Source organism: Sorex araneus, chromosome 10 (genome assembly GCF_027595985.1).
Source record: "Sorex araneus isolate mSorAra2 chromosome 10, mSorAra2.pri, whole genome shotgun sequence".
In the NCBI taxonomy this organism is placed as follows: Eukaryota; Metazoa; Chordata; class Mammalia; order Eulipotyphla; family Soricidae; genus Sorex; species Sorex araneus.
Window position 1 is genome coordinate 17,877,612 of NC_073311.1, and position 72,089 is coordinate 17,949,700.

At 39.2% G+C, this 72,089-nt stretch overlaps 2 protein-coding genes and 2 non-coding genes across 4 annotated transcripts; 3 read left to right on the plus strand and 1 right to left on the minus strand.

The window, feature by feature from the left end:
• Nucleotides 1-5,661: 5,661 nt before the first annotated feature.
• Nucleotides 5,662-23,023, plus strand: GLIPR1 (GLI pathogenesis related 1). Its single transcript, XM_004602814.2, has 6 exons — nt 5,662-5,930; nt 8,767-9,006; nt 16,258-16,373; nt 19,909-19,994; nt 22,144-22,170; nt 22,269-23,023. Exons 1-6 carry the CDS (start codon nt 5,745-5,747, stop codon nt 22,421-22,423), a joined length of 810 nt encoding a protein of 269 aa, XP_004602871.2. The 5' UTR covers nt 5,662-5,744; the 3' UTR covers nt 22,424-23,023.
• LOC129399243 (U1 spliceosomal RNA) lies at nt 6,781-6,939 on the plus strand. The gene has a single exon (XR_008627014.1). It is a non-coding gene; the product is annotated as a U1 spliceosomal RNA (small nuclear RNA).
• Nucleotides 23,024-23,302: 279 nt separating the features above from the next.
• Nucleotides 23,303-38,877, minus strand: KRR1 (KRR1 small subunit processome component homolog). The gene is made up of 10 exons (XM_004602815.2): nt 38,752-38,877; nt 34,998-35,170; nt 33,517-33,651; nt 33,192-33,317; nt 33,018-33,101; nt 32,228-32,284; nt 30,611-30,781; nt 27,066-27,143; nt 26,880-26,973; nt 23,303-23,622 (listed from the first exon to the last, which is right to left on the minus strand). The coding sequence occupies exons 1-10, from the start codon at nt 38,834-38,836 to the stop codon at nt 23,480-23,482; spliced, it is 1,146 nt and encodes a 381-aa protein (XP_004602872.2). The 5' UTR covers nt 38,837-38,877; the 3' UTR covers nt 23,303-23,479.
• Nucleotides 38,878-57,159: 18,282 nt separating this feature from the next.
• On the plus strand, nt 57,160-57,294 carry LOC129399239 (small nucleolar RNA SNORA17). The gene has a single exon (XR_008627011.1). It is a non-coding gene; the product is annotated as a small nucleolar RNA SNORA17 (small nucleolar RNA).
• The last annotated feature ends 14,795 nt before the right edge of the window (nt 57,295-72,089 follow it).

Sequence of the window (72,089 nt, forward strand, 5' to 3'; positions counted from 1 at the left end):
ATGTAGGAATATTGGCACTGTGGTTGTGGATATTGTATGATAAAATGTACTCCTAAATTTTATAATAATTTATACTCATAAAATTAATTACCTCAATTAAAAATAATTTTTATTAAGGAGCTGTGATTTACAAATTTGTTCAGAAGAGGTGAATCTGTTGGTATGAATCAACACCAACTCCACCACAAACTCCATTCCCTTCCACCAAAGTCTCCAGGTTTCCTCCCAGACCCCAGTCTGCCTCCTAAACAGGCATATTTTTGGTTTTGTTTTTTTTTTTTTGCTTTTTGGGTCACACCCAGCAATGCACAGGGATTACTCCTGGCTCTGTGCTCAGGAATCACCCCTGGCGGTGCTCAGGGGACCATATGGGATGCTGGGAATTGAACCCAGGTCAGCTGTGTGCAAGGCAAATGCCATACCCGCTGTGCTATTGCTCCAGCCCCAACAGGCATATTTTTAAGTTTGGTTATTGTAGGTTAGGTTGCACACTTATAGAATTGTTGGAACTGTGGCTTATATATATATATATATATATACATATATATATACATAGATACATACACATATATATGTATGTATGTATATATATCCGCAAATATCTCATCTCTACAAAACTGGTGTAGCTATAGGGGGAATAGAACATAATTCACGGGGTTGGAGAGATAGTATACAAGGCAGGGCACTTTACTTGTATGTAGCTGACCAAGGTTCGATTTCAATAGTCTGTAAGGTGCCTTGCACACAGCTAACCCCAGTTCTATCCCCCAGCACCACATACAATCAGTGCAGCAGCAGCAGGAATAATCCCTGAGCACAGAGCCAAGAGTAAGCCCTGAGCACTTCTAAATATATCCCATCCTCAAAAAAGACCCCAAAAACCTGTCACCCCTGAATTCCGTACATGTTTGAAACCACCCAGCTAGAGAAAAATAAAAAAAATGTAATGCAGGGGCTTAGGAGATAGTACAGAAGGTAGGGCACATGACCTGTAGAAGCTGATTCGGGTTCAGTCCCCAAACCCTATAAAGTCCCCTAAGCCTGCCATGGATGATCCCTGGGTACAGAGTCAGGCAGAAGTTGGGTGTGACCCAAAAGCACACAAACAAAAAAAGTAATGCAGAGACAATTTCTTCATGCTGTAGCACTGTTGTAGCACTGTTGTCCTGTTGTTCATTGATTTGCTCGAGCGGGCACCAGGAACGTCTCCATTGTGAGACGTTGTTGTTACTGTTGTTGTTACTGTTTTTGGCATATTGAATACGCCATGGGTAGCTTGCCAAGCTCTGCCATGCGGGCGGGATACTCTCCGTAGCTTGCTGGGCTCTCTGAGAGGGATGGAGGAATCCAACCCAGGTTGGCCACATGCAAGGCAAATGCTGTACCCGCTCTGCTACTGCTCCAGTCCTTCTTCATGCTACTTATTTTAAAATCAATGTCTTGGAAGTTTATGAAGAGAGGCGACATCACCAATTTACAGAAGGCTAATTCTGACTGCTTGGAGGAGACTACCTTGTAGGAATAAGGAGCAAAAGCAAGGATATTACTCAGGAAGCCACTGGAACAATCTAGATGAGAGCTAAAGAGAGTTGAAGAGTGATGAGAAAAGATGAATTTGGGATCTATTTCAAAGACAAAGTCAACCAGGTTACTAATGAAGTGAGTAATGTAAATAATGAGTGAATGAAAAATCAAGGATGACTCCCGGATTTTGGTCAGGGAATTTAGAAGACTGAGTTGTAATGTACTAACATGTTGAAGATCATGGGTGGAGATAATGAGAAACAGCTGAATAAGGGTGGGCAGGTGGGTGGGAGCTCCAGCCTACAAGTAATAACAGAAAATCATGAGTATAGTGATTAGGACATACTTTCATAGGAAATAGGGGTTTCCAGTTGAATCCAAACACAATTCTTGACATACCTATGTGTCCTTGGTCAAAATCCTATTTTCATGAAAACTGGGGTGTCTCCTAAAGCTGAGAAGGCTGGCTGTATGAATCTTATGAACAACTTTATAAGTCACAGTTTTTCAATTAAAAAATCATTTTAATTGAGGCAACTCATTTGATAAGAGGATAAAATATCAAAATTTTAGTACATTTTATCTGTACATGCTGAGCTTGACCTAGTAGAAAATTCTTTGCCCTTAACTATGAGTATATTCCATGGATTTAATTCTTAATCTAAAATCTGTAGGAAAGTATAGGCTGGAGCGATAGCACAGCGGGTAGGGCGTTTGCCTTGCACGCGGCCGACCCGGGTTCGAATCCCAGCATCCCATATGGTCCCCTGCGCACCGCCAGGGGTAATTCCTGAGTGAAGAGCCAGGAGTCACCCCTGTGCATCGGGTGTGACCCAAAAAACAAAATAAATAAATAAATAAACAAAACATATCTGGGCATTGAGTACTACTTTCATATTTATCCTGACAACTCACCTCCTTTATGAAACAGAAGCCACACAAGAGAAAAAGGCCATAAAAGTAACATCAAGTATTGGCAGAAATCAGATTTATTCATAAGATAATTTTTTAAAAACCCTTGAGCAGCCTTTTGTGGATGATCCTTCTCAATTGTGTTGTCCTATGACAGGTAGGTATGGGCAAGCTATAAGATATGTGTTACTATACTAATATGATGTGATTGTAACTGCTTGGAGAAGAAATTACTGCACTGATTAATTTGTATTTTTCCTAGAAAGGAGTTGTAAGTAGCAAGAGTATCAAAAAATGATTGTTTCTTTAAGACTAAGAAAGTAAAACATCACATGGCAGAATATTTAATAAAAGAAAAAGATTCTTTTATTTATTAATAAAATAAAAAGATTCTTTTATTTACAGTCAATTATATTTATGCTACATTATACAAATAAAATCAACTTAGTACTGCGAATTATACATAACTCCAACTTTACTAATGCTAAGCAAAAACATTAAAGTAAAAATAAACTTTACCCAAGAAATGTTTTTTTTTTTGAGGCAATTACATATTGAAATACTTCTTCAGTTTTTGAGAAAAGAAATAGATTATAAATGTAAAAGCTTATAAGTATTACAGCTTAAGTGTATTGTATTATATTAAATAAAATATCAATACTCCTGCATTGTACATAATTTTAGAAGAAATTTGTTTGTTTTTTAGTCGGAGCATTTCTTGGACCAATGTTTGTATGGAGGATATCTTTGCATGTGTTTGTTGCCATTTTCCATCTAACTTGCCTAAATTGTTTAAAAATTAATAAAAAACCTGGTTGTACAGAAATAATTCTATCCATTTCTAAAATGAAAAAATAAATTAGTTAGATGTACCTTCACTGTAGCACTGTCGTCTCGTTGTTCATCGATTTGCTTGCGTGGGCACCAGTAACATCTCCATTGTGAGATTTATTGCTATTGTTTTTGGCATATCAAATACTCCACAGGTAGCTTGCCAGGCTACCCAAGTTAGCTGCTTGCAGGGCAAATTACCTACTTCCAGTACAGTCACTCCACCTGTTATTAATTTTCTAAATAGGAGAAACATGGGGAAAGTCATGGAGAATCGTTGGTACTTCAGTGATGGTGAAGTATAGTGACATTTTATACTGAAAGCAGGAGCATTGACACTATTGTAACCATGTCACCTTAAGTACAATAACATCACTTCTTTTTAAAAGTTGTGCTCTTAACCAGTAGTGGATTTTCAATAAAACAGACCCTGTATTAAAATCCTACTAGTGCCATAGTTTTAGTTGTTATTTAATTCATAGTAGGGAGTAATTCAGTTTTTCTGAGTAGCTCCCGTATTACATTTGGTATACATATAATTAAACTTTTCTTTTTCTCCTATAAACCTGTCTTTGTATTATAGACAAGAACCTAGAAACATAGAGAAAAATTTATTCTTCCCCTACAGTTGTCTCTTCTTGGTAAACAAGTTGCACCCAACCAGAAGAGGAGATTCCTATCCTAGATACGAATATTATAGATCTAATAGAAAGGAATGTTCATGTAAATTAATCAGACTGAACAAAATTTGAAGCTACATAAGTATTTTTTAAGTTCATTGTGTGATAACAATACATCTATGCTATCATTCTATAATATTTTTCTTAATAACCTCCACTAGAAATATTCCATACCTCCATTTTATTCTCCTTCTCCTATTTTTTAAAACACTACTAATTTATTAGTGGACTGGAGTGATAGCACAGTGGGTAGTGCATTTGCCTTGCATGCGGCCTACCTGGGTTCAATTCTTCTGTCCCTCTCGGAGAGCCCAGCAATCTACTGAGAGTATCCCGCCTGCACGGCGGCAGAGCCTGGCAAGCTATCTGTGGCATATTCCATATGCCAAAAACAGTATAACAACAAGTCTCATAATGGAGACGTTACTGATGCCCGCTCCAGCAAATCGATGAACAACAGGAGGACAGTGCTACAGTGCTACTAATTTATTAAACTAGATCCCATCTGGGACTGGAGAGATAGTACAATGGGTAGGGCTCTTGCTTTGAATGCAGCCTAAATGAGTTTAATCCCCAGCATCACATATAGTCACTGACACAGGCAGGAGTAACCTCTCTGGGTGTGAACAAACAAATTAAAACCTTCTTATAACTACCTATCACCTTTATGACAAAATCCAAACCACTAACAGGATGCAGAGATCTCTCTGACTTGTTTGCCTCTCCCCTGTTCTCTGTTCACACACACACACACACACACACACACACACACACACATCGTTTTGCCTCCCTCCCACCACCCCTCCCTCATTTCCTCTCTCTCCCCACACCCTCCCCTTCTCTCTCACTCCCCACCCACCTTTCAAACACTCTGAATTCTGAGAAAGCAGCTACCATGCTTTCTAGCAGCTCTGATAGTTGAAATCATCTCTGTATCTGTGTGGCACTTTCCAGAGAGCTCTGAGGAGATATACCCCTCTCCACTGCCCCACCCCCCACCCCCCAAGTAGAAAAGAATGATTCATATGGGCAGAAGGAAGTGAAGGAGTGAAAAGGCAAATCAAGTGGGGCAAGGTCACCTCCCCTTAGGGGACAGCAGGACAGATCCTTTCAGCTATCTCCTTGATGCTTACGGGGAAATTCCAGATTGACTGGTTTTAGCTCAAATTCCAGGAGCTAGGAAACCAAAATTGAGTTAGATATCAGTCTTTTTGGGCGATGCCGGTTCCTAGGGTCCCCTTCACGCATTGAGGTTTCCATCTTACCAAGTTGGCAGGTTTCGCTTCACAGTTAGCTCAGCAATCCCGGTGTCTCCGGCCCCTTTTTACTTGATCCATCTCTATCGGATGAATGGGAACCTGACCACAGCCTGCAGGAAGCCAGGCTAAAGCATCCTTCCCCTTCAGGCCTGGTCTTCTCTTCCTCTTCCCGATTGTCAGACTGTCAGCCCTGGGGGCCTAATCACCACTAACTCACAGCACAGAGTCACAGTGGAGCAGCGCCTGTGCTTTTATCTCAGATTACCAAACTGAGTTCACCCAGCAGGAATTTGATGTGTTGTAATAGGTGCTGTGTCACCGAAAACCACTCAAAGAAAAAAAAAAGAAGAAGAAACAAGATTAGGAGCCCAAGATGAGCCACACACCATATATGGAGAAAGCCACCTCTGCAGAGCAGGGAGCAGCGAGTTTCTGCTTTCTGTTTCCTCAAAGCTGCAAATGCCCGGGGTGCGTGAAGCACGGGCTCCAGCGCCAGCTCCCAGCCTGCAGCCGCTCTGGATCTCAGCCTTCAGGCTCCATGCCAGGCAGACCCAGCCTGCAAAGCACGCTGGCGTGCACCTCCTGGCTGGTCTGCCTAGCCTTCAGTCAGCCATACACCAAAAATACACTGCCAGACATTGAAGATGTCATCAAAGACTGTGTTCATGTTCACAACAAATTCCGCTCAGAGGTCAGCCCACCAGCCAAGGATATGCAGTACATGGTAAGCGAACCTCGCTTTATTTGTGGCACCAAAGAGTCGAAAACAGCTAACGTGGTGATGGAAATCCTTCGTAGCCCTGCGTGATTTCCCCGCCATGGTGATTGATGAGTAGAGTTGACTCACAGGCTGTGGTTCAGCTCAGCTCTGCCTGTAACGCTGTGATCAGAGAACACGCAAACACATTTTGCTTCTGCTTGAGATGTTTCCTTTCCTCTGCCTATAGAAAAATGTGGCTCTATTTTTTGTCTGTCTGGTAACTGTGAGGATCTTTCTTTTTTATTGTTTTGTCTTTTAAACTTATTGCTGTTGTTCCAGCAGAGTATTCCCTTTTCCAAGAAGGTAAGCATGCATCTTTTGAGTTAGTTAGGCTTAGATTTGAATCCCAGCAATGCAGTGCTAAGCTCTTACCTTTCTAGATTTTAACTGCACCGTAGCACTGTCGTCCTGTTGTTCAACGATTTGCTCAAGCGGGCAACAGTAACATCTCCATTGTGAGACTTGTTATTGTTTTGGGCATATTGAATACAACACAGGCAGCTTGCCAGGCTCTGCCATGCAGGTGGGATACTCTCGGTAGCTTGTCGGGCTCTCCTAGAGGGATGGAGGAATCGAATCCAGGTGAGCCAGGTGAGTGATAGCACAGCAGGTAGATAGCGCCCTACCTGCTGTGCTATCACTCCAGCCCTGATTTTTACTAAATAATGAAAATATATGAAACATGGCACAAAGATTTGGCACATAAATTCCTTCATTGAAATGTCGGTCTGTGTCCCTCTCTCGATACTAAATTCTCTGAGAATGTGGCCTATTCAGTGTCTGCAAACAAGGCTTATATAGAGATGCACATGCAATCCTTACCTAGCAGGGAGCCGCCATGATCACGAAGGTGGTTTTCCCAGGGTGGAACTTATCCATTGCACTTGGGATGTGCTGACCCCTGAGATTTCCCCAAATGTGGGAAACTCGACTGTATAATTTGTGATAGTCGGGGACTGCATTCTATCCCTGATAGAAACAGAATAAAAAAGAGAAAGAGAGATACACATGCAGGGTGGTTCCTTGTCTTTCCTCATTCACAATCTGCACTTTGCTCCCTGCATTCACATTGTTGTAGAACAGGTTCTTCAATTTTCTTTTTTTAAATTTGAAAGCAACTTTAGTTCTAAATGTATACAGTAACCCAGTTCAATTATCAACCTATTTAAGGTTTTGGGGAAAATTACTTACTTTTAGACACAACTTTTTCCCTCCATCTTTTTTTTTTTATAATTTTGAATCACCGAGATATACACAGTTACAAAGTTGTACATGTTTGGATTTCCGTCATAGTATATTTCAATATCCATCCCTTCACTATGTACATTTCCCACCACCAATGTCCCCAGTTTCCCTCCTACCACCATCCTCATCCCCACCCTCTCCCAGCCTACCTTGATAGCAGGCACTTTCCTTCCTTTTCCTCTCTCTCTTCTCTCTCTCTCTCTCTCTCTCTCTCTCTCTCTCTCTCTCTCTCTCTGCATTATGGTTTGCAATACAGTTTATCAATGTATACGCCTTGACCTATTTTTAGCACTAAGTTCTTGACCGGACTGATCATTTCCAACTATTATTGTTACAGTGCTTTCTTCTCTATCCCAATACCCTTCCCTCGTCCCTCCACTTTGGCAAATTTCCATCTGTGGGCCAGTATTCCAGGCTCTTGTTTCTACTGTCCATGGGTATTAGTCTCATTTTTTTTTAATATACCACAGACGAGTGTAATCGTTTTGTATCTATATCATTCCTTTTGACTCATTTCATTCAGCATGATACTCTCTCCATGTCCATCCATTTATAAGAAATTTTTATGACTGTTTTTCCTGGTGGTTGTGTAGTATTCTATTGTACAGATGTACCATAGTTTCTTTATCTAGTTGTCTGTTCTCAGGCAATCAGGTTGTTTCCAGATTTGGGCTATTGTGAATAGTGCTGCAATGAACATAGAACTAAAGATGGATTTCTGCTGTGTGTTTGGGGTGACTCTGAGAATATATTCCTAGAAGTGTATGGAATATATGGGTTGTATGGAAGCTCAATTTCTAGCTTTTTGAGAAACGACTATACTGTTTTCCCCAAAGGCTGGACCAGTTGGCATGCTCACCAATGAATGAGAGTTCCTTTCTTCTTGCATCCACACCAGCACTGGTTGTTCTTGTTCTTTTTGATGTGTGCCAGTCTCTGTTGTGTGAGATAATATCTCATTATTATATTGATTTGCATCTCTCTGATAATAAATGATGTAGAATTTTTTTCATGTGCCTTTGACTATTTGCATTTCTTCTTTGAGGAAATTTCTTTTAATTTTTTCCCCATTTTTTGATGGAATTGGTATTTTTTTTTCCTGTGAAGTTCTACTAGTGCCTTATATAACTTTGATAGTAACTCCTTTTCAGATGGGTATTGGGTAAATAATTTTTCTCATTCCATGAGCTGTCTTTGTATCTTGGTCACATTTCTTTTGGGGTGCAGAAGTATCTTAGTTTAGGATAGTCCCATTTGTTTATCTTTGCGTCTACATGCTTGGTCATTGGATTTTCTTCTTTGAAGATGCCCTTCGCTTCAATATTATGGAGGGTTCTGACTATGTTTTCTTCCAGGTACCTTCTGGACTCAGGTGGATTGAGATCTCTAATCCATTTTGATCTGACTTTTGTGACTGGCATTAGAAAGATGTCTGAGTTCTTTTTTTTTTTCCCGCATATAGCCACTCAGTTTTCCCAGCACTTCTTGTAGAAGAGACTTTCCTTGCCCCATAGGGCTCTTTCTACACTTCATTGTTGTACACTTTATTTTTCAGACATGGGATCCACAACTAGCCCAAATTTCAAAAAGATGGGCAAGAAACTGTCAGTTTCAACATAACCCAAGGTTAGGCCAACATCTGCACCCAAATTTTACTGCTCTGGGAGAAAACATCTGGACAGGGACTGTCTCCAACTTTTCTGTGTCATCAGCCATCACAAGCTGGTACAATGAAGTAAAAGACTATGACTTCAAGACTCGGAGATGTCGCAGTGTCTGTGGCCATTACACTCAGGTAAGAATCTTCCCTATATTATCTTGAAACTATCTTTTCAAATATGAGAAGAAAAATCAAAACCTGCTTTTATAAAAATACATACCAAGCAAGGCTACAAAGGAGCAAAATGATGCTTTGAGCCAAGAAGTGGAATTTCTGGGTCAGATGGAAGCTCAATATTTAGTTTTTTAGATGTCCCATACTATTTCATAAAGAGACTGAAATAGTAGACATTCCTACACCAGTGAATGTGGGTTCCCTCTCCCTCCCATCCACAGTAACACTGGTTGCATTTCTTCTTTTTGATGTGTGCAAATTTCACTGGTGTGAAGTGTTAGCTCGTAGTGTTGAAGTTGAATTTTATCAAACACCATGCTGGGTAAGTGTTATAAGACTCTGAGTTTAGCTAGTCCAGAGCAGAATCCTAAATCTCAGTGTCAGATAGTACCTTCCATGATGATACTTTACTGGAGCGAGCAACAGCAGTGAAGCGGGAGAGAGGAACAGAGCAGAGGAGCAGGAAATAAGGTGCCTCATAGAAAACGACTCCTGACCTGCTTAGGCGATTCCCTTCTGCTCTAGTTTCCCGTCTGATGCAATTCAGAGAAACTAACAAAGTGCTCTGTTAGCAAAGAGGACAAAATCATGTATCTGATCTAAGGGAGACAGGATACTTAGAAGTTGTTCACAGAGCAGAAGTCCGGTATGTTAGTTTGAATAAGCTGAGCAAGAACATACTTGCTGGAATAGAAAATGAAGATAACTCTAGGCAAAGCGAACTTGATGAAGATGTACAGTCTGTATGAATGAGCTGGTACTTGAAAGGGGATAACAAGTGGGTCAGCAAGCCAGCTACACAGACACCAGATTATTAAAGTGATAGCAAACTCTTGAACCACAAGGGTGAAGTAAGGAGCTGGAGCAATAGCACAGCGGGTAAGGCCTTTGCCTTCCACAAGGCCGACCCAAGTTCAATTCCCAGCATCTCATGGTCCCCTGAGTACGGCCAGTGTAATTCCTGAGTGCAGAGGCAGGAGTAAGCCCTGTGCATCACCGGGTGTTACCCCAAAAAAAGCAAAAAGAAAAAAAGGGTGAAGTAATAATCCAATGTATGAGTTTTGTGGAAGAATATAAATATATTGGTATGGAAGATTCTTTATGTAATTAGTTTTATTTTTACTGAGTTCAAGTATGAACTATTTGAAATAGTTAAATACATGAAGGCACTTTGTTGCCCTATTCACAGCCTGAAGTATATACTCTGTGCGTGTGTGTGTGTGTGTGTGTGTGTGTGTGTGTGTGTGTGTGTGTGTGGTCTCCTCTAAATAAAATGATTTTAGTTCAAAATAAACAGGTAGTGCAACTCAAGAGCTCAGGTTTGCTTGTGCTTGGAATGCCCACTAGGTGGCAATATTGATCAATTTTGGTTCCAATGCCTATAAGCACCTCAATCCATGTGCCTTACCATTTGGTGAGTCAGCTAAACTAACTCAGAACTAAAAGGTAGGAAAGTTGGAAGAGACTTTAAATTAAAAGGGAGTGACAATGGATTCCTTAGATACAATGTTGTTTGTCACAAGTTCTAGAATCCTTGTAGGTTCTATCTGATTAAGTTCATTAGGTTAGACTCATTGCATTCAAAATGAATTCAGTTCATTGGCTGGATTATTGATTTGCTATGAGGTTAACCTGATGTTGCAGGCAAAGTACTATCCTGGAACTATCTTGGCACTAAGTTATTCTCATAATGAATAGGCTCCTATTATTTGTAATTATGATTGTTATTTTCCAAATTTTAAAAATTGGGAAAAAATAAGCATAATAGAAACCTGACACTCTTTAATGTTTCAAAATGTTAAGGGGCAAGACAACTGTTTGGGGGAGTTTGTTTTGGGTTTTGAAGGGAGCACACCTGGTATTGCTCAGGAACTACTTCTAGAACATTGCTCAGGGATCAATCCTCGTGGCTCTGGGGGGAATCGTGCAGGGCCAGGGGTTGAACACATTTGTGAATGTGTAGATACCACCCTACACTTGAACGGCTTCAGACTGCATCCGTGTGGGAAAGGGGGGCCTGGAGAGAGTGCAGAAAGGGCACTGCCTTCTGCACGTGTGACCCATTTCCGTCCCTGGCACCCCATATGGTCCCCTCAGAAGTGATTCCTAAGTTCAGAGCAAGGAATAAGCCCTGAGCACTTCCAAACATGATCAAAAAAGGTCAAAATATACCTACAAAATTGGTATTTTTATCCACATTGAATAGACAAGGAAGATAAACCAAAACTCTAGCGTATTGCTGGGCTAGTATATGATTTTTTGCTGGTCCAGAGTTCACAAGTTTAACACAGAACCTAAATTAAAAAGAAAAAATTAAAGAAATTTAAAGAAATCAACTTGAGTGAATACATTGCAAGATAATCCATTCAGTAAAAGGACTACCTAGCAATGAAAGGAATGACTATCAATGAATTCAGTAACATGATGAATCTCAAACACATGGTGAGAGAAAGAAGAGCCTAAAAACCTAGATGCTGTTTCAGTTTACATAACACATTGAAAGAAAAGCAAAGTGATAAGGACAAAAAATAATCATAATTTCTAGGGACTGGAGGTGAGGTTGGGGTTGAGTATAAAAACAGGACAGTAAACTTTTGGAAGTGATGGAAATGTCTAGATCTTGAATATGGTGGAGTGATAGCACAGCGGTAGGGCGTTTGCCTTTCATGCGGCCAACCCGTGTTCGATTCCTTTGCCCCTTCCGGAGAGCCCAGCAAGCTACTGAGAGTATTGTACCTGCACGGCAGAGCCTGGCAAGCTACCCGTGGCGTATTGAATTTGCCAAAAACAGTAACAAATAAGTCTCACAATAAAGATACGTTTCTGGTGCCCACTCCAACAAATCGATGAGCAACGGGATGACGGTGACAGTGACATAGTTTGGGCCAAATGCTTACATAAGTTTATACTTTCAAATTTTTGTCACTGTTATTGAGCCCAGCAAGCTACCAAGAGTATCCTGCCCGCACAGCAGAACCTGGCAAGCTGTATTCGATATGCCAAAAACAGTAACAAGTCTCACATGGAGATGTTAACTGGTGCCCGCTTGAGCAAATTGATGAACAACGGGACGACAGTGCTACAGTGCAGTGCTACAGTTATTGAGGGAATCTCTCTCTGGGTCTACAGGCTCCCTCAATACCATTGGTGCTCTGGAGCCTATGTAGTGACAGGGATGACCAAGCCCAGGTCCTCATACACACTACCCATATGTTTTACTACTTGAGCCACATCCCAGGCCTCACATCTATATGCTTTTGTCAAAATTTATACAAGGGGACAGTTCTGAAAGATATATTTCACTCTATGGTTGTTATAATCTGATTTTAATAAAGAGAAAACCAGAAAAATAAATACTATCATTTTCACACACTTGGATGAAACAGAGCACTGGGTTGTCCACATGCAAGGCAGTTACTAGAGATACAACAATATGTGAAAAAATAAAATCTCAAGTATCAAAAGACCCAAGATATAAAATGAACTAAGACAATTGAAAAGAAATACGGTTAACCTCTGCACACATTTGAGAGCATAAGAATTACCTAAAGAACCAAATGAGAGAGAAAGAGAGAGAGAGAGAGAGAGAGAGAGAGAGAGAGAGAGAGAGAGAGAGAGAGAGAGAGAGAGGAGAGAGAGAGGAGAGAGAGAAGGAAAGTATCTGTTATAGAGATAGAGAGACAAGAGGAATTGGCAGGAGGGTAACTAGGGACATTGGTGGTGGGAAATGTGCACTCGTGGAGGGATGAGTCTTGGAAAGTTATATAGCCTGATCCCAACCAGGAACAGCTTTATAACTGTATCTCATTGTGTTCAATTAAAAAAAACAAATAAATATTCAAATACAGATTTCCAAGAAGATTTCAATGACTCTGACTCAGCAGAACTGAGAGGCCTAGAAATCTGCATTTTACATGAAGCCCTCCTAGTGAAAGTACTTTGAAATGCAATACATAGAAATCAATAGATTTTTTTAATTCAGGAAACATTGGAAAGGATAAATAAAAAGGTTCTATCTGAGATCTTTTAAACCTTAATTTTAGTTTAGCTTAGGAAAGATGATTGGATAATTAGTTTGCTGACTGTAAGAAAGACAAAAATCACGCAATTTGCTAATGCATGGATGGTATCATACCAAGTGAAGCCGGCAGGAGAGGGACAGATACAGAATGACCTCCTCCCTAAACAGGGCATAAAGAGGCATAGTAGAGCCATAATAAATGGCCCAATGCAGCAGAATCTGTGAATTGACCTACAGAACTTAGCTTATTGTGATGGGGTCAGGGAAAGACACTGGCACAATGGTGGAGGGAGGGAAAGGGACACTGGTGGAGCGTGTGATGTGGGGATCTTCTTTGCAAGAAACCCTATCACTGGCAGTATTGTAAGTCACTGTGACTAAAAGAAAAGTTTTAAAAAGATGGTTACAATAGCGACTAAAGCATAGGGGATTGGCAGACGAATTTACTGCAGCCAGCACCTCCAAGTGTCCAAGACCCCCCACCATTGTCCCCCTGCCATCTGCCACTTTTCTAAAGCCAGGCTCTTTCTTACCAGGCACTCACTTCCGGGGTTTCCTAAGTGATTTCTGGCCATGAAGTGCAGAGGAAAGGTTCCTTCCTTGGAAGCGCATCACCCTACCTTCAACCTCAGGGAAACCTCCTCTCATTTTATACTGTCTTCCCTGGGAAGAGCTTTTTGTTGAGGTATTTATCAGACGAAACTCCACATCTACGCTGGCCTCAAAGGTGGCTCTCAAAGGTGCTGGAAGGCTCTCAAAGGTGCTGCCCTCTGCTGGAGGACACTCAGAATGCAGCTCCCTCATCACATCACTAACATCACATCCTCATCCTCACATCACATCCTCACTCATCACATCACATCCTCAGAGTCCTCACCTTCACAAGCTCAAACCCTTAGGTAAGAGTCATGACTAGGTGTATCTACAGTTTGGGAATACATCTACTGGCTTCTCTTCAAGTTTCCTTTGCATAGTTCTTGTCATAGAATTCCTGACAGCCATGCACACGCAATTCAATCTTATTTATTTTTGTTTCAGATTTTTGAAGACAGGTTTAACTCCACCTTTAACTCTTATTTTTACTTTACTTTTTTACATTTTCTTTTGTGTGTCATTTAAATAGCCTGAATCATGAGAATACAACAGAGAAGGAGGTCTTTACAGATGTTTGAGAACCTGCAGGTTTGAGAATAAATTCAAGTTCTGTTCCATGTGATGAGGATGGGGTGTCCCATTCTCCCTTCACTTCACCCTCTTCCATTCATTTAGCTCCCAACTCCCTTCCCAGAGAGGTCCTCAAGCTGCTAAGGCTTCTCACTAAGAAGCTGGTCCCATAACTTTCTCTGAGCATGCAGTGAGGGGGTCCAGTATACACAGTGAATGGACCCAGGGTCTTACTTACTGGGTGGTTCCAGTTGCTGCCGAGACCACTCCTGTTACGGCTGGAGTTTTGTAAGTGTAAATTCAGTTGACTGGCATGAACTCTCTAGACCATTGCCCCATCACTGTCAGAAAGGGGCTCTTTTTTTTCTTTTAACAATTTTTATACATTTTATTTTCATAAAGTAGTTCACAATAGTTTACTACAGATGACATTCAAACACCCACCCAACCAGGGAGCATCTTCCCACCACAATAAGAGGGAAGTGTGTGAAGGTTGTTGTATTTCATTCTGGGGCCATGTAAGCCTGTATACAGAACACAAGCAAGTATATTAAAACCAAACACATGTGTGCTACTTTAGGTACATTGGTATAAGAGGTCGCGTGGCTGCAAATGCGGCTGCTCGCTCCAGGAAATAACTGCATTGCTCTCTTCTGGGAGCTTTATTGTATAGTCTCTGAATCTTGGCTGTTGATGAGATTACATGGCACCGGGTAGGCAGTTTGTGGGTGTGGCTGCCAAGCTACTGGAAAATGGAGGATCTACGTGGAGGAGGCCCAGTTGCAATCCGAGCAGGCTTGGAGATCTCAGCCCCGGGTCCCGCACACCTGGGTTCCTCTGTTGGTTCCTTCATGGGTGAAGGTCATCCAAGCGTGTGGAGAGTGGCCTTGAGCATGGCTGTGACTGGGTTCTGGAGATTTTCGGCTGCTGAGTTCTGCTTGGGGTGGGGAGGGAAACTCACCAGGTGAAAACAGCCTGGTGCGGGGGTGGAGAAAGGGGCTCTTGAGGAAGTCGAAAATCCAGCCAGGAAAAGCTGCCCTTGATACAGAACACATACCAGCTCCAAACCAGTTGGTTGCCCTGGGGGCAAGAGAGGCTTGGCCTAGAAAAGATGGAGTGCAGAGACCCACTGGGTTCCGCCCTGCTGGGGCTGCTGCCCCAGGGGTTCCTACTTGCTTGAGCAAACAGTGGCAGGACAGAAGCTTGTGCAAGGGCACCTGGCCCTGCAGCTTGACTCTGTAGAATGTTCCAGACCTGGAGTTGGCAGCTGGGGACCCGTGGCAACTGAGTGTCCACCATCAATGGTTCCCAGTGGCCGGAGCTCAGCTTGGAGCCCGACAACACTGCGTTACTGATGTTCTTCACCCATACAATGGCCTCCAGGTCCTTGATGGACTCAGACTCTGAGCTGGCCAGTGCCGGGGCCCAAGCTGCTCTCCCACCTCGAGTCATCAAGGGTCTCAGTGGCCACACAAGGTTGGGGATTGGTCAACAATGCAATCCTGCCCAGACACTGTGCTCGAATTCTTTACTTTACTCTTGGTCTCTGTGATCTAATCTAATTCCATGTTTTTCAGATTTATATCTCTAGCCTTGATCTAGCCTCGGAAGTGGGAGATTTTTCCCACCGTGAAGCCAATCTTCCTTTGGATGGACTCATCTCATAGGCGGCCCAGCACAGACTCCTTTATCAAAAGGGCCAGGCCCACTTCCTCCTTCACTGGGTACCCCCAGGTTGCAAATGTGCTTAGGCCCATAACTTCAACTTGATTTTTCTCATTCCCTTTTGTTCCACACTTAGAGACTAATCCTTCCAGCATTTCACAGAGTGGATGATAATGGCCTAACAGGTTTCATAGCCTTGGGTGCAATTGGGGCACACTTTACTTAGCAAATTCAGAGCACAAACACTACCCTGATGTGTTCTCCCATAGAGCAAATATACCACATGATATTCATGAAGACTTAATCATATGCAAATGTACATTTTATTCATTTGATCATTAAAAATCCTTTTTTTCTTTCAGGTTGTCTGGGCAGATAGTTTCAAAGTTGGCTGTGCAGTACAATATTGTCCTACAGTTACTATTCGCTCAAAGCAGATTAACAATGCAGCACATTTTATATGCAACTATGGACCTGCGTAAGTGCACAGATCATTCTTTTGCTAAATATTTAAAATTAAGTACTTTGAAAATATTTTTATTATTAATGAATATGGATAATAAAAAAGCATAGAAACAAAATAATATCTACCCTTAATTCACATACTTGGACTGGAGCGATAGCACAGTGGGTAGGGCGGTTGCCTTGCACATGGCTGACCCGGGTTCAATTCCTTCGTCCCTCTCAGAGAACCTGGCAAGCTACTGACTGTATCCCGCCCACACAGCAGAACCTGGCAAGCTCCCCGTGGCATATGCGATATGCCAAAAATAGTAACAAGTCTCACAATGGAGACATTACTGGTGCCCGCTTGAGCAAATTGATGAACAACCTGAGGACAGTGACAGTGACAATTCACATACTCAGATATTTACTCAAAAACATTCTGTATATTTTTCCTTTTTGCATGATTGTGTTTGTATGGACTGGAGCGATAGGGCATTCGCCTCACACGAGGCCAACCGGCTTTGATTCCTCTGCCCCTCTCGGAGAACCCAGCAAGCTACTGAGAGAATCTCGCCTGCACGACAGAGCCTGGCAAGCTCCCCTTGGCGTATTCGATATGCCAAAAACAGTAACAACAAGTCTCACAATGGAGACGTTACTGGTGCCCGCTCAAGCAAATCGATGAGCAACGGAATGACAGTGACAGTGACAGTGACAATGACAGTTGTATATAGCCTTCATAAATGTCATTGACACATACTAACGATTGAAATATCTATAGGAACTAGATTAATTAGATATCATAGTACCACAAAGTAGTAGGATTAATGTTGCTTTATTGGTCTATTAAAATATGGCATTTCTTTTTTACAATTTATCAAAACAAGAGTAACTGAATTAAACACAATTACAAAGTTTATTTTATTTACACATATTTTTCCTTCCTTCTGCCTTCTAGGGACTTTTTTTCCTCTATGCAAAAAGTCAAAGACTTCCATTCCACATAATTTCAACTCCACTATATTCCCCAGTATTGCAGGCATTTCTTCAGGAGGGATATTTCATTCCCCAATTATAGTAACTGCAAGATTTGGAATCAGACATTCAGCAGTTTTCCAATCCAGGATATATTTGGTTAAGGGACATACCTGACAATGCTCAGGGGTTACTCTTAGCTCTGCACTCAAGAATTACTCTGTGCAGTGCTCAGGAAGCCATATGGGATACTCTAGATAGGACTTGAATGCAAGTATCAGCTGTACTGTGGCTCTCTCTTTTGGCTGCTCCCAGTCTCTCTGATCTGCATGATCTGCATTATCCAAAGTAGAGACACAAGTCTTTCCACCTCATTCCTGGGCCAGCTGAACAGGGTAATGTGCGGTAGATCTTCACTCAGAGTGGATTAGTGAGATGTCCAATGAGGATCAGATACTACAGATCCTAAGTACTCTAGTCACCATGTTGGGATTCCTCACTATTTCTGGAAAAAAAAAAATCTCATTCCTTCTCTATAATCTAAGAGTTCCAATCCTTTTTTCCTTTAGACAATCAGGGTAAAACCCAAAGCTTCTGTTTCTTTATTATAACCAATAGTACTTGGAATGGTTTTAACCATTCTCATTAAACAATTCTGTATTTCCAAGAACATGTTTCTCCCAAGATAAATCCTGCATTTCCTTAGAACTCACCACTCCTTTGTTTTTTCAGCTTGTTTTTGAAGTATAAAATTTCCCCTCCACTTTTTGGAATACATAATTGAGGAACAAAGTGGTATAAATTTTTATTAAAAACATTTTAGAATATAAAAGTCAGTGAGTACTGTGCTTTTTAGCAATGAAACTGTCGATGACTAATGTCCACTTGGGACATCTTTTATGATAACTGCTGTCAGAATCTCTTATTTGGCCATTTTCCATTATGTAAAGTAAGCACAAGGTTAAATTTAATTTCTTAAACAATCATTTAGAATCAAATGTGATTAGAACATATGGGTTGGAAACAAGGTGTTAATATGCCTCAAATAAAGAAATTCTTAACTTCTATGGTAAACTCTTATTGAAATAACATTTTATTATGAAGTTTTGGTACACAGTATATTAGTCCACATTAGCACTTTGCAAATAAAGCAGTAGATATTTTTGTATCCCACTTCAATTGCTGCAGATTCCACACAAGTTTTTTCTTCACTGCTTTGAAATTACTGGATTAAATGCCTTGATTTAAGAGGAGCACATATTAATACATCAAACACCACGAATGTTACTTTGGAGGGATCACACCATGTGGTGCTCAAGGCTCACTCCTGGTGGGCTCAGGGGACCACATGGGGTGCCAGGAATTAAACCAAGGCAAGCTATGTCCAAAGCAAAACCACCGTACCATTGCTCTGGCTTCACAATTATTTACTTTTAAAACAATTTTGAGAAATATCCCATCAGATCCACCAGGAGGCTGAAGGATCCTAATAGTACACAGGAGTTAAAAATTTTTCAAAAGCCTCACTCCACCTGCTTTACATGCAGGAGGCATAGATTCAATTCCAGGAACCACATAGTCCCCTGAGTACTTTGCTGGGAGTAGCCTCTGAGCACTGCTGGATGGATCTCTCAAAATAAAATTTAGAAAACAAACTTCCAAAAGTTAACTGCTATGGCACTTTAAGTAAGTTTACAGTCTTTCGTCATACCAAAATTCACCGGATTTTTATTACTTGGTTATTCACTTTCTAGGGTGACCTTAATTAAGTGCCTTAATCAAGTGCCTTAGTCCCTAGAAGTAAAATAGAGATAACCTTCCTTACTGGAATTGCTGTGCAGATCAACTATTTTGTTCAAAAATGCTTACAACAGTTACTAGCCTATGGACAGTATTCTTACTTATCTTTTATGGGAAAACAAATTGCATAGTTGAAATTCTCCCACATCTCATGTTACTGTGGTGGGGGAGCCTCTTACCCTTGTCAGATGTGTCCTTGCCAATAATAACTATGGTGGCTTGTTGGACTAAGGAGAGTAAGTAATTATGGGTCATGAGTTTTCTGAGTGTTGTTTTAGATGTAACTATTGGTTAATCGAGGCAAACTTTATATCAAATATTGTAATTTTTTTCAAGTTGCTTAATATCTAAGAAATCTTAGCTTTCCTGTCTACATATGCTAGATCACTGTATCACTATCACTGTCATCCCGTTGCTCACCGATTTGCTCGAGTGGGTGCCAGTAATGTTCTTTCGTCCCTGTCATGTTCAGGGTCAGGGGAATGAGGCCCATAATTGTTACTGTTTTTGGCATATTGAATATGCCACGGATAGCCTGCCAGTCTCTTCCAGGTATATGCTAGTTATATGCTAGATATAAAATGTCTCCTTCCTTAGTTGTCATAATTAAATGATTTGGACAAGAAACCATAGAAAATGAGCCTTGCAAATATTAGCAACTGCATTTGTTTTCATCTCTCTATATTTCAAACCTTTCTGTGAAAAACTATACCTGGATTTAGTGGATTGAAGGAAAACTACAATTGAAAAGAAAGATCTCTTTTAATGGACAACTTTCTTCTACTTTATAGAGGAAATTATCCAACTTGGCCTTATAAGAAAGGGTCTACTTGTAGTGCCTGCCACAAAAATGACATGTGTTTGGACAATCTCTGTGGTAAGTAATATGAAAACTTTACTGATAATGCAATGTGATCAAAACCAAATTCCTAGTATCTACAAAACTAGATCACAAAATTTGTTTTGTGCTAAAAGCTATTTTCAGGAAATTCCACAACAGTCACCAAACCAAATGGCATATGATTCCAGGAATAAATATATTTTAAAGATAAATTTTAAAAAGCAATTCATATCCTTTTATTTACTTCCAACCTGCAAAATAACCAAAGAAATGGTATGTTGGAAACTGTGGACCTAACATTAGCCAATTTCTGCAAGATAAAAAAAACAAGGTTAACAACAAAAATCCAAATTCTGTAATACTGCCTGCATAAAGAACTCAAAGCTAGATCTTAATTTGGAAAACTTAATTTGTGAAATTAAGCTGCAACATGGTAACTTTTATTAGTAAGATAGCCACTTAATGAATATCAGTGAAGGTCAAAGATGGAAAAATAAAACCAATGATGAGAACAGTTATTTTTTCTTTTTAGGTCACACCCAGCGATACTCAGGAATTACTCCTGGTGGTGCATGGGGGACCATATGGGACGCTGGGAATTGAACCCGGGTTGGCCGTATGCAAGGCAAATGCCCTACCTGCTGTACTATTGATCCAGCCCCAAGACAGTTATTTTAAACTAAAAGTAACACTTAATGTTACTAGATAATTGTACTACAATTATATACAATAATTGTCTCACTGAACTCCAAATAAATAGGAATTGTCTATAATTTCTATAAATACATAGAAATTAGAAACATAGAAATTCAAATATGGATAAATTTTGGATATAAATTTGGATGTAAATTTCATATATACAATGTGCCTAATCTGGACAAATACTATTTTGAGCACATTTATTAAAAGTCACTTTCCTTTAAAAATCCCAATATGGGCTGGGAAGATAGCACAGTGGGTAGGGTGCTTGCCTTGCATGCAGCTGACCAGGGTTCAATCCCTGACACCCCAAATGGTCCCCCAACCCTGCCAGAAGTGATTCCTGAGCATAGAGCCAGGAATAAACCTGGAACACTGCTAGGTGTGGCCCAAAAAGAAAAAAAAGATTCTGGGTAAAAAATACCATCACCAGACACTATCAAAAAAATTCTGTCACTTCAAAGCTTTTCACTTTGGCAATCCAGTCTTAGGATGACCTCTCATCTTGTGGGACAAAATCCAAACACAAAGGCTAAGGTCCAGTGACAAGAAGCCCTGAACTCTTAAAAAAGATTAAGGAAAAATGCTTACATAAATGAAGGATCTAGTTATGGGAGGGAAAAAAATGCATTTAACAGATTCCTTCCGAAAGATTATAATGAGTACTGGAAGAAAGTAACTCTTCTTGGTTCTTTAGAAGTTATTAGCATTTCAGCAAATACCCATGGAAGCCAAACAGGACAATTTTGTAAAACATGCTGAGCATATGGTATGGCAAGATGATTTTAGTTAGTGCACAGATGTACATATTGAACTTAGGAAATATGTAAAAGAAAAATGTAACAGCACAATATATCCTTGATTTCATGTTAAGGAAGAGGCAACAAACAGCAGCATCATGCTAAGTTACCATAGACAAGACCAATCACTGGTTCAATCTGAGAACTCCTTGCTAGTTACCAATCCAGCAATTGCTGAACTGGTGTAGAAAACAGATCTAAGAAAAATATCCAAATGGGGAACTTTCTTGCTAAGGCTCTGGTCAAAATCTGCAAGAAAGACTACGGAAAAAGAATTATGACTTTATGAGAGTCAAATACCCACGGACAAGAGGCCACAGTCATTTATTACTGACAAATCAAAATGCTATCATTCTTATAGAAAAACTTACTTTCAAAAAAATATTTCAGTAAATGACATTACTACTAATATTGTAAAATTCCAATAATTTCATTTTAATTGGATTGTCTGCTAGTTATGGTATATGATTTTCCATTTATAGTAATGGTATATAGTCAATCAAATGTATAATGTGCATGTAAAAAGCGTTTAAAACAATGCTCGTATACAAATTCTTGAATATGCTCCGAAAATCATTATAATAAAGCATAAAGGCACAGTTAATGGTCATAACTGGACACTTGCTTTTTAAAATGCGCGTCTCACCAATACCTACTCTAAATTTTTTTTTCTTTTGACTTTACAGCCAACCCCCAGCGAGATAAAGTTTCACGTATGTATAGAAAGCTTAAATATTTTCATCAAATCCTATGTGAAGTGACTGCACCGTAAGAAATAACATTTAAGAGGATATTTTTGTTTGTTCCACAGGTTACTACTCTCTTAAGTTTCCGGACTGGCCGATATATTCACGGAACAGATACACATCTCTATTTCTCATCATTAATCCACCAATTATAATACTGAGTGTTATAATTACCATTTTTGTGAAGCACAAATACCCTCATTTAACTCTTTTGGGCTAATAAATCCAGAAAAAAGAACGTCATTCCTGTGGAAATTTTCTGTACTTATAAAAGTGCTCTATTTCAACATCTCAGAAGGAAAAAAAAAAATGTTACCACAAATCCTGAAAGAAACTTCACAGAATGAACTCTACTTTTCACTTCTTTCTTTCTTTTATGGGCTCCACCCAGTAGTACTCGGAGCTAACCTTTGGCTCTGTGCTCTGTGTTCACACCTGGCAGGGCTCTGGGGAACGTATGATGTGCTGGGGATCAAATGCAGGTTGGCTGCATTGAAGGCAGGCGACCTACTTTCTACTTTTCTATCAGTCTGCCACAGCTGGGACCCCACTAAATAACCTAGTCTCTACTTGAAACTTGTCAAACCAGTATACTCGACATAGGTGATTCTACACGCCACTGGCAGCCCTGTGGAACTGTGTTACACAACTTGCTGCATTCCACATCCCCTGTCTTGTCTCCCCTGCTCTCCTGGCAACATGATTTCTTTCTTTTGGGTTACCTTTCCCCAGACTCGGAATAGAAGCAATTAAGGGACTTACGAGAACTTGTTTTGTTTTTGCTTACAGAGTATATAATCTTAGAACAAAATACTGAGATTACAGAAGTATAAACTGAAATGTTTCCTTATTATTTTTGACCGTAAGGACATTCAAAATTGACGTTTTATCCAAAACTAGATGTTGGGACACATTACATATAAAGAATAATTCTTATCAGACACTGGATCTTCTGTACAATTACTATAGCCATATTTCAAAAAATTATTTAATAACCTAAAGAATTACTTATGTAATACTTTGGCAAAAGCTGCCTAGAACAGATTAAATATCAGGCATACAAAGATATATTCATTTTCTAGTATAAAAAATTCATAAACACATATAGAATAATTTATTAAAACTCAAGAAAAAAACAGTCACATAGAAATATGAAACTCAGAAATAGTTGCCAGAGTATTACTTCTCAAATATCGGGCAAACCAATGCCTTGGTATCTTTAAAATCCTTTACAAAAGGAGTTATTTTAGTAAGTTCCTGTACAGAGTTTGGATTTTTATTTTTTTTTCTTCTTTTTCTTTTCATCTGCTTCCATTTTAAGCTTAACTTCTTCAGCTGAGAGAGCTCCCAGTTTCTTATTCTTTGCTTTTTTAACTTTTTCTTTAATAGCAGCCACATCAATTTTAGTTTCAGCAGAAGCTAAATAAAAAACACAATACATGGACCTCATTAGATTCTGCCAAATAAAACATTTACTTATGATAAAACATCTATTTAATACAATAATTTCAGGGTTCTGGTATAAATGAAATACCATGAGATAATACACAAAACACTGTCAAAAGAAAAGTTAGAAACTTCTTCATATTCAGAACAAATCAGGAAGAAAGTATTGCAGATCCTCAAATATTGTCAGTTTGTTTGAATTTAGCCAGGAATGTACTTTCCTTATTAATATTATAATAAACTAAAGTAGAATGAAACAAAGTGATCTGAAGACCTGCTTTTCTTATTACTTCTCTTTTAAGTTATTTCACTTAAAGTTGCAGTTTCCAAGAACCTATCAGTAGGTTAGGTGAGCACTTAAATGAACTTTGGTTAAGTATCAATATATTTATTAATTAATTTATTTTTTTGCTTTTTGGGTCACACCCGGCAACGCACAAGGGTTATTTCTGGCTCATGCACTCAGGAATTACTCCTGGTGGTGCTGGGGGACCATAAAGGATGCTGGGATTGAACCCGGGTCAGCCACAAGCAAGGCAAACACCCTACCTGCTGTGCTATTGATCCAGCCCCTTTAATATTTATTTTAAATGACAAAATAACGTGCTAAGGAAATAATGCTATTATCTCACCATTTAAAGAACTGTTTCAAAATATTAAAAACAAATCACAAAATTATCCATTACCATGTAAACTACATAGCAACTTAAGTAGATTTAAAGTCTCCACTATAGTGATTAACTATAGCTATTAAACCATTATTTACTGAAACTAAACTAGCTATTGAATACCTCCACTTAACAGATTGTATAGAAAAGATGATATGCATTAACCATTTTTGACATATTTCTTGGTTTGGGGGACAAACCCGGCAATGCTGAGGGGTTACCCCTGGCTCTACAATCAAGAATTACTCCTGGAGATGCTTTGGGGACCATACGGGTTGTTGGGAATCAAGCCCCAGCTGGCCATGTGCAAGGCAAGTTTCCTACCCACTGTATTATAGCTCTGACCCCAGCTTTTAACATTTTAAATTTATATATAATCTATGACCTACAGAGTAGGATTTGGGGAGTGGGTCACATCCAGTTGTGCTCAGGGCTTATTCCTGGTGGTGCCTGGGGACCATATGCACTGTCAAGGATCAAAGTGAGATCATCTGCTGCTCCCCGCCCAGACGAGACCCTAAACAGCCACCCACGAACAGCTCCTCAGTTCCTGAACGGTCATGATCCCAGAGGCACACAAACCAATCTCGGAACAGAGTGGCTGCTGGCAGAAATGTTCCTGGACTGTGAACTAAGCTATAGCCCCGCGTCGCCCCAGAAGGGGAAGGGTTTTTGTTCCTCAGCCTTTTCCCCTTTGTGGCAGCATGGCGACCACCACCTTTCAGAGCCAAATGGACAGAGATAGGAGTTTGCAGTGATGGGGCACGTGAGAAATCTTGCGATGGGGGTAGGGAGGCAGAACCCGCCCTGCTCCACACCCAACGAGATCCCAAGCAGCCGCTCACTAACGGCTCCTCCGCTCCTGAACGGCCATCATCCCAGAGGCACACAAACCAATCGCAGAACACAGTGGCTGCTGGCAGAAATACCTCTGGACTTAATTACTAAAATACCAGAATACCAAAACTGCACGGCCACTGTGCAACAACATATACTCTTCATTATCAGCAATAGAAAACAAATTATCTAATGATGCCTTTTCGGCAGGTCTGCTTGTTGGGGGAAAATTCCAAATAATAGTGTGTTTTCTGTCAAAAACTGAATGTAATCAAAGTAAAGAGGGAATAAAGTGAAAATCATCTGCCACAGACAGGGTCGGGGTAAGAGGGGGTAATATACTGGGGTTCTTGGTGGTGGAATATGTGCACTGGTGAAGGGATGGGTGTTTGATCATTGTATGACTGAGACTTAAACCTGAAAGCTTTGTAACTGTTCTCATAGTGATTCAATAAAAAAAAAAAAAAGTGAGGTCATCTGTGTGCATGGCAAGCACCTTCACTCCTTGCACTATCTCACCACTGACCCCAAAATTTACTATTCTAAAGCTCCTAATATTAATGCAATACAAAAAACCTAAGATACCAAAACAGCACTGTTCTATCACCTTTATGTTACATACAATGTTGTTGGTGACCTCCCCTCCCCTAACTTTGCCACTGGCTACTTTCAAGAGTTACTAAGAAAGAGTATTGGCTTTATGAAAAAAGACACACAAAAAAAGAGTGGGTGTATCAAAATGAGCTAGAAAAAGAAAGGAAGAAAGGGGAGAAAAGTGTTTCCTCCAAGTGTCTTTTTAGTGCTTGTTAGTGCTTTCTTTTCAGAAAAAAAGAAAGATTTTTCTGTTATTTCATTAATGACCTTTAGCCCAAATGAGAATTCCATGTTAATAACATAGGAATATTGGGGGCTAGAGTGATAATACAGCAGGTAGGGTGCTTGCTTTATAAGCAGCCAACCCAGGTTCAATCCCCAGCATCCCATATGGTTCCCTGAGCACCATCAGGAGCAATTCCTGAGCCAGGAATAAACCCCTGACCAGGTATGACCTCCCCGCAAAACAAACAAACAAAAAGAACCAAACTTAAGCCAGAGATCACTTAAGAAAATCAAAGCACAAGTCCTAAAAAGCATTTCTCTCTCTTTTCTTTTTGCCGGGGGGTGTGGGATGGAGGGCGCAGCAGCAGTTCCCAGGCAGTGCTCAGAGGTCCAAGGGCACCACTGGAAACTCTCTGCCAATGGGTTGAGAATATGATGCAACACCAGGTGGGTGTTAAGGGCTGCTTAAGAGACCCTGTGGTGCCAAGAACTAGACCTGGGTAGAACACTTGCTAGGTATGTGTCATAGGCACTCTACTGTCACCCGCCCCCGACAAGCTCTTTTTAAGAAGGTGTTCCAGAACCAGAATCTCACTGCTTATTCAATTTCAACAGAAGATTCGCCACTCAGGTTTACACCTTTCACAGCAATCTTTCTTAAGAATGCTCAGTGGTCTGAAGATACGATTTAGTCTTCAAAGCCTATGAGAAAGTGTGCTATTCATATACTACAAAACTCTTAAGTTATCTCAGCTGAGCCTTGTCTAGAGGACTAGTGATTAATAAAATGCTGAACTGATGGAATAACTATTTCTTAACATTCAAAGGAGACTCAGGTAAGTTCATTACGGATTTACTTCTTAGTAGACATTTATGTCATACCCAATGCTGAAAAACAGGCATTACCTTTCTTAGGCTTCACAGCTGGCTTCTCTTTAGGTGGAATAAAAGCTTTGTTTCTCTCTTCTTGTCTCTTAGTGAGAGCTTCTGCTTGTTTAGCCTGTATTATTAATAAAAAAATTTAAAAAACACAATTCATAAGGATTCAAGTTTCTATCAACTTCCATTAAAAATTTTGTAAAACAGTCCCACCTTTATTGCTTCCATTTTCTGCCGTTTCTTTTGACTCGCCTTCAAAAAGTATTCACCACTAGCCAATTCTTTATCAATCTGTTGAAATTAGAATTTACAATTAGATCAGAAATAATGCACACAAGAAGTTATTACCCTAAGAAAGTTATAACATCCTTGAGGTAAAAGTAATTGGTGTCAAAATCCATGATTAATTTTAAAGCTAGTGACAAAAAAGGAAATATATTCTAAGCTGACAATAGCATGAAGCAAACAGGTGATAAGTTCAGCGCCCTTAACACTGTTTGAAGTGGAGTTAAAGGCCGATGATACAGAAAGCATGTGAGGAAACTGGAAAGATAGTTTTGGGAAAACCTGAAGAAACCGGAACGTCAGGAAAATGAGGAGCACGATTTAAAAAATGACTGAATATGTCTGCGAAGATGAAGATCTCAAAGCAGAAATTTATAAGGTACAGAAAAACGGGGTGGGGGGGAAGAGAGATAAAAGCCTGCTATAAAGATAACGGGATGCAGTGTGTCATTAAAAAAGATTTGGTCAATATTTGGTGACTACATACTAATTAAGGAAATACTCAATATACACAATTGATCTCATTCTCAATGAAGTGGCATTATTATAAGCCAATTTTCTGAATTCATTTTTTTGTTTTGTTTTGTTTTTGGATGACACCTGGTGATGCCCAGGGATTACTTCTGGCTCTGTACTCAGAAATTACTCCTGGCAGTGCACAGGGGACATAGGGGATGCCGGGAATTGACTCCGGTTGTCAGCCGTGAGCAAGGCAAGCATGCTACCAACTGTACTATCTTCTAGCCCCTGTTCTGAATTTTTTTTTTTATGGTAAAAAAAAAAACTGTATTTAGGATTAGCCAGCTGAATTGCTTAGATGATCCAATTTTGTTGGCAACATCAAGGTGTCATAGTCAGGAGCCAACCCAACATATGCCTTTTTCTCTCCATCTGGCCCAATCAGGGTGTTGGCTTTGGACACGTCAATGTCAGAGTTTCTTCACGGCCTGTTTAATCTGGTGCTTGTTGACTTTGCCATCCACAGTGAGCACAAGTGTGTTGTTATCATCTTCTTCATGGCTGACTCAGTGGTCAGAGGGAACTTGATGATGGCATAATAGCCAAGTTTGTTTCTCCTGGGGGCGCTTTTCAGAGGGTATTTGGGCTGCCTTCTGAGTTGCAAAGTTTTGTGTCTTCGGAAGGTGGGTAAAGTGTGGATCTTTAGCTTTTTGTGGCTGTGGAATACTTTCAGTACTGCCTTATTGGCCTTCAAAACTTTGGCTTTGCCTTCAACCTTGGGAGGGGCAGGGGCTTCCTTCTTGGCTTTCAGAACCATCTTTGTAAAAAGCTGTTTTGAATTATTTAGAATTGCAGGTCTTTGCAGTTGGTAAGTTTGACCTTCACTAGCAATTCTTTAACAGGTACTAAAATAATCCCTATTTTATGTATAAGGAAGGTAAGGCATAGATTAAATAAATTATCCAGACACATGGTAAATGGCAAAATAAGTCAACATAGGTATCCATGTTTCAAGAAACTTAAATTCCTAGTGGGTAAAGGTAAGTATTAACTACTAGCTCCAGGGGCTGGAGAAATAGCACAGTGGTAGGGTGTTTGCCTTGCACACGGCCGACCTGGGTTCAATTCCCAGCATCCCATATGGTCCCCTGAGCACCGCCAGGGGTGATTCCTGAGTGCAGAGCCAGGAGTAACCCCTGTGCATTGCCAGGTGTGACCCAAAAAGAAAAAAAAAAAACCTACTAGCTCCAGGAAAGGACCAGAGTGGTAAAGTACTTGCTATGTTTTATTCACGACTGCTCAACTTTCTTAAGCCATCAGTTTTCAAACCATCTAGCCTCGCTAACTTCACTTCCTCACGACCTCATGATCCAGCACTCTCAAGAGTTTTTCGACTAGATAACTTAAATTTATGTTTCATTTTATCCCCCTGACCTTTCACCAAACCTTCCACCAAAAACTCCATGGGATGGATGGGTTTACAGGCTGAATGCAAAGAACTGGCTAAAAAGAAGATCTTAAAACACAGCTGACAGGGAAGAACAAACACAGAAGGAAAAAAATGAGGAAAGAGGAGAGGAAAGGTGAAAGATTTCTCACCTGAAAGTCTCTAGTAATTCAAGTAAAATTAAATGCAGTATCACTTCTTGGGTGTGGAAGGATGATGAGAAAATTAAAATGACATACAGAACTGGCAGACAAGATTGAGGACTTTTCCAATTTACATTGGTTATAATCCGAAAACCTCCAGAGCCCAACCACAGCCATGCTCGGAGCCACTCTCCACATGCTCGGACGAGCCTCACACATGAAGGGACCCACAGAGGAACCCAGGTGTGTGGGACTCAGGGCTGAGATGTCCAAGCCTGCTTGGATTGAGATTGGGCCTTCTCCACCCAGATCCCCCAGTTTCCAGTAGCTTTGCAGTCACACCCACAAACTGCCACTCCCCCCTCGCCCACCCCCCCCCCGCCCCCGCGCCATGTAATCCCATCATTGGGCAAAATCCAGAGACTATAAAACAAAGCTCCCAGAGCAACCTCTTATAGTCTAGCCCACTGATATACCTAAAGCAGCACACATGTGTTCAGTTTTAACATACTTGCTTGTATTCTCTTATAAACATTCTCCGTCCCTCTCAGAGAACCTGACAAGCTATCGAGAGTATCCTGCACACATGGCAGAGCCTGGCAAGCTACCCGTGGAGTATTCAATATGCCAAATACAGTAACACTAATGGGTCTCATTCCCCTGACCCTGAAAGAGTCTCCAATACGGCACCATTTGTAAGGATGAGTAAGGAGAGGCTGCTAAAATCTCAGGGCTGGGACAAATGGAGACATTACTGGTGCCTGCTCGAGCAAATCGATGAACGGGATGACACTGATAGTGATACAGTGATAATCCAAAGAAATGACTTGTGCCAGCTACATTTGGTTCAAATTTTGAAATCAAGTTTTTAAAATTAAGCTAAGTCTGAAATCAAGTTTCAAGTCCAAGACATATTTGAGCTGGGGGGGGTGGGGGCAGGAGAAAAAAAGAAAGGTTCTGGAAAATAAATGAAGCAATATTACAGTAAGAGTATTAGAATTTTAAGATTTCCAAAGTAGAACAGTCATATGCACCAGGTCACAGGAATTATGCTAAATCAGTAGAGAATTCAATTAAATTCTTTATCCACGGAACATTTACAGTGACTCCATGGACACAACTGTCCAAAACCATCTTCACGTGGTTTGCGCTCACAGTGAAGTTGTCCCAGGCTCAATTTGCAAAGTAAGTTAAAAAGTTTAACTTAAAAAACGTTTCCTAGGGGTCAATGCTATAGTTCAGTAGGTAGGGTGCTTACACGTAGTCAACCTGGGTTCAATCGTTGGCACTACATAAGGTCCCCCCAGGCCCCACCAGGAGTGATTCCGAGTACAGAGTCCCTGTGCACTGCTGGATGTGGCCCCCCAAACAATTTCTGGGACTGAAATGGATTCTCAAGTGAAGATACTCAATTTAATACTTACCTGACTTTCTGGTTGTGGTGGTGGAAATGGTGTATACTCTTTTTTAACAGTTTTCTTCTTTGGCTCCTTGCGTTTATTCACATTTTTGTGCTTGAACTGTGGCAAAAATCTTTCCCAACTTTGGGATCTTAATTCAGAGTCCTTTGCCAACTCTCGTTTAATCATTAATGTCTGTAATCACCACAAAATATGAACAAAGTGAAAGACTTTTATTTCACAAGTCTAGATTTATCAGTCTTCTTGCAAACTAATACAATTAAAAATTAGTTCTTACTCTCAATAGGACTATACCTATTTCCTAAAGAAAAAAAAACCTATAATCTCAAAATAGGTATTTAACCACGTTTCAGGTGTCCATGAGGAATTCAGTTAAGAAATGAGGAATTGTGGACCCACAAACATAATACAGCGAGGAGAGTTTGCCTTGCATGTGACAGACCCAGGTTCAATTCCTGGTATCCCATATGGTCCCTGGAGAACTACTACATCTCCCTTTTCTGGAACATATAGGTACTGCTTAGGTAGTCCAAAAATTAAATAACTATATAATGTTTATAACAAATCTGTTCATCTGATAAAAAATTACTTGGAGTAATTCCTGAGTACAGAGTAAGAAGTAACCCCTGAATACTACATGATATGTCCCCACCCCTATCCCCAAAAAAAGAAATGAGGACTTGTCCAGAGATAAAAAAATGAAACTGACTAATCTTCTAAACTAGTATTTCATTAAAATCTTAAGTTAGGGGGCTGGAGCCATAGCACAGCAGGTAGGGCGTTTGCCTTGCACGCGGTGGACCCGGGTTCGAATCCCAGCATCCCATATGGTCCCCTGAGCACCGCCAGGGGTGATTCCTGAGTGCATGAGCCAGGAGTGACCCCTGTGCATCGCCGGGTGTGACCCAAAAAGCAAAAAAAAAAAAAAAAAAATCTTAAGTTAAAATTTATCAGAAAGGGAGAATTCTTAAATAGTTATGTTCCTGTAACCTGGAAATTCTCAATAGCAACTGAGATACAAAGAAGAAAAAAACAATGTAAGTTTTCTGATGATCAAACAAATATTCTGCCTTTTCCCTATTTGAAGTTTATGGATCAGTTATGAGAAGCATGATCAGGTAGCTTTAATATCCCAACATAACTCAAAAATCATTCTTTCACCTCAATATAACAGTGGCTTCCAAACTTTACTTAAGCAAACTTAAATTGCTTATTCAATAATTATTCACTGCTCATCAAACTATAGTAGAATTTGAAATTTTCCCTAAGTTTCTTTAACAGAAAAATAATTCTAAAAGTCCCATCTTTAGAGCTGGATTGATAATCTACAACAGACTCTATGCTATGTTATGCATTTTCTTTGCTTAGCACTATAAATTACAGCACTGTATGTTGTAATTTCCCCTTCAGTAGTTTTTAAACAGTTCTCCTCAAAACTTAAAAGCTTCTAAGGGAGAGGCAGAGTTGAAAGGGCTATTCTTTACCTCTAATTTGCCTAAAATAACTTCGACTTACTTATTGTATATATTAGGCTTTCATAAAAGGATCTGATTTTAAGACAAGTTTCTGCAGTACAAATATTAATTGGCACTGATACAGTAGTATACAATTAACACTCACTTTAATGTTATAAATTGGATGAATATTCTTCATAGTATCTAGGACTACTTTTCGAACCTGAATTTGCAAAGAAAAATGAAATGAGTCACATACAGATTTTAATGAAGTAGGCAGCAGAGGATTATAGGCAGTAGCAATCAAATCAATGTAACAGCTCCTTCAATTACTCAGAGTGGCATCCAGAATTTTCCTAAGAATCGTCCTCCCATAGACTCATTATGTTTCTCAAGTTTACTGTACTTAAAAAGTATTACAAAGATCCAATACAACACACTGACACTGTTCGGCCAAGGGGACGGGGAGGGAAGAGGGCAAAATTTAGTTTGAAAAGAAAGTTCAAATAATGAACCTACCAATTCAAATGGGAGTCATTTTAATTTTCTGTTCCATCCTTTTCATTTGTAAAAGGGAAATAAAACTACCTCAAGAAATTACTATAAAAATGAACAAACTGGGAAAAAATATGTATTTATTACAAAAAATAGAGTATTTAGCATATTTAATTTTGAACTCTGAGTAAAAGGTAGACAGTTATGAGAAAGAAATTCTACAACAGAATTACTATTCTACTGAAAAGGAAGCTAGACCCCACAGTTAATCTGACAATCAACATCATAGTTAACAGAAACAGTTTCTACTCCCCCTACCTCCCCAACCCTTTCCTCTCCTTTCCCTTTTCTGGACCACATAGGTACTGCTTAGATAGTCATAAAATTAAATAACTACATAATGTTTATAACCAATCTGCTCATCTGATAAAAATGAGCTGAATATAGTAAATAGCTCTTACCTCTTTTAAGCCACTAAAAGGTCCAATGGCTGAAACTGTGTTTCCCTGAACCATAATATAACAGTTCGTTAAGAGTTCCAATGCCTAGATCCAAAAAATATGTTGAAATTCAATTTACTGAAAAACTAGTGATGGAGGAAAATGTTTAGAAAGTTTTCTACCAACAAAAAGTACCTTCAGTGTAGATCCTTTGGGACCAATAAGTCTTTGTCTTCTTTTCACAAATCTTTCTTTATTTCTTACTAAGGAGCCTATTTTAATGATGTCACAGGCAACATCATCCTGCAGAATTCGCACTGCCTTTTGGGAAAGTAAAGAAAGGAGTATTTTTCACAAATATTACTCCCCCGGCCCACCTCCCCCAAGTATAGGCTAAGACTATTTAATATTTAAGTACAGACATGAAAACTCCACGGAAAAAAGGGGCAGAGATGAAAAATCACACGCTAACACTAATGCTGATATAAATAAAGCAAAGTTTCTGTAATTCTGAGCTTGCCTGTTCAAATGAAACGCTTCTTGCTAAGAGTTTTATGAGGTCTCTGGCCCGAATGATGATATATGGATCAAAAGTCTTCTTTGTTGTACAAACAGTCATGCTGCCCTCGATCAAATCAAGAGTTGCTTTAACATGCTACAAAAAAGAAAGAGCAAACAATTATTAAAATGAGAATTCAATTTCAAATATTCAGAGCCTATTCTACCAAAATACTAATTTCTGTAAATTAGTATTTACAGAAATAAGCTTAAAAAAGCTTATTTCTGTAAATACCTTAAAAAAGCTACATAATTAATGCAACACTTGATTGCTTTTATATCCCAACATGAGACATTTATATTGCTTTAAGACAGTTTTATTTACATAGGGAAGTTTTGTCAGCTTCAAAAAACATTTGGGAATTACACATTCAGTGAAAACAGACTTTTCCCTTTAAACAATTTTTCTTCTATTTGGTTTACAATAAGCACGAAGTGAAAACAATTTATCTGAAGCTCAGAAAAAGTTGTAAGATGATAATTATGCTTTAATTTCTCAGTAGAATGACCTGGATTTCAATACAGCCAGTAAAAATGCTATTTTCTGACTTGGGAATATAATATAAAGAGTATCTCAGTATACTGAGTAACTAACAATTTAATATAAGGTTGGGACTCTACAGTTTACGAAACTTGAATCCAATCTTAAATAACCACAAAATCCCAAACAGCTACAAAATAATTTGTAGCTAACTGAATTAATCTCATTTACAATGGGCAAGAATTTACAACATAGTCCCAGAAGAGAGAGAGAGAGAGAGAGAGAGAGACTCTACTTTTTTAAAAGTTATTCTTCCTATGTCTTATATATTGAATTTTTTAAGGCTTTTTATATCCACTAAGCTAATTTCTGACCTAATGGGTTCATCCCACAATTTTTAAAACAAAATAAAACACACTGCTTGAGCAACAAGCAGCAGCAGCAAACAAGAGAAAGCTGGGCACAATATCTTTTAAAATAAGAAATTAAGAAATTAGGGGCCGGTGCGATAGCACAGCGGGTAAGGCGTTTTTGCCTTGCACGCGGCCAACTCGGGTTTGATTCCCAGCATCCCATATGGTCCCCTGAGCACCGTCAGGGGTAATTCCTGAGTGCAGAGCCAGGAGTGACCCCTGCACATGGCCGGGTGTGACCCAAAAAGCAAAAAAAAAAAAAAAAAAAAAAAGATGCCTCAAGAAAAGCTGCACAGGAACATGGCAACTATCAGCAGAGTGGCATTCAGGAATCCAGAGCCACAGTTAAATTTCAAATATTTTTAAAAACGTTCTACTACAAAATTAAAAACAAATGAATTAAGAATAAAGCTACCCAGACTGTTTACATACCAAAGACAACTAGTTACACTAATATCTTAAGTAAATTCATCTGCACATATCAACCTATCTGAAAGAAAAGCTATTCACAAGAGCAAAAGCTCAAAGAAATATACGAATTATGCATACATGTTCATTCAAAGCCTTCTGTACCAAGGGCCAGCATTCTTTCAAGTAAGCCTCTCTATATTTGGGGAATAAAGTTGCAAAACTACTTTCTTCCAACAGTCCTCTGGGATTGTCATCTTTGGAAAAAGCTGGTTCCTTCCAACCATCAGGGACAGTAAGTAGTTCTGATTCATCTGCAGAGGGGAAAAACATACACATCGAGTTTTAACTTCCATTTTTTGAACATCCACACAAAAACAAGTTTTCTAATACTCTCTTTACTTTTCTTTCCCCCCTGCATTTAATATCATCAAACAAGTAACATGTGGGACTGGAGCAATAGTACATCAGGTAGACTATTTGCCTTGCATGCAGCCAACTTAAGTTCAATCCTCAGCATCCCATACGGTCCGCTGAGCACCACCAGGAGCAATTCCTAAGTGTAGAGCCAGAAGTAACCCCGAAGCATCGCTGGGTGTGACCCAAAAAAGCAAATAAAATCTTAAAAATAAAATAAAAACACTTAAAAAACAAGGAACATGCTTCTGTCATTAGCATCAACCTACAATATAAAAATTATTTGCCTATATTTTAGTTGCTTCACAAAACTGTTTCTTCATGGGAAGGTCATTCTTCTTTGGATCCACAAGGCAGTGGACACTCAAAGTTATATTGTACCACACTATCTTTAAGAGTTGCAGTTTCAAGTATAATTTCATTTGCATGCCTATTTTAGTAAAAAGTAAGTGACCTTTTGACTTTCCTGTAACAGAAATTCCATTCCTGTATTTATATGTGTGTACACAATGTAAAACATTTAAAACTTATACTATATGGGGCTGGAGTGATAACATAGCAGGTAGGGCGTTTGCCTTGCACAAGGCCGACCCGAGATCGATTCCCAGCATCCCATATGGTCCCCTGAGCACCTCCAGGAGTAATTCCTGAGTGCAGAGCCAGGAGTAACCCTGTGCAATGCTGGGTGTGACCCAAAAAGAAAAAAAAAAAAACCTTATACTATAAGTGATGAATAATAACTGCTATTCGGTGTTACATTCCAAAGAGCGCTCACATTTTCACTACAATGTATACTCTTATGTTAAGTTATGAAAGAATGAAGAACCAGTGTTGTTATTCCGCTTAAATAAAAGACATTCAATCCAAAAAGATGATGTGATTTGCTAGGTTCATCAGTTCAAGTCTCTTTTCACCAATACAAAATACCTCCTGCAATCCGTATCATAACTTCTTACATCATTTATTAAAACTCCTGGTCTTTTAAAGAATTTTTCGTATCTTTAAGTGAAGCAAATTGTTTTTATTTAAAGAGAATTTCTCTAAGCAAAGGAAGGAGACAGAAAGAGAGAGATACATGTTCAGGAGAGAACACAGCTTCTCCAGAGGGGAAAAAAGCCAAGAATTTCTTAAATCCAATAGTTACACCTCATACAGAACTACTCAAAGACATGATCCATGAGTTTGTTAGAAAAGACTGAGCTCCACTCCAGGCCCACTGAATCTGCATTCCTGGAATGAAGCCCAGAAATGCATTCCAACATTCTTCTCACAGGAGATTCTTGAGCCCACTTAAGTTTGAAAAGGAGGTCCCATGTTATCAACCAAGTAAAGTTGCTTTCTGTTTCCTATATTCACATCCACTTTGCTATATATTTCGTTCAAACACTGAAAGTTAGCTAGTCTTCATGTACCAATCATTTTCTAATACCCTGAGGAAAAAAAAACACCCACTCAAATTCTAAAACAATGATTACTTACAATGAATGACTGTCACTTCCCTATTTAAATATTCCCAAAGGCTATATATTAAAAACTACAACAACAAAAACTGGGTTAATGAAATAAACAGGAGTTTCACTAAAAAGGATGTCGAAATTACCACCAAATATGAAAAGATGTTCCTCACCAAATATGAAAAGATGTTCCTCATTATCAAGAAAGTTTGTTTTGTTTTTTTTTTTTTTTTGCTTTTTGGGTCACACCTGGCGATGCACAGGGGTCATTCCTGGCTCATGCACTCAGGAATTACCCCTGGCGGTGCTCAGGGACCATCTGGGATGCTGGGATTCGAACCCGGGTCGGCCGGGTGCAAGGCAAACGCCCTACCCGCTGTGCTATCACTCCAGCCCCTATCAAGAAAGTTTTAATTAAAATCCCAACCACATATCATACTTATCAAAACTCAAAAATCAAGTAATAGCAAATGATACTGTAAGTCATTAAGAACTCAAGTCACTGCTAATGGCAATATCAATAGGCCCAGTTCCCTTGGAATGATTTAGTATCATCTGCACACTTCCTGAATTCAAGAACAACCTCAAGTACAAAGACTGGAGAAGCCCTTGAATGTGCTACCAGGAGTAAAACGTTGTTTCCGGCAGCATTGTTTGTAACAGTAAACACTGGAAGCAAGTCAAATGCCCACCAAGAATACAACGAAAATAAAATCTATGCATATTCATACTCATTCATAGAGAACATCAGAGATTCGTGAAAAGAAAAAAACTACCTGCATCACCCTCACTGACTCAAAAACTAAGGTAACTTGTTTGTTTTGCCGAAAAAAGCTTGCCATGTTAAGAATGTCTACTGTTCTCTTTCATGTAATACTCAAAACCAGACCCGGTTAAAACATTTTCTAGGTAGATGATGAAAATTATGAAAAATATGGGGACAGACAAATCAACAGGATCTAGATTTGCTACTTGAGACTCTGGGGCTGGGGGTAGAGCTGGTGGATGTGGGGGAGGGGGGCGCAATCAGAGATACCCAGAGATTCCTCTAGGATGTGGTCATGATGCTCAGTGCCAGAGAATGGTCTGGGTACACCTTTCCCACGTGTCGGTTACAAGGTGTCGGCATACTGAGTTCTCTTCTCCGTACATTACACACGCAGAACGCGACATCTTCAATTCCGCCGTAACTGCGACAGAGCTCCGGGTCTCCGACCCTCCCAGTAAGACTGACGGGTCCGGGGTGACAGCCCAGTGAAAGTTAACTCAAAGCCTTTCCCACCAGAACAGGGAACCGGGGTTGTGGAGGTTGTGGAGGTGGGACAGGGGAGGGTGCGGCGGCGCTGTGCGCAGGAAAGAATACCAACCCTGCTGTCACCATCAGTCCTCAATAACTAATTTCCAAGGACTGAGTAATCCTACCCCGGGCCATTTCTCTAGGCTTTTCCTTTCTTAAAATTCATACTGAAGAAAATGGATAAAATCCGACTCCACAAGACGGTGTCAGTGGGGCATTCTAAACAGTCGGAGCCCTGCCGCAGGAACTGCAAGGTGACAGCTAAGAACAGATGCATTTCCGAATGCGTCCTCCCCGGTGAGAGACAAGCCGGGGCCTGGGCGCGCCGGGCATCGCCGGCTCCACACAGCGGCCTCAGTGCTCCCCCGCCCGCCGTCGGGGCCCGACACGCCCCCCCACCCTCCCCCCGACCCTCCTCTCGGTCACTCCCTCCCCGGCCTTGCCAGCTCCATCCCGCGAGCCCGCCCGCCACTCCCGCATGCGGAGTGGGCAGCACCTGTCCCGGGATGCTCGGCGCAGGGGAGGGCTCGGGAACCGTGGCCGGAGCCGAGTCGGCAGCTCGCCCGTGCAAGCCAGCAGTTTCCCCACCTCCACCCCCGGCCCCGGCCGTCTGGAACTAACTCCGGGCCCCCAACAGTCTCCACGCGGCCCTGGACGTTCCCACGTACCCACAGAACATTCCAGACGAGCCTCCCAACCTCGGGCTCCCACTCTCACAACCCCTCACCTCCGTTCTCCAACTTCGACTTCTGGTTCTTGAACGCTTTTCTCCCGGGCGCTGCGGCCGACCCGTGCTCGGAGGAGGAGGCCATCTTGCGATTGCTTCCGGGGTCCACCGGAAGTGAGGCGCCTCGTAAACCCTCCCGCCTACCACCTCGGTACTCACGAGGAGTTCCGCACGTCTGCGCAGTCTCCGCCGGGGCTGGGGAGTGGGAGGTGGAGGGGTGGGGGGTATGGAGGACTTCTTTCCCAGGATGCACTGCAACCACGGCGGTCCAGTCCGTGCTGGGAAATGTAGTTTACCGCTTGGATGCTGGGAGCCGGTTTTAATTGTCTCTGGCTAGTGACCTCAGGGTCTCTTTTGGAACGCAGGATGGCAGTGTTTGGCTACAGCGTGTAACAGAGTAATTTATCTGATAAATTTTTATACGGTGGTCAAATAACTGCTGGACCGGGAATCGTGCAAATATGAGAATATGTGGTCCTTGATCACAGGGAGTGACTGCGGTATAGACTACCATTTATTGGGAGACTGCTTTGCCTTGATACTTCGTTTGCAAAATTTCTAATACTCGAAACAAAACCAAGATCTAAATATAACTAGATTGGTGATTTTCAGAAGGCTAGTGCCCAAGTCCTTGTTTCCAAGAGTGATGCTGTCAGATCTTAGGATAGTAATTCAGCGACATGTCAGAATTATCTAAGTAGCTTTAAAGTTCCCCCAAATGACTAACTTCTGACTACTGCATAGTTGATTTCAAGAAGTGCAGTTTATCGCTATTCCAAATATCCACATTTCTTTTTTTGATTTTTGTTTGGTTTTAGGGCCACATCTGGAGATGCTCAGGGGTTACTCCTGGCTCTGCTCTCAGGAATCACTCCTGGAAGTGCCTGGGGGCCCATCTGAGATGCGGGATTGAACCCTGGTTGGCCCTATGCAAGGCCATAACCCTATCCGCTGTACTGTTGCTCCTGCCCCCAAATTACCGTATTTCTAAGAAAGGAAAAGCTCATTAAAACAAATATGTGATTGTAGTTGAGTAGTTGTAGTTGTAATTGTAGCATGATTTTTAATAGTGTCACTCTTCATTCTTTTGGTAAAACAAGTTACTGTGCCTACACCATCACCAAAATGCTAAATGCCTTTAACCTGTATGTTCCATCTATTAAAATTTTATTATTTTTGAAAACATAGCCAACGTTATTCTGTATACTTTCAGTGTAGTTGCACCATACTGTGTCCCAGAGTTCTAAAATCCCTATGTGAAAGTTCATAAAACGACTAAGGGTAAGAATTTTTATCTTTTACATTGTTTTGTTTTATTGCTTACTATATCAAAATTACTTTGCAGCACAAATAAAGAGTTCCTAGTTCCTAATAAAATGCAAGCATATTACTAACCTGTTTACTATCTCTCTGGCCTTAAAGTTTATGAGCTGTTTTTTTTTTAATTGAATCATCATGAGATACAGTTAAAAGTTTATGGACTTAATCAGCAACATCAACACTTTTCTACTGTTTCCAGTCTACTGGTATACTATGCATAGTTTTGATCCTGCCAGGCTCCATTAATTGCATAAATATCTATACATTTATTATATTATGTAAACTAATTATATATACCATATTTGCATTATATACTACTGTGTATAGTATAATAATTATGTAATAGATGTTCAATGCTCACTCTAAATATTTAGTACTATGTGATTGATGGGGCTGGAGCAATAACACAGCGGATAGGGCATTTGCCTTGCATGCCACAGACCCGGGTTCAGTTCCTCTGCCCCTCTTGGAGAGCCCAGCAAAATACTGAGAGTATCCTGCCCGCATGGCAGAGCCTGGCAAGCTACTCATTGCGTATTTGGTATGCCAAAAACAGTAACAAGTCTCACAATGGAGACATTACTGGTGCCCACTTGAGCAAATCGATGAACAACAGGATAACAGTGCTACAGTGCCAAAGTAATTGATATAGTAACATCATTTTTTTGGGAGAGGGATTGCTAAGTGAATTTCGGGGCTTACTCCTGGCTCTCTGCTCAGGGATTATTCCTGGTGGTGGTCAGCTGACATTATATGGTGCTGAAGATAAACTCTGTGACAACTGCATGCAAGGCAAGTACCTTAATTCCTATATAATCACTCTAGACCCATTATATGTTACATATATGTACATATATATATATATACATTTTGGTTTAGGGTCATACCCAGTTGTCCTCAAGGGTTACTCCTGGCTCTGCTCTCAGAAATCACTCCTGGTCGTGCTCAGGGTACCATATGGGCTGCCGAAGATTGAACTGAGTCAATTGTGTGCAAGGCAAATACCCACCTACTGTACTATTGCTCGGGTCCCATATTATTTATAGGTTTAATATTCACATATTAATGTATGTTTTATGTATACATATGTTACTTTTTTCTGGAGACTTTTTTTTTTGCTTTTTTGGGTCACACCCAGTGATGCACAGGGGTTACTCTTGGCCCTGCACTCAGGAATTACCCCTGGCAATGCTCAGGGGACCATATGGGATGCTGGGAATCGAACCTGGGTCAGCCGTGTGCAAGGCAAACGTCCTACCCGCTGTGCTATTGCTCCAGCCCCTTTTCTGGAGACTCTTAATGCAGCAATTTCTAGTAGCACAAATCCAACTGCTAATAAACACGATGCTTAGCCTCCCCACTGTCACACACACCACATGCACACACAGAGAGACACACAGAAACACAGACAACAATGAAAATATTGCTTTTTAGTTGTCAGTGTAGCAAAAAAAAATGAATTTTAAAAAATTTAAAGAAAATCTGCTGGAAAAAAGAGCACTCTTTTACACTACTGGTGGAAATGTAAACTGTATACTGAGATTTACAAAGCAATCTATTTTTTTGTTTTTTTTAAATTTTAATTTTTTTATTGAGTCACCATGTGGAAAGTTACAAAGTTTTCAGGTTTAAATCTCAGTTATACAATGCTCGAATACCCATCCCTTCACCAGTGCTCATATTCCACCACCAAGAATCCCAGTATAGCTCCACCCCGCACCCCCACACCCCTAACCCCCCCACGCCCCTAGCCCCCCCATAGCCCCCCCCGCCTGTGTAACTAATAAATTTCACTTTACTTTCACTTTGATTTCATACAATATTTCAACAAAACTCACGAATATTGTTTGGAGAGTCTCTCCCCTAAAGTCAGACCTGCTGAAAAGGAAGCATTAGATAATTTGTTTTCCATTGCTGAGGATGAAGAGGTATGAGGTCGAGTGACCACACTTCGCGGCCTCTCGGTTTTGGGTTTCTGTATTTTAGTATTTTAGTAACTAAGTCCAGAGAGATATCTGCCAGAAGTTGCATCGTTGCCAACTTGTACTTCTCAGTTACATTATATTCCACATATGAGTGCAATCTTCCTATGTCTGTCTCTTTCTTTCTGACTCATTTCACTCAACATGATACTTTCCATGTTGATCCATTTATATGCAAATTTCATGACTTCATGTTTTCTGACGGCTACATAGTATTCCATTGTGTAGATGTACCAGAGTTTCTTTAACCAGTCATCTGTTTTGGGGCACTCTGGTTTTTTCCAGATTCTGGCTATTGTAAACAGTGCTGCAATGAACATAGAAATACATATGCCATCTCTACTATACCTTTTTGCCTCTCCGGGATATATTCCCAGGAGTGGTATTGATGGGTCAAATGGAAGCTCAATTTCTAATTTTTTGAGAATTGTCCATATTGTTTTCCAAAAGGGCTGAACCAGTCGGCATTCCCACCAGCAGTGAAGGAGAGTCCCTTTCTTCCCACATCCACGCCAACACCGGTTGTTTTTGTTTTTTGGGATGTGGGCCAGTCTCTGTGGTGTGAGATGATATCTCATGGTTGTTTTGATCTGCATTTCCCTGATGATTAGTGATGTGGAACATTTTCTCATGTGCCTCTGAGCCATTCGGATTTCTTCTTTAGGAAAGTTTCTGTTCATTTCATCACCCCATTTTTTGATCGGGTTGGCAGTTTTCTTCTTGTGGAGTTCAACCAGTGCATTGTATATCCTTGTTGTCAACCCTTTATTGGATGGGTACTGCATAAATATCCTTTCCCATTCTGTAGATTGTCTTTGTACTTTGGTCACTGTTTCTCTTGAGGTGCAGAAGCTTCTTAGTTTGAGATGGTCCCATTTACTTATCTCTGTTTTCACTTGCTTGGCCAGTGGCGTGTCAGCTTTGAAGATACCTTTGGCTTCAGTGTCGTGGACGGTTTTGCCGACCTTGTCTTCAATGTAACTTAGGGATTCTGGTCTGATGTTGAGGTCCTTAATCCATTTTGATCTGACTTTTGTACATGGTGATAGGTGGAGGTCTAAGCCCATTTTTTTGCATGTAGCTGTCCAGTTTTGCCAGCACAATTTGTTAAACATGCTTTCCTTGCTCCACTTCGCCTTTTTTGCTCCCTTATCAAAGATTAGATGGTCATATATTTGGGGGGATGTGTCAGAGTATTCAACCCTGTTCCATTGGTCTGCCGCTCTGCCTTTGTTCCAGTACCAAGCTGTTTTAATGACTACCGCTTTGTAGTAGAGTTGGAAGTTGGGGAGGTTGATTCCTCCCATTTTCTTTTTCCCAAGAATTGCTTTAGCTATTCGTCGGGGCTTATTGTTCCATATGAATTTCAGGAGCGCTTGCTCCATTTCTTTGAAGAATGACAAGGGTATCCCTATAGGGATCGCATTGAATTTGTACAATGCTTTGGGGAGAATTGCCATTTTGACAATATTAATTCTTCCAATCCATGAGCAGGGGATGTCTTTCCATTTCCTCATGTCTTCTTTTATTTCCTGAAGTAGCATACAAAGCAATCTATTGATGTAAAAATGTAATATATAAACATATTTTCCCACAGTAATTTCAATTCTGAGAAATTGTGAATTAAAAGAAATAAATCCATCCTATTAGGATATGCGTACAATTGCATTGAAAAATGCCTTGCATAGTAAATTGCTTTGGTGCTTCACTGGTTAGTTTATCACCTACTAGTTTTGCAGCCTTAGGTAAGTTTCTTATCCACCTCTGCTCATTTTCCCATAAAGAGAAGATTAGCCTTAGTTTAGTCTTTATATATGTAATTTTTTCAAAAGTGCTTCTTATGTGGTATTCATTCACTGTTAACTATTAACTATTCATGGTGGCAAAAAATAAAAACTATGCATGTATTGATAAGAAATATATGGAGATAAGAAAGCAATATACTTAATGACTAGAAGTGATAAATTCCAGATACGGAAAAATGTGATAACTTTGTATTATACATATTAGTGTGTATTAATTATATAATTTTAATGAATACACTTTAATATATAGGCTTGTACATATATACATGCTGAAAATAGGCAAAGGAACAGGAAAATGAAGTCCATCATAAAACAACATGCACATGATTATCAAAAACTACTTCTGTGTATGTGTGTGTACATAAGCCCAAATGTTGCTATGAAGATATTTCAGAGGAAAAAAAGATATTTCAGAGGATATGTATTTAGATGACAACTGTCATTAATCACAGTTTGCCCTTGGAAACCTGGGCATAAATATCTGTTCAGAGCTACAAAGTTATTTACAGTAACTGCACCAGTAACACTAAAAAGGAAAGAAAAACTATCATTTCTAAAGAGGTTCTTTGTAAAAATCTTGATGGGAATTCTTTGCTAGATCATAATGACAAGGATCAGGCCACTTTTAATTGTAACTTATGTCTTCCTTGTGTTAAAACTCAATGCAGTCATACTCCTACAAATAACATGTTCTATCAACTTTTAATTTATTCATTCATTATTTTCCTAAAAAGAAAGTTGGAATCAGTAGGCAACTCTCTCTCGGAATTAAGAAATTTAATTCCTACAAGCTCAATCAAGAGGGTACTGGACAAAATGTCAGACTGTGGCCTCACAATGAGGATGCAATAATTTTTATTAAAAGAGCAGAAGGCTGGGAATGTGACTCAGTGGTAGAGTACTTGCCTTTCATGTTTCAGGTAATTGATTTGTACTTGGCACTGGCACAGCATGATGTCCTGAGCACTGCCAGGAGTGATCTCTGAGCCTTTGAGCACACCTGGGTGTGACCAAATAACAGAAAAAGTTTACAAATAAATCTGGCTTATTTCCTATTTATATTTATTCCCTTCTATAGCTTTTTACTGGGGATAAAATTATTTTTGTTCAATTTTGGGCTTTTTATTTTAATGAAGAGAGGTTTTCTCAAATCCATAGAGCTCACATATTTTAATTTTACATAAATGGCTTTCTATTTCAGTAAATCTCACAGAAAAGGTTTAAAATAATGATTCTTGGGCCATGAAGAGAGAAAGAGAGGGACAAAAGAGGGAAGGAGAGGGAGGGAGAGGGAGGGAAGAGGAGAGAGAGTGAGAGAGAGAGAGAGAGAGAAACAGAGAGAGAAACAGAGCCTTGCATACCCCAACCTGAATTCAGTTCCTGAATATGATCCCCTGCCACAGATGAGCCCAGATCAGATCAGAGCCAGGAGTAAGTCCTGAACACAGTTGACTATAACACCTACCCGCCAAAAATTATTGAATCATAGGACCAGAGATATTGCTCAGTGGCAAAGCAGCACACCTTGCATGTGTGAGGCCCATGATTTGATTCCTAGTGCCATCAAAAAAGATGAAGTAAACAAATATTTAACCAACATTAATCTATCAATAAATGTGATGATAATAATAGTAAATGTGACTGTAAAATAAGACCTCTTTAACTCAAAGTGATTACATAGTAAAATAGGGCTGTGGTGATGACAGCCAAAAAGATAACATACTAAAGCAGTCTTAGCTATAAACTAATTGTGTTATCAACTTAGCTCTAGAAAAAGAATGTCAATAAAAATGAAGTACTCTTCACAAAAGCTTGGAAACCTTGAGCTCTAGAGAAAGGAAACACTTGTTAACAGTGAGCCTTGGACTATTGTGCATTGGGGTGTTTTGTGTGTCACTGCTAAGGTTAGTATTCCGATGAAATATGCTTTTGGGAAACCTACCTTTTCTCACAGTGCCACTGGTAGTAAATTCTGGAAATGAGAAAGAATGTGCTTCTTCAGCTGCTAATCAGTTGTTATATCTTAGGTAGAGACTAAACCAGCCTCTGCATTTTAATGTAAAATCAGAGACTTGAGTTAGATTATTGATTCTCAGACTTGAATTAACATTAGAAGCCCATGAAATGCGTCACTCCTCTCCAAGTTTGTAGTTTAGTTGTTCTGGCTTAGAGCCTAACAATGAAGTATTTTGCAGCTCAAAATTGTCAATAGTGCCACCATTGAGAAACCCTGCTGTATTAGTCTATTCTGTGATTCTACTTCAAAGGACCATGAAGTTGGAAGTTAAGTTAGTTACCTTGGAAGTTAAGTTAGTTTTTATTCTTTTAGCCACCTAGGCAGAATTTGCCAGGTTTCAAGCAAGAGGCAGAAATTTCGATGTTTGTTAATTTTGCTTGGAGCCTCTGAGGAACATCTTTATTTCTCTCAACCCTGTCCTAGTCATCCTGGAATTCTGCTGTCTCATTATTCTACCAAATAATAGTATATGTATGCCAGTGGATACTTGTGAGCTTAAGACGCTCATTACTGCTTGAATATTAGTCTCTTCAGGTTCCATACACAGAAAACATTTTTTTTTTGGTTTTGGGTCACACCGGGGGATGATCAGCGCTTATTCCTGGCTCATGCACTCAGGAATTACTCCTGGCAGTGCTCAGGGAACCATATGGGATGCTGGGATTCGAACCTGGGTCGGCCGCGTGCAAGGCAAACGTCCTACCCGCTGTGCTATTGCTCCTGCCCCTACACAGAAGACATTTTAAATTTTGTGGGGAATATATTCTTTGCTTCTCAAATTTATAGGAAATTTGTTTTCTGTTTTCTTCATTGTTTTTATTGATATGCAACAGCTTTGATTTAACTTTTAGTTTTCCTTTTCCTCAAAGTAAAGCTGGAACACATTTTATGATCTAGGTTCTGCCATAGCAACAGAAGGTTTTTTAATACATACATGAATATTCAATATTTTAATCAGTGGCATGTGAAATGCATTGATACTGCTGAGAATTGTTATTTTATGCAAATAGATCAAGCAGAGTAGATTCTTTTAATTGTTTACATGATGCTAAGGGAATATTTGAACTTTTTCAGGAACAGCTTTCTAATCATTTGGTAAATTTATATGTCTCTCTCATCCTTCAGAGAGTGGTAATCACAGATGGCTTTCAGTGAAGCAAACATTTTAAATTTATTTATTTTAATTTATTTATTTATTTATTTTGCTTTTTGGGTCACACCTGGCGATGCACAGGGGTTACTCCTGGCTCTGCACTCAGGAATTACTCCTGGCGGTGCTCAGGGGACCATATGGGATGCTGGGATTTGAACCCGGGTCGGCCGCGTGCAAGCCAAACGCCCTACCCGCTGTGCTACCTCTCCAGCCCCCTTAAATTTATTTTATCTATGTATTTTTGTTACCAAGGTTGGGGGGAAAAATGTTTTGTCTTTGTGTGTGTATCTGTGTAGTGTGTGTGTATGCGTGTGTGTGTGTCTGTGTGTCTGTGTGTGTTTGTGTCTGTTTCTGTGTGTCTGTGTGTGTCTATGTCTCCATTGTTTTGCAATGCTAGAGATTTATCTCTGGTCCTCATATACAAAAGGCATACACTCAACCACTGAACCACACCCCCATGGTCTGGGTGAAGCATTTTAAATGTGTAATGAGTTTATATCTAAACAAGTAATTTTGTGATGTTAATAAGGTAGTGACATTATTTTACTCCATTTTGCCTCTCTGGCCAGTAACTGAGTAATTTTGTGATGTTAATAAGATATTGTCCTTGTTTTTCTTCATTTTTCTTCTTTGGCCACCTTCCATTCCCCATAACATAATACTAGTGACCTCAAAAATGTCCCCAAAGTGTCTCTAAAAGATCCTGCCCCAAGAAATGAACCTTTTATTACCTTAATAAATGAGCATAAAACCGTTTTTTTCTGTTTTTGTTTGAGAAACAAAACTGGCAGTTCTCAGAGGTCACCCCCTCTTTGTTCAGGAATCACCCCTGGCAGTACTTGGGAGACCATATGGGGTACTGGGGATTGAACTTGGGTCAGTCACATGCAAGACAACCTCTCTGCCTGCTATACTATTGCTCCAGCCCTGAACACATAGCTTATAAAACCAGCATTTTAGTATGCTTTATTATGCAAATCAGAATAGTTCTCAATATTTCTTTTTTTTTTAAAGTCAATATTTCTTTGATTGCATTATATTTAAAAAACTAAAGTAGCACTCTAGCACTGTCATCTCATTGTTCATCGATTTGCTCGAGCGGGCACTAGTAATGTCTTCATTGTGAGACTTGTTGCTACTGTTTTTGGCATATTGAATATGCCACGGGGAGCTTGCCAGGCTCTGCCATGTGGGTGTGATACTCTCAGTAGCTTGCCGGGCTCTCTGAGAGGGACAGAGGAATCAAACCCGGGTTGGCCACGTGCAAGACACATCGCCTTACCTGCTGTGCTATCTCTCCAGTCCAAAAAACTAAAGTAACACGTGATAAAATATATCTGTTGCTCTTCATTCCTGGGAGCTAGACTGACCTTAATAATGTCACAGACACTCTCATCTTCTTTCTCAATTACTTGCTGTTGAACTCTAGCCCTCCCCCCATTTTTTTTCATCCATTCTGCTTTGTCTGTGTTGTCTTTAATCCAAAGCAAAATATCTACCAACAGCTTCAGAATTAAATCTGCAACAAAAGAACTAGGCCAAGGGGTAGAATAAATACCTTGCATTTTCAAGGCCCAGAATTCAATCCCTGATACTAGTTCCGGTACTAAAGTCCTAAGAACTACTAGGATTCATAGCTACCAAGCACTGCTGAATGTGCCCATCCTTGCAATTATTATTACTATTTATTTTAAAGATAAAGTTGTGGTTTGGGGGGGGGGGTTGGTTTTTTAATTTTAACAAAAGCTCCAGGAATATTCTCAGTGACTTGGATCACATGCTGGAAACAAAGATGATCACACCACATAAACTTTGTGGGTTAGGAGTAGGGAGGACAAAGATCAAGGGGTAATCAAGGGGAAATTCAGAACTCCTCCAAACAAAGAGGGATGATGTTAAAAACAGTGTCCACTAGAGTCAGTAAAATAAGTTATCAAGGAAGAGATACGAATGGCCAAAAGGAACATGAAAAACTGCTTTACATCACTAATCATCAGGGAGATGCAGATCAAAACAACCATGAGATACCTCCTCACACCACAGAGACTGGCACACATCCAAAAGAACAAAAGCAACCGCTGTTGGAGAGGATGTGGGAGAAAGGGACCCTTCTTCACTGCTGGTGGGAATGCCGACTGGTTCAGCCCTTTTGGAAAACAATATGGACAATTCTCAAAAAATTAGAAATAGAGCTCCCATTTGACCCAGCAATACCACTGCTGGGAATATATCCCAGAGAAGCCAAAAAGTATAGCTGAAATGGATCTGCACTTATATGTTCACAGCAGCACTGTTTACAATAGCCAGAATCTGGAAAAAGCCTGAGTGCCCTAGAACAGATGACTGGTTAAAGAAACTCTGGTACATCTATACAATGGAATACTATGCAGCTGTTAGAAAAAATGAAGTCATGAACTTTGCATATAAGTGGATCAACATGGAAAGTATCATGCTAAGTGAAATGAGTCAGAAAGAGAGACAGACATAGAAAGATTGCACTCATCTGTGGAATATAGAATAACAGAGTAGGAGACTAACACCCAAGAATAGTAGAAATAAGTACCAGGAGGTTGACATCATGGCTTGGAAGCTGGCTTCACATTCTGGGGAGAGGGCAACTCAGATAGAGAAGGGAACACTAAGTAAAATGTGGTTGGAGGCCACGTGGGGGAAGGGTGATGCGTGCTGAATGTAGACTAGAAACTGAACACAATGGCCACTCAACACCTTTATTGCAAACCACAACACCTAATTAGAGAGAGAGAACAAAAGGGAATACACTGCCACAGTGGCAGGTTGGGGTGGGGGGAGATGGGATTGGGGGTGTGGGAGGGATACTGGGTTTATTCGTGGTGGAGAATGGGCACTGGTGAAGGGATGGGTTCTCGAACTTTGTATGAGGGAAACATGAGCATGAAAATGTATAAATCTGCCCTTTTGGCGCCGCTCTCTCAACCCCTTCCTCCTGAGCACAGCACAGGGTCCACGGCTTTCTGAGCGCAAAATGGAGACGCCGAGCCAGCTCTCTCTAGGTTTCTCCATCTTATGAGCACCATAAAAGGGTAAAAGTTTGTAGTGATGTTATTTCTGGTTGTACTTTCCCTGGACTTTATACAGAAACCCAAAACCGCACGGCCGCTGCCACGGCCGCGCGACCTAATGTCATCTTAGCATCAGCAATATGTAATGGTTCCCTTTTAACGGGTCAGACTTTTGTGGGAGATCCTAACAAGAATAGTAAGTCCTTTGCTGAAATATTGAAGGCAATCAAAGTGGTAGCCATCTCTCTAGACTGAACTAAGCCATATCCCCACGCCGGCTGAGAAGAAATATCCTTCTTTCTCAGGAAGAAACGCGGCGTGGCGTCAACCATAGTATGATGTCCATTAAGCAAACACAGACTTGGTGGCGTGGGAATGGGATATAAGGGGAAAAATTATGTACATGGAACAGTGGGACACTGGTGGAATCTCGAGCCGGAGCCGATACCAGCACAATACCTTTGGTTCCAGAAACTGCTTGCAGAGACTCTACTAGACTATCAACTAAGCCAGAGCCCCACGCTGGCTGATGATGGGAAATAACCATCTTTTTCAGTTTTTTCCCCTTTGTCAGGCAGCGTGGCGATTACTAAACAGGCGTGAACTCGGTGGCGCGGGGCAAGGGGGGAAAAAAGAAAAGTTATGTAACAAACAGCGGGACTTAATATCTCTATATTCTTAGCAATGGAGAACTATCAAATGCTTCCTTGGAAATAGGACTGTCTTTTTCTCTTTGGGGGGAAACCCAAGCAACAATAGTGAGTTATGTGTTGAAACACGGAATGTAATCAAGATAAAGCGTAAACGAAGTGAAACTTCTCACTTACAAGGGCGGGGACTGGAGAGGTGGGAGGGGGCGGTAGGTAGACTGGGGTGGTTGGTGATGGAATATGGGCACTGGTGAAGGGAAGGGTGTTTGAGTATTGTATAACTGACATAATCCTGAGAACTATGTAACCCTCCACATGATGATTCAATAAAATTGAAAAAAAAAAGAAAATATATAAATCTGTAACTGCACCCTCACGGTGACTCACTAATTAAAAAATAAATAAATAATTTTAAAAAAAAATATGTTATCCAAGGGCTTACCAGAATATTTGATTTTGTTATTATTATCCTAATTCTCATTCTAAAGTTCATACTTACTTATGGTCAGTCACAAGATTGAGTACAACATTATCTACTAAGGTTTCATTTGGGGAGGGGATCAAGTGATTCTCTATATTTGATATGAATTTTTAAAAGTTCATTACTTGTTTAATGAATTCATTTCTACTTCTAGGCACATGTGGTCATCCTGAAAAGGTGATCTATTATCATTGTGGTGACTTTGTGACTTAGATGTACATAGGCATATATATTATATGTTATATAATATATAATATGTATATATATTATATTTCTGGTTTGGGGCTATACCTGGCATGCTCACAGCTTACTCCTGGCTCTGCAGGATTTTTTTTTGTTTTGAACCTATCTGGCGAGGCTCAGAAATTACTTCTGGCTTTGCACTCAGGAAATACTCCTGGCAGTTCTCAGGGACCATATGGGATGCTGGAAATTGAACCTAGGTTGGCTGCATGCAAGGCAAGCACCCTACCTGCTGTACCCCTCAGGCATCACTTTTGGCGGTACCCAGTTGGGGGACCCTGTGAGGTGCCAAGGACTGAAACCAGCTGGCCATGTTCAGGAAAGTACCTTACCCACTGCAGTCACTCCAGCCTAGAGATGACTGTCACTGTTACTGTCACTGTCACTGTCATCCCATTGCTCATCGATTTGTTCAAGCAGGCACCAGTAACACCTTTCATTGTGAGACTTATTGTTACTGTTTTTGGCATATCGAATATGCCATGGGTAGCTTGCCAGGCTCTGCCATGCGGGCGTGATACTCTCGGTAGCTTGTCGGGCTCTCCGAGAGGGGTGGAGGAATAGAACACAGGTTGGCCAAGTGCAAGGCGAACGCCCTACCACTGTGCTATGGCTCCATTTTAAATTTTTGAACCAAATAAAAAGGAAAATAAAACATCCGAGCAATCATTATCTATGACTCCTCCAGACTAAATTACTAAATGTTAATCTTTTATGATGTTTCTGCTTCAGACTTGTATAAATCTGTAAAATAACTATTCTATATATGAAAATTGAAGTTACTCTCTGCACAATCCCTTTATGTTTTATGATTTTTATTTTATTTTATTCTTTAATTAGTGAATCACCATGAGGGTACAGATACAGATTCACACATTTTAGAACTTGTTTTTCCCTCACACAATGTTCACAAACACATCCCTCCATCAGTGCCCATTCTCCACCACCAATAAACCCAGTACTCTCCCCCCATCCCATCTCCCCCCCACAACCCACTCTGCCTCTGTGGCAGGGTATTCCCTTTTGATCTCTCTCTCTCTCTCTATCTCTCCAACTGGGCGTTGTGTTTTGAAACAGGGGTATTCAGTGGCCATTGTGTACAGTCTCTAGTCTACTTTCAGCACGCATCTCCCTTCCCGAGGGGGATCTCCAACCTCATTTTACTTGGTGTTCCCTTCTCTATCTGAGCTGCCTTTTCCCCCAGCAAGTGAGACCAGCTTCCAAGCCATGGAGCCAACTTACTGGTACTTATTTCTACTATTCTTGGAAATTAATCTCCTATTCTGTTATTTTATATCCCACAGATGAGTGCAATCTTTCTATGTTTGTCTCTCTCTCTTTCTGACTGATTTCACTTAGCATGATACTTTCCATGTTTATCCACTTACATGCAAAGTTCATGACTTCATTTTTTCTAACAGCTGCATAGTATTCCATTGTATAGATGTACCAGTTTCTTTAACCAGTCATCTTTTCTAGGGCACTCGGGCTTTTTCCAGATTCTGGCTATTGTAAACAGTGCTGCTATGAACATATAAGTGCAGATGTCATTTCGACTATACTTTTTGGCTTCTCTGGGATATATTTCCAGCAGTGGTATTGCTGGGTCAAATGGGAGCTCAATTTCTAATTTTTTGAGAAGCGTACATATTGTTTTCCAGAAGGGCTGAACCAGTCGGCATTCTCACCAGCAGTGTAGAAGGGTACCTTTCTCCCACATCCTCTCCAACAGCGGCTGCTTTTGTTCTTTTGAATGTGTGCCAGTCTCTGGTGTGAGGTGGTATCTCATGGTTGTTTTGATCTGCATCTCCCTGATTATTAGTGATGTAGAGCACTTTTTCATGTTCCTTTTGGCCATTCGTATCTCTTCCTTGGGAAAGTTTCTGTTAATTTCTTCGACCCATTTTCTGATGGGGTTGGATGTTTTCTTCTTGTAGAGTTCAACCAGTACCTTATATACCCTTGATATCAACCCCTTATCAGATGGGTATTGGGTGAATATCCTTTCCCATTCTGTAGACTGTCTTTGTTTTCTGGTCACTGTATCTTTTGCAGTGCAGAAGCTTCTTAGTTTAATATAGTCCCATTTGTTTATCTTTGTTTCCTCTTGGTTGGTCAGTTGTGTGTCATCTTTGAAAAAACCGTTGGCTTCAAAATCATGGAGGGTTTTGCCAACCTTGTCTTCAATGTACCTTATGGTTTGTGGTCTGATGCTGAGGTCTTTAATCCATTTTGATCTGATTTTTGTGCATGGTGTCAGGTCGAGGTCTAAGCCCATTCTTTCTCGTGTGGTTGTCCAGTTGTGCCAGCACCATTTGTTAAAGAGGCTTTCCTTGCTCCATTTCACATTTCTTGCTCCCTTATCAAAGATTAGATGGTCATACATTTGGGGTTGTGTGTAGGGATATTCCACTCTGTTCCATTGGGTTGCGGTTCTGCCTTTGTTCCAGTACCATGCTGTTTTGATTATTATCCCTTTGTAGTAAAGTTTGAGGTTGGGGAGGGTGATGCCTCCCATCATCTTTTTCCCAAGAATTGTTTTAGCATTCCGTGGGCATTTGTTGTTCCATATGAATTTCAGGGTTGCTTGATCCATTTCTTTGAAGAATGTCATGGGTATCTTTATAGGGATCGCATTCAATCTGTACAATGCTTTTGGGAGTATTGACATTTTGACAATGTTGATTCTTCCTAACCATGACCAGGGGATATGTTTCCATTTCCTCATTTCCTCTTTTATTTCATGGAGTAGCGTCTTGTAGTTTTCTTTATAGAGGTCTTTTACTTCCTTAGTTAATCTGATTACGAGGTACTTGATTTTCTGGGGCATGATTGTGAATGGGATTGCTTTTTTCATGTTCCTTTCCTCTGTCTCATTGTTTGCATATAGGAAGGCCATGGATTTTTGGGTATTGATTTTATAGCCTGCAACTTTACTGTACAAGTCTATTGTTCCTAAGAGTTTCTTAGTAGAGGATTTAGGCTTCTCTAGATATAGTATCATATTGTCTGCACATAGTGAGAGTTTGATTTCTTCCTTTCCTATCTGGATGCCCTTGATCTCTTTTTCTTGTCTAACAGCTATCGCAAGTACTTCCAGGACTATGCTGAACAGAAGTGGTGAGAGTGGGCATCCTTGTCTTGTCCCTGATCTTAGAGGAAAGGCCCTTAGTTTTTCCCCATTGAGGATGATGCTTGCCATAGGCTTGTGGTAGATGGCTTCAACTATCTTGAGGAAAGTTCCTCCAAAACCCATTTTGGTGAGGGTTTTCATCATGAACGGATGTTGGATCTTGTAAAATGATTTCTTTGCATCAATTGATATGATCATATGGTTTTAATCTTTACTTTTGTTGATATGATGGGTTATGTTAATTGATTTCCGAATGTTAAACCATCCTTGCATTCCTGGGATGAATCCCACTTGGTCATGGTATATGATCTTTTTGATGAGTTGTTGGATCCTATTTGCTAATATTTTGTTGAGGATCTTCGCATCGGTGTTCATCAGGGATATTGGTCTATAATTTTCTTTCTTAGTGGTGTCTTTTTTTGCTTTTTGTATTAGGGAGATATGTGCTTCATAGAAACTATTTGGGAGAATTCCTGTTTTTTCAATTTGTTGGAAAACCTTGAGGACATTTGGAAACAAGTCTTCTTTAAATGTTTGGAAGAATTCGCCAGTGAATCCATCTGGACCTGGGCTTTTGTTTTTGGGGAGACTTTTGATTACAGTTTCAATTTCCTTGATATTAATGGGTCTGTTCAGGAATTCCAAGTCTTCTTGGTTCAGTCTTGGGAGATTGTAGGAGTCAAGGAATTCATCCATTTCTTTTAGGTTCTCTTATTTCGTGGCATATAGACTTTCAAAGTAGTCTCTGATGATCTTTTGAATTTCATTGGTTTCTGTTGTGATATCCCCCTTTTCATTCCTGATTCGGTTTATTCGGGTTCTTTCTCTCTCTTTCTTTGTGAGTGTGCTAGCGGTTTATCAATTTTTTTAATTTTCTCAAAGAATCAGCTCTTGGTCTCATTGACCTTTCAGATTGTTTTCTGGGTTTCCATGTCGTTAATTTTTGCTCTAATTTTTATTATTTCCTTCCTTCACTCTGGTTTGGGTTCCTTTTTCTGGTCCTTTTCTAAGGCCTTGAGCTGTGAAGTCAAGCTATCTGTGTAGGCCCTTTCTTCCTTCCTAAGGAATGTTTGCAGAGCTATAAATTTTCCCCTTAACACAGCTTTAGCTGCATCCCATAGGTTCTGGTAGCTTGTGTCTTCATTTTCATTTTTTTCGAGGTATCTCTTGATTTCTTCCTTGATTTTCTTCCTGACCCACTCACTGTTCAACACTGAGCTGTTTAATTTCCAGGTGTTTGCTTTGATTCTCTGCGTCTGCGTGTGGTTAGCTTCTATCTTCAGTGCATCGTTGTCTGAGAAGGTAGTTGATACAATTTCTATTTTTCCGATTCTATTGAGGTATGTTTTGTGGCCCAGTACATGGTCTATTTTGGAAAATGTTTTGCGTGCACTGGAAAAGAATTGCACAGTTCCTTTATTTTCTTTTTTAGAAGCGATAACAGTATAATTTCCCCCCAAAAAATCAGACTAATATAAAACATGTTTTGTGGTCATAATAAAATTTAAAATAAAAAATAATGTTAGTTAAAGGCCCTATATGTACCTCATCGATGCTGAGCTTTGTATTGATTTATCACTTTTATGAAAATTTTTATTTGTGTGTGTGCATATTTTTTTCTTACTTTATTTAAGCACTGTGGTTTACAAAGCTGTTCATAATTTCAGTTGTTTTGGGCATTCAGTGTTCCAACACCAATCCCACCACTAATGTTACCGTTCCTCCACCAATGTCATCAGTTTCCCACCATACTCCAAGCCTGTCCTCTTAGCAGTCACAAACTAATGTATTTTATATTGCTTTGTTATGACAAAATGGTAAATGGAATTATAAAAAGATATTTCAGTAAGTGAAAATTGTTATATTTCACAGTGGTGTTATTAAAGTTGTTGAGGATTTACTGAAATGTTGCTAGTTGAGCCTTCTGTGTTATTGCTTTTGTTTATTGAGCTTAATGGTCTTCTGTACTACTTTCCCCTCTAATCTGCTGTGCACCCAGTGGGTTGTCAGTATTGTGGAATTTGGCACAGGGTCTTTAAAGAAGATAAGTCTCTGTCTCTCTCTACTCACATCCCCCTATAAAACATTAAAGTCTCCTGTCAGCAATCAACCCAGGAGAGCGCATGGAAGAACATGCTAGCCCAGCTCTCAGAGAACTGCTGCTCTAGAGTCTTCCTTCATCACTGGCTCCTGAGTTCCTGGGCAAGAAGTGTCTAAGCGAAAGTTTCCTCAAAATTCCTCACCATCAGAATCTGTGTTCGGGTTTACTGCTGTAAACTGCTAATAAGGAGGACGTTTTTGAGGGAAAGGAATAGCATAACAATTCAAGAATGATGCAAAACTATGCATTTATCAAAACCTCGATCAAATTTTGATACTTAAGTGAACCTGGAATTTTTTTTTTCTCAGGGAAAACACTTTTCCTTGATTCTTACCACTAGAGGGCAAATAGTTACAGATGATGAAATGAGTAAAGCCATTTCTGTTACTGTGGAACCACAAATGTTAGAGGCAAACAAAGGAAACGAAACAAACAAAATTTAAGTGGTAATCTCCTGCTGCTTCTTTAAGACACAGATGAGGATAGCCCCTACAGGAGTTATAGATGTGGCTGCTGTGTCCTTATCTGTGTCAGTAGGTGACACAGAGAAAAGGCAGACTTGTCCTGGCCCAATGTTCTGATTCATGAATTAATAATCTGATCCTTGGAGCCACAGCAATGGTAAAGCTGGTAGTGTGCTTGCCTTGCACGAGGCCAACTCGGGTTCAATCTCATATAGGCTCCAGAACACTGTAAGAAGTAATTCCTGAGTGCAGAGTCAGAAATAACCCCTGAGCATCACTGGGTGTGATCTCAAAACAAACACAACAACCACAAATAATAATAATCTGACACTTGAAAAAACCAAGATTCAGGTGAGGATTCTAAAGCTCCAACACATTAATTAATTAGTACAAGGTCACACAGACTTAGGTGAAAATGTGCAATTTCAGCTGCATATCTGTAATTATTAGTAATTATTAGTCAATTCTGTATTCCTTAAAATCACTACATGTAGATAAGAGAGAAGACAAAAACCCTTTAACTTAAATTTAAATATTAATAATACTAAGACTTAAAATATAAGAATTTTTATTTACTTGGTACCCATTATGAGCCACTTTCCATTCATATGTAGCATTATGCTACATTATCTTTTCATTTAATCTTGAAATAAGACAAGACATTTAAAACTTAGACCCATCAATGCATGAGGCCTCATCTTGTCCAAAGGATTAGGAAGGACAAAAAAATGAATCTAATACAGTTGAAATCTTAGTACTACTGGAGGACAATAAGTACTTAATTGTACCATAAATTTGTTGCTTCTGCTAATCTTTTAGTGTGTTAAGATACTTAAGTAGTTGCCATATTAGAACTGAGAAAGGAAAAGTAATTTTGTTTATTCTCCCTTTTTTGAGACGATTCCCCTCCTGTTTCTGACTTTCCGTGTATCTACATTTGTCTCTCTCTGTCACACACATGCATACCATATACATGGCTCTTCCCTTTATTCTGGCTTACTAATTCTATGTCTAGGTTGGCATTTAAGAGCCTTATTTTATTGCACTTACTCATTTCTAAAATGGGGATATACCTACTTCCTTCAACCTCTCAACAAGGGATCCTATGATCAAGAATGAGGGAGTCTTTATGAGCTTCATTTAGTTTTGTATGAATTTCATTTAGTTTTGCAGAAGACAAGTATTTAATACAGTTGAAGGATCATTCTAATGGAAATTGGTCATACTTTAGGACAGATGATAAGGTACCTGGCAGTTGTGCCTTGGCCGGAACCACTGCTACATCAAAGCAATGAAGTAATGTTAATAGGTCAGCAGCATCAAATTAGGAGCAGTGAAGAAGAACTATCTGTCTATCGAAACATATTGCTTTGTTTCTCCTCTCTGCCCAGTTAATATGGGTAATCAGCATTTCCAAGGCATTCAGGAAGATGACTTTAAACATACCAACTTATTATTGTGATAGTCTCCAAAGAGTTTTCCATTGATGCCTACCTATCCTCATATGCATCCTACTCTTCACACCAAAAGACCAAGGATATATTTTCACCACTAGAATTTGGTCTAATCATGTGACATTCACCATTAGGATGTTGTGTATATGACTCCAGATGAAGTTTTCAGAGGACTTCCTTTGTGTAAGAAGCTCAGCTATCCTAAAACCACCTCACTACAAGGGATGCTCAAGCTATTTACCTGGAGAGACATATCCATGCATAGCCAGCTCTCAGTCCCAATATCATAACTGATGCTTTGGATGTAGGTAAATAAAGAACCAGTCTTAGCCATTTCAACTCCAGTAAACAAGATGGAGCAAAGGATCTATCTTGCCCAAATTGCAGATACAGGATTTGGTGTTAGCCATTATGTTACCAGGAAGTTTTCTGAAGAGCAATGTCAGTTTCAAATGCTTATAACATTAAAATAGGGTCATATACCTCTTGATACTTTTTCTTTACTAAGTGAAAAATATTTCTTCAAAGAAATGATGAGAAAAAATTAACAGTTCAGTAAAATAAGAGTAATCTTTTATAGTATATCACTTTTAGATTCATAAAAGTATTATGAAAATATAGCACTCATTCATTTATTTATTCACTCAGTCATTCATGCTCAATGATGATTTGTTGAATAAATTTATTATCTAGTATATCAATCTTACTTCTAGGCATGCAGTGCATAATTCTAAATGAGATATACAAGGTACACAACTTCGTAGTGTATATATCCTAAGTAGAGAAGACAAATAATTACAACTACAACAAAAATATTTCAGTTAATGATAATGCAATCAGAAGGGTATGTTATAACGTTATCATAGTATTTCTGTGGATCCCTCCCTGATACACCAGCAATCAACATAGATACTCCAGAAGAGAAATTAAAAAAAATGATCCCCTTGCTTGTAAACAGTTTGATTATCTGACATTATCTGCAGTATTTTGGAATATATATATTCCAAATATGTATAGTATAGATATATTTGAAGTATATATATAATATATAATCACAATTCAAGGTAAAGAATTGAAAATTAAAGGATTTTCCATTTGGAACTTTAAGTTTGGGTAGCACTAAGATGGAAGGTGGTTTTCTTTGCCCACTTTCGAGGCTTTGAGGAAGGTTAGATGGAATGTTGTAGCATTTGAGGCGTAGGTGCTTTGCTGACTGTGTTTATCTACAGATTCTGTCCCCAAGATCTGTGATGTGTTCAAAGGAAATAAGTTTGAATTTGGAACTAAATAAGGGGCTAGCTATTTAAGTCATAATTTTCTGAAACACATCAGTAATTTATTTTCTTCCTAAAGTCAGGAGTTTTTTTTATGAGAAAATTACAAGTGGGAAAACTGGGATTTGTGTGTGTGTGTGTGTGTGTGTGTGTGTGTGTGTGGTTATCTGAGCTCAGATACATAGGATCTTGTCAGTCAGTTGTTGGGGCACTTCCAGATTCTCTGGTTTTATTTTAATGGATTGTTTTTTTAAGATAGTTTATGTAGATATGTTTTAGAGGAACAGCATTACTATACCACATCCATTATCAAAGTGACAGTATCCCGCCAACACAGTCTATTGTTTATAGTCTTAAAATTAGCTGTAACTCCTTTAAAAGCAGGAACTCTGTCACTTCTTCATCCTCTTGCATGATGTCATTTCACAGAATGTGCTTTAATAAATAATTGTTGAGTAGATATTGGATAAAAGAAATATCACAGGCCCTGAAATCCAAGTCCTGAAAACTATTGACTGTGACCTTGGTCAAGTTCATTCATTTTAGTATAGTTTCGTTTTCTCAACTATAAAGAAACAACGTTTTACATCATTGCTTTTAAGCCATCACATATATATATATATATATAATTCATCTATATGACTTCAGATACAGATATACATGTAATGCAATTAACCTTGTGTGATTAATATGTGTTTATACATATAAAGCAAGTAACACAGACTATGCATATCACTGAAATGAATTAATTATAGTTCCATCCCATAGTCATTATTTATCTTTAGATAAAACCTGGAAAAAGAGAAGAGCACAGCTATGAGCTGATCGGATATTTATGTCCTCCCCAAATTTATCTGTTGAAATCCAATTCTCAAGGTGATGGAGTAGGAGAGATGAAGCCTTCAGGAAGTGAGAAGTTCTAGTCAAGTGTATCAGGTGAATAGATCTAGTGCCCTTCATTCCAAGTGGACACAGTGAAAAGGCAGATCTCAGTAAATACTGAATCTGAAGGTGCCTTTGATTTTTGTCTTCTTTCAGTCTTCAGAACTGTGAGAAATCTATTTTTGTTTTTTGTAAGCTATCCAATCTGTCACATATTATTATAACAGCCTGAGTGGACCAAAACAATCATCATAGCTCATATTCAATTTGAGTGCATTTTTATTTGAATGGTTACCTTTCAATTTCCTTTTATTTTTGTTTCAATCAGTGTCAGCAATGACTGAGAATCTATTGTAATTTAGTAAGAGTCACTATTTTGGAAATATAATAATTTTCATTTTAATTTAATTTTAATTTAATTGATGATATGGTCATCAAAGTTTGCCAGAACTTTGATAAAACTTTGTGCCTCATCTTATGTCTATTGCCAAAAGAGCTGATTTCAAAGTATTCATGAAAACTCTTATAAAGTTCTATGATGTTAAAGAAATAAGTGATAGATTCTTATCTAAAAGAGACTCAAATAGAAATTTTCTTTACATTTTGAGGGGAACCTGAGACAATGGTTGAGGGAAATGGACATTCTGTGGAGGGTCAGATGTTGGATCATTGTATCATGATACCCTAGCATTCGCTGTGTTGATCATGGTGCTGCAAGTACAAAAGAAAACAAAATAAATATTATGGTAAGGTCAGAGAAAAAGAAAGATGATACATAGGGCCTGGAGCAATAGCACAGCGGGTAGGGCGTTTGCCTTGCACACGGCTGACCCCGGTTCGATTCCCAGCATCCCATATGGTCCCCCGAACATGACCAGGACTAATTCCTGAGTGCATGAGCCAGGAATAACACCTGTGCATCACCGGGTGTGACCCCCCCCAAAAAAAGCAAAAAAAAAGATACATATTAGCAGCCTTATTATTTTTATGCTTATTATTTATTTGTTGAAGAACATGAGGAATTATTGATACAAAATTTGTAAACATTCAGATGAGTCAATGAGTATGATTTTTTGAGTTGTTTGAGTTCCCAAGTAGAGAACATATAATAGCTCAGTCGTCAGTAGTTTTTTTTCTTTTTGGGTCACACCCAGCAATGCTCAGGGGTTACTCCTGGCTCTGCACTCAGGAATTATTCCTGGAGGTGCTTGGGGGACCATATGGGATGCCAGAGATTGAAATCGGGTCAGCCGCATGCAAGGCAAATGCCCCACCTGTTGTGCTATCGCTCCAGTTCCTCATCAGTATTTTTAAAGCGTGATAAAATAAAATTGTTAAGACAATGAGCATAATAATAAGATCCATTTATTTTTTGTTTTGTTTATTTTTGGACTACACTCGGAGGTGCTCAGGCATTACTCCTGGCTGTGCACTCAGGGATCAGCAGGCTCGCGGTACCATATGCGGTGTCTGGAATTGAACCTGGGTAAGCTGCATGCAAGCACTGCTGGCAAGGCACTGGCCCTACCCGTTGTACTATATCTCTGACCTCAGAAGAGCCATCTGTTTTAGACTGCAACTTAACAGAGAACAAAATCAAAACACTTCATTTATAGGACAGGCTTACCCTTCAAGCCAGTGGTCTCCCTTGAACATGTATCTCATCTGCTTGTCTCAGTGTTTCTTCACTTCCCCATTTCCACCCCGGAGAAGCCTGTGTTCTCTCTTGAACAGAACTTCTCTCTTTTCCCCCCTTACATTTCTCTAAGTAAGTTTCTACTAAAACTCTATGTCTTCAAGGAAGGAAGAAAAGGAGGGAGGGAGGAAATTTCTCGTGGATAACTTGTTTCTGACATCACCTGTAGGGCCTAATACCAGGTCAGCAGTTATTACATCAAATTTTTCAAAGTCTTCTATACATTTTTTTCCTTTTTGGGTCACATCTGGTGATGCTCAGGGGTTACTCATAGCTTTGCACTGAGGAATCATTCCTGGCGATGCTCAGGGGACCATATAAGATGCTGGGAATCAAACCAGGGTCAGCTTCATGCAAGGCAAACACCCTACTGGCTGTGCTATCTCTCCAGCCCCTTTTTGTTTTTGAACCACACCTGGTGGTGTTCAGGGCTTATTCTTGGCTCTGCACTCAGGAATCAGACTTATTGGGCTTAGGGGACCATACCCTACCTGCCGTCCTATTTCTCTGACTCCTGTATACATATTTTTAAATTCTCAGAACTTGTTTTTTGACTACAGAATTGCAAGTGTTTTGGAAAGACCACAAAATTGCATTGGGTCCTCCTTGGTATTATTAGGCTTCTTTCATTTATTCCAGTGAGAAAACAATAATTAGACTCAGAAATTTTCATGGAAATTGAGTCAAACATGGTTTTAGATACAGAGTTACAGAAATTATCTGAGTATCTTACATGGTAAATTCTAAGGAATCTTCATTAAGTTGTTTGGGTGATAGGATTGTGTAACCACATCATCTATGTTATTGTACCCTATATATTGGTGAGTCTACTATATATCTTATGTTTTCAGTGACTTACTTTGTGGAGATGGTTTCACTGTGTTTATGACTAGAGATAGTTCTTTTTTTATATCATTATGAGGGACTGGAGCAATAGCACAGTGGGTAGGACGTTTGCCTTGCACGTGGCTGACCTTGATTTGACTCTTCTGTCCCTCTTAGAGAACCCAGCAAGCTATTGAGAGTATCTAGCCAGAACAACAGAGCCTGGCAAACTACCCATGTATTCCATATGCCCAAAATAGTAACAAGTATCACAATGGAGTAGTTACTGGTGCCTGCTCGAGCAAATCAATGAACAATGGAATGGGATGACAGTGCTACAGTGATACATATCATTTTGAGATGCTGCCCAAAGTAGAAACTAGACAGCCCCTTCGGATTGCCTATTAGCTAGTCTAGTGAGCAAGGCATGCAAACTGGTCCTAATGGGTCTCCAAATTCATAAATATGCAGATCTGAAGTCACATGCTATCCAAGAAGTAAACCCAGTGTTGGTAGGAGGGCATTCCATATGAGCGTGTGGCTTTCTTGACCAGGTGCAGTGAGAGCTATTGGGCTGCAGAGGAGGGCGGTCTGGCAGGACTGCAGAAGCATGTACCAGATGGCAGAAAACCTTTCCAGTGTAGTTTTATTGAGCCAAGAGATGTTTTGAATCAACTGTGCCATTAGCACCTTAGAGGCGGTTTTGCCCCCTTTCCCCTTAAGAAAGAACCTCCAAGCTATAGTTTATGGTGGGTGAATAGAAGCCCATCAGTGCTCAGCATGCGTGCAGGGCTGTTTGCCTCAGTGCCCAAGAAGAGGCACTAGGGTGTGTTGGAGAGAGATAGAAATCACAAAAGGACCCAGTATTCACGCTCTTGTCACCTTGAAAGAAAATGAAAATGAAACATCTCCAAACATAAGTTCAAGTCGTCCACCCACCTAGTATCTAAAAATAATGTCAGCTCTTTCACATTTCCAATTATTTAACTTATTAGGAGACATATTTATCTGTCATGAGTTTTCGAGTCTGTCTGTCATCTTCTATACTTTCATCTTCAGAGATAGTGTCACATAGGAATATGAATGTGCATCATCACTGAGCAATATTTTTATCATTCTAAGGATTCAAAACGTTTACCAAATGCAGCTTCAGCACTTAGAAAACATTTGTAATATATCCATATTAAGATGTAGGATTCTCGGCTTGCTCTTCAAGTCTGTATTCTACCTTGAACATGTATCTCAATATTTGTCTTTATGTATCTTTGCTTTTCCACTCTGGAGAAGCCTGTGTTCTCTCTTGAACATGTATCCCCTCTACTGCTCTCCCTTCACATATTTCTAAATAAGTTTTATTCAATAAAAACTATTTTGCTTCACACATACACACAAAGACATTGGATTCTTTCCTAAGAATAATTTTCCATTTCTTTTCCCAAAAATTTCATTGTATAAGTATTATATAGTCTTCAAGTATTCTCCAATTAATCAAATATGCATATATATTTATTTATTTTCTTATTTTTGTGTGATATCAGGACTCAAACCCAGGGCCTTGCATGTACAAGGTAAGTGCTCTACACTGAACTAGATTCTCCATCCTAAATATAATTACTTCAAATTTAGATTTTGTTTAAATATATTTTAAATATCAAAACAATTTTTTAAAAAATAGTTACTTACTACCCATTGATTAGAGACCATTTTGTTATACTGTATTTCAGTTTTTCTAACACTTCAAAACCAATGGCTATCTGTATCCTAGGATTAAAATCTTTTCCACGTATATATTTGCACTTTTACATGCACCCATAATATAATACAGTATGTTTTGTGTGATTTTAATTTATATGAATAATTTATTGAACATATTTCTTTTTTTGGTGGGGGTCACACATGGCAATGCACAGGGGTTACTCCTGGCTCTGCACTCAGGAATCACCCCTGGCGGTGCTCAGGGACCATATGGGATGCTGGGAAGCCAACCTGGGTCCATCTCGTGCAAGGCAAACGCCCTACCCGCTGTACTATTGCTCCAGCCCCTTGAACATATTTCTTAAGCATACTTTTTTATTCAGTATTACTGTTTTTGAGATTGATAGATGTTGGCATATATTACTTGGATTCATTTTATCTTTTAACATATAAACATATTCTGATTCAATTTTTCATTCTTTTTGATATCATTTACTATCGTTATTATTTAATTATTTATTTAAAGCAATTAATGTTCCCATACATAATCTATTTTGGTAATGTACAAAATTTTCATACTTGCAAGGCAGATACTTTTGCCTCTGAGCCAGTTCGCTGTGCCCCCTTTTACATTGTTTATTTTTAAACAGTATCTTTTGATAAATATACATTTTTAATTTAATTTATTTCCTAAGCAATGATTTGCAATTGTTATTTCTAGTTGAATGTTTCCGTCTTCATAAAACATTCTCATATTTCCCCCTATGGTTCTCTGAAAAAAAAATAAGAGATTTTATTTTATGGGTTTTTCTTTTATGGTTTCATTTTAAATCAACTGGAATTGACTTTTATGTGTTGTGTAAATGGGAATCAAATTGGATTATTTCCAAATGGAAAAGCCCATTACAGAAGGCCAGGACTATTGATTCAACTGTTCTTCCATGTGACTTTACAATATCATCCCTGATAAGGATCAAGTGTCCACATATGAACTTTCTAGTCTTTTTCACTGGTTTACCTGGTATCCCTGAACAACACAATATATTTTAAAATAATAAGTATCAATATCTGTTAGTGAGCTACTTTGCATCTGGTTCTTCTAGTAAAAAATGTCCTGTCTAATTTTTTCCTTTTTATTCTTTAATTATTCATTATATGTCCAAAATAAGTTCTCAAATTACACACATAAAACATTCATGCATATATACATATACACAGACACAGAACTATTGGAATTTGGTATATACATATAAAATTTAAAGTATTCTAATTTCCACAGTATTCTAATGTAAGGAATCATGAAAATACTGATCTAATTTTATTTGAAATCCTTTACTTTTTGTCATAAAACATGTGTCCATGTACCTTTCTCTGTGGGCACATGGGCATGAATGTTGGCCTTGGTCACCCATTCATGGATGAAAACATGTAAAAAAATAATTATGCTATTAATTTTGATATGGTTTATAGTAGAGATATGTTATCAAATTTATGAAATGTTAGAGAGGAAGTGTTCTCCTGTGGAAGTCTCCACTGGAATGCCATGTTTAAGCTGTGTCTTTGAAGAATGGTGAGTGAGGGCTGGAACAATTCAATACCATTCAGTTTGGAGTATGGTGCAAGATGTGGTAGGAAGTATAAGCTGCTGTAGTCATAAAGGGCCTTTAAAACAGGAAATATTATTATGGTGGTGGTTAACATTTCTACTGAGAAATTTTTCATTTTGGACAGATGATAAAGATGAGGATTCAAATGTAGGAATAAAGGAGTCCAGTTTGGAGACTATTTTGACAATCTAGGTGTCAAAACAAAACAAAAAACAAAAATAAAACAAAACAAAATCAATAGTGCAGATAACCATAGAGATGAAGGTATGGGGAAACAGAATTGATATATATTTACAAAGGTCCTAGAATAATAAACCCCCACAAATAGCCAAAGCAATCCTTGGAAAAAAGAAGATGTGGAGCATCATCTTCCCCAACTTCAAAACTGTACTACAAAGCAATAGTAATTAAAATACCATGGTATTGGAATAAAGACAAACCTTCAGACCAATGAAATAGAGTTGAATATCCTGATGCAGACCCTCGAATATATGATCATTTGATCTTTGATGAAGGAAAGAAGAAATATAAAGTGGAGCAAAAAAATCATCTTCAACAAATGGTGTTGGGAAAATTGGACAGCCACCAGTTTTTTAAAAAAAGGACTCAGATCTCTTTCTAATGTCATGCACAATAATCACATCAAAATGATTAAAGATCTAAATATCAGACCAGAATCCATAAGGTACATGAAAGAAAACATAGGCAAAATCCCCTATGACATTGAAGCTAAAGATATCTACCATCGACAAAGATGAAACATCACTGACCAAGCAAGTGAAAGCAAAGATAAACAAATGGGACTACATTAATCTAAGAAACATCAATGTGCACCTCAAAAGAAATGGTGACTAAGATACAAAGACAGTCCATGGAATGAGAAAAATTATTTACCCAATAATCATCTGATTAGGAGATAGTATCAAAGATACATGAGACACTGGTAGAACTTTACAAGAAAAAAAATTTGAAATGAACAGAAAATTCCTCAAAGAAGAAATACAAATGGCCAAAAGCTTATGAAAAAAATGCTCTAGGTAACTAGTCATTAGATGCAAATAAAAACAATAGTATTGAAATTCCTCAAAAAACTAGAAATTGAGCTCCCATTTGACCCATCAATATCACTTCTGGAAATATACCGGGGGGGGGGCAAGAACACAGAACAGCAACATCATCTGCATTTCTATGTTCATTGCAACATTGTTCACAATAGCTAGAATCTGGAAACAACCCCAAGTACCGGATAACAGATGATTGGTTAAAGAAACTATAGCACATCTACACATTGGAATACTATGCAGCCATTAGGAAAAATGAAGGCATGAAATTTGTTTATAAATGGATGGACATGGAGAGTATCATGCTGAATGAATTGAGGTAGAAGGAGAGGGACATGTGTAGAATGACTGCATTCATTTGTGGGATTTCAAATATCAGTATGAGACTAATATTCCAATGCCAAGGAAAACAGGGGCCAGAAGGACTGGTCAATGGTTGGAAGCTTGCTACAAGAATGTGTGTGGGGGGCAAAAGGCAATTAGGATAGTGAAGGGATCAGTATGAGAATAATAGTTGGAAATGATCTTCTTGGGCAGGAACTGAGTGCTGAAATTAGGTTAAAAAAAAAAACTGATAACCTTAGCCTTTCAATAGCTGTTTTGAAAAACATAAAGCCCAAAAGGGAGGGGAGGAGAGGAGGCAGGAGAGAGAGAGAGAGAGAGAGAGAGAGAGAGAGAGAGAGAGAGAGAGAGAGAGAGAGAGAGAAGTGCCTGCCATAGATTCATAGAGGCAGGCTCGGGGTAGGTGGTGGGAAATGTACACTGGTGAAGGGATGGATGTTGGAACATTATATGACTGAAACCCAATCATGCACAACTTTGTAACTGTGTATCTCACTGTGATTCAATTAAAAAGATAATTAAAAATTAAATAAACAATGAAAAAATATTTATGAAGGAAAAATATCAAACATGGAGACTGAGATATCAGTAATGTGAGGAGGGAAAATAAGTTTCACATGACTCCTATGCTTTTGGTGTCAGTGATGTGATGGTTGAAGGTGTCATTGACTGATTAGAAGATAGAGCAGCTGTAGGAGAACTAATGAATTTTAAGTGACTAGAAGAGTCCTGATACGTGACATTTGCCTGGAGAGTAGGTAGGGTTGGAGAAAAAATAAAGCTTGCATCATTAATATTCAGATCATGGTTCATACCAAAAGAAGCTAACAGGAAAGCCGCTGGGTATATCTGAGATGAGCGAGTTGTGTTGAAGAGATCTGGGAGCCAGTATGCAGAGAGCATCAGTGTTTACAGCAATAGATGATGAGATGAAAGGGAGCTGTCAAATTTAGGAAATAGTCCTGGAAGTCAAAAGGGAAGAATTTCAGTAAAAAAAAAAATGAGTGTGGCTACGTGTGTATGTATCATATTTCTTATGTGGTTCTTATTTAAATAGTTCTAAGATGATGCATCAAAACACAGACTTCACTTTTCTGTTTGTTTTGTTTTGGGGCCACACCAGTGATGCTCAGGCATTACTTCTAGCTCTGCATTGAGGACTTACTCCTGGCAGGCTCGAGGAACTGTATGGGATGCTGGAGATTAGACCCAGGTCAGATGAGTGCAAGGCAAACGTGCTACTTGCTGTATTGCAGTGCTATCTCTCGGGCTCAACTATCTTCACTTTTTTCTAAGAATTCTTAACTGATAGCCGGAACTCTTAATTTGAAAATACAGTTAATAAAAGCAAGCAAACACAACTTCAAAGCACTTCAGTGTAGATAGTTCTAAAAAAGACAGAAAATTTCATCATGCATTTAATTTTCCTATCACCCAACAGGATGCTACCACTATTAGTAATAGTTGTTAATAGAAGAGTTAAAAATAAAAGACACCCCTTTGCCCCATTGTAACAAAAAGCTCTGCTATTATACAAATTGAAAACCAAGAGGTAAAGTTTAATTAGAAATATTTATAGCTAGCAAAATACCATCTGCTAGTTTCTCTCAATACTAATAAATGCATTTTGCAGTTGGTCATTGTTTTCTCAGATTTGAGTCAGCTTTAACCAATAATAACAGCTGTTCATAAGACAGGGGACATTTTATTAGCACCTACGTGATATGTAGTATCTGGTAAGTAATTTTTAGTGCAAATGTATTTAAAAGAACAACATTTTGAGTTGATGGATCATCGTTTAAAACATTTTGCTTTAAATAAGAAACTTCTTTGACTTTCACAGTGTCTCCTTATATAGTTCTCGAACATTTTTACAAACTTCCTAATCTATTTATTTAAAATTATAAAAACAGTCAGAAGCAGTGGGACAGAACCATTTCTCTTATATGTGACGTATAAAGAATCATAGTGAGGGAATAACAAAGATCAAAGGCAAAATAGTCTGAAATCTGGTATATAGAACTGAGTTTACCTCAGTGGGAGCGGGAAGGATTTTGGAGAAGACCCCTTCTACACTGATGGATGAAGTGGGCACTCTGTGGAGGATGTGATGTTGGATCACAGGATGTATGAAACCTTATTATTGTACATCACTGTGATTAAAATAATTAATTGAAAAATAAAATTATGAGAGCATATTTCACGACATTTTGTGAAGCTAGGAATAATATAACAGGCAGAAAAGATTGGGAGAAGCCGAGAGTATATAGAAAAATGATGTATATGCACTCTTTCCAAAGACACCATGTTCTTCGGATATTAACAATCTCATTCATGATTACAAACAGTTCAGGCATAATCACAGCTTTTGTTTGCCTTTCTGTTTTGTTTACTAAGCTGTCAGTGTTTCTGTCTAATAATACGTTTTTGTTTTAAAAATGAAAAGTAGAACAATCAGAAAAGAATTCAATGAAATAAACTGAAGTTTCCAAAACCATCAGCACACAGTCCAATAAGCAATTTAGCAAGCTTATGACACCTACTGAGGAAACGCTGATGACTCATTGGACAGGGACCCGGAACAGACTGTTTCAGTGTTTAGGTAAAGGCAGAATTGCCCTGATACATAACAGGTCTGAATCAATTAGCATGATTGAATAACGGGGGGGGGGGCGTAAAAAGTGTTTACTTTAAGGGAAAATAAAGACAATTTTAAAATAGCTTTAGTTTCCTTCACAGTTAAGTATCACGCTTTTTATGTCCGAGAAATTCCTTTTTAAAACAAAATGAAATAGACTTTGAAGTTATATATGAGGCAAACCAGATCAGAAGTTGGAAAACCAACAATCTAAGCCTTAACCACACATCTTTTCATTATTTGTTAGTTTTGCCCACGCCCTGCCCTGCTGTGCTCAGAGCACTGTGCTGTGCCAGAGATCAAACCCAGACTTCTTGCCTCCAACGTGTACACTTCGCCCCTTGAGTTGTGTCTCAAGCCCTGATCCATGGATCTCTTGTAACTGTCTTTTTTATCCACCTATATCCAGTTCAGACTTAGAAGTGGTGATCTGAAAAATATATATAATTTTTTAACCAGGGTTTTTGTCTTTATCACTTTTCTCCAGGGGAGAGGAAAGGTATTTGCTTTATTTTTCCATTTACAGGAAAAATGAGGGAACTCTAGAATAACGACTCCTCCTGTTCTGATTTTCTTCTGAAATATTGAGTTCCTCTATTTGAATTGCCGAATTACATTTACATGGCAGAGTTAGAAATAGTAGGCCAGTTAGTGAGCCAGATTTAAATTTGCTTTCAAGATGGGCCAGAAATTTCATTTTAAGCCAAACAAACTTGACAAGAAATAGGAATGAAGCCAGAGAAGTGGCTTCTCAGAAGTGTTTCTCAGAAGAAAAACACCTGATTTTTTTAAAAAAAATTAAAGTAGGGAAACAAAGTTAATATAATAAGACTGGCAGAGAACTTGTAACAGTAGGGATGTTTTTGTTATTTAATTTAAATGCTTAGAATAATTTACTTGTTTGAAGCAATTTGATTTAATTTATTTTTAGTGCAAGGCAAGCTTACTTACCTGGGACTTTGAAATGGCAACTTAATAAGCAAAAATGTTAACAGTTTCCTCATTATTTTACCCTTCACTGGACATTCCCGTTGAGAGTACTTATTCACTGCTCTGTAATCCTTGGGTTTATACATGGACGTGTTCATGATTTTCTAATAAGATCAGAACAGGATAATTAAAATTGTCAAAGTGGGTATCCTAGCTCTAACTCCATAAACATCAGAAGGATTTTCAGTTAAAGATGCCCATTCAGTGTGCAATGAAAAATTTGCATGTTGGAAACCAACTAAATTTTTATTATAAAAAGTTCCCCAGTTCCCACACTGTCTTCTGTAAGCTGATTTTCAACTATTTGTTACATTTTATGTGTGTTATGAACCTTGATTCATGTAGTTTTGAGTAGATTTAAGAACATGCAGTCTAGAATTAGGTTTTACCTAATAAATAAATAAAATAAATAAAAGGAAAACAAATAAAAGGAAAATTACAAATACCGCTCCCCCCCTTTTTAAACTGTGTTATTTCTCTCTCT

Coding starts and splice junctions, on each gene's coding strand:
- GLIPR1 (XM_004602814.2), top strand. CDS start 5,745: ATGCCAGGCAGACCCAGCCTGCAAAGCACGCTGGCGTGCACCTCCTGG. Junction 5,931..8,766: donor CCAAGGATATGCAGTACATG/GTAAGCGAACCT, acceptor TTTATTTTTCAG/ACATGGGATCCACAACTAGC. Junction 22,171..22,268: donor CCAGCGAGATAAAGTTTCAC/GTATGTATAGAA, acceptor TTTGTTCCACAG/GTTACTACTCTCTTAAGTTT.
- KRR1 (XM_004602815.2), bottom strand. CDS start 38,836: ATGGCCTCCTCCTCCGAGCACGGGTCGGCCGCAGCGCCCGGGAGAAAA. Junction 33,318..33,516: donor GAAGCGTTTCATTTGAACAG/GCAAGCTCAGAA, acceptor CTTTCCCAAAAG/GCAGTGCGAATTCTGCAGGA. Junction 27,144..30,610: donor CACCACAACCAGAAAGTCAG/GTAAGTATTAAA, acceptor TAATTTCAACAG/ATTGATAAAGAATTGGCTAG.